At 54.7% G+C, this 69,528-nt stretch overlaps 3 protein-coding genes across 3 annotated transcripts in view; all 3 read left to right on the forward strand.

The window, feature by feature from the left end:
* The first annotated feature begins 817 nt into the window (after window positions 1–817).
* On the forward strand, window positions 818–29,470 carry EPHA8 (EPH receptor A8). Its single transcript, XM_032864065.1, has 16 exons — window positions 818–895; window positions 6,727–7,390; window positions 14,930–15,085; window positions 17,277–17,612; window positions 21,665–21,789; window positions 21,867–22,029; window positions 23,183–23,276; window positions 24,436–24,503; window positions 25,362–25,526; window positions 25,720–25,905; window positions 26,206–26,267; window positions 26,866–27,075; window positions 27,880–28,029; window positions 28,135–28,325; window positions 28,833–29,006; window positions 29,179–29,470. The coding sequence occupies exons 2-16, from the start codon at window positions 6,793–6,795 to the stop codon at window positions 29,291–29,293; spliced, it is 2,793 nt and encodes a 930-aa protein (XP_032719956.1). The 5' UTR covers window positions 818–895; window positions 6,727–6,792; the 3' UTR covers window positions 29,294–29,470.
* Window positions 29,471–63,146: 33,676 nt separating this feature from the next.
* Window positions 63,147–69,528, forward strand: part of LOC116871346 — a 19,217-nt gene continuing 12,835 nt past the window's right edge. The window contains exons 1-4 of the mRNA XM_032864033.1: window positions 63,147–63,168; window positions 63,453–63,622; window positions 64,646–65,218; window positions 69,067–69,261. Of these exons, the coding sequence (XP_032719924.1) occupies window positions 63,460–63,622; window positions 64,646–65,218; window positions 69,067–69,261 (931 nt within the window). The 5' untranslated portion in view covers window positions 63,147–63,168; window positions 63,453–63,459. The remainder of the gene's footprint in view (window positions 63,169–63,452; window positions 63,623–64,645; window positions 65,219–69,066; window positions 69,262–69,528) is intronic.
* C1QC (complement C1q C chain) overlaps window positions 68,630–69,528 on the forward strand; it is a 3,849-nt gene continuing 2,950 nt past the window's right edge. Inside the window, exons 1-2 of the mRNA XM_032863700.1 lie at window positions 68,630–68,761; window positions 69,067–69,261. Coding sequence (XP_032719591.1) covers window positions 69,087–69,261 — 175 coding nt within the window. The 5' untranslated portion in view covers window positions 68,630–68,761; window positions 69,067–69,086. The remainder of the gene's footprint in view (window positions 68,762–69,066; window positions 69,262–69,528) is intronic.

A 69,528-nucleotide genomic window follows, 5' to 3' on the forward strand; every position in this document is an offset into this window, starting at 1 on the left:
CCGCGGGTGTTGTGGACGCCAGCCCATCCGGCTACCCCGGTGGAGCTCCAAGCACGTTCCTGAATGTCCCCAAGGCCCAGTGTCTTCACTGGTGAAACAGAGACAGGAGTCACCACCTTGCAGCAACCGTCGTGGTGCAGGGAACGGATGGGAGGCTTCTAGATCGCCCCTCGCAGACCTCTGTGTACAGTAGGGGCTGAGAGGCAGCGTTTCCAGCTCTAGGTGCCCCCACATCAGATGTGCTCAGAGGATGGAGTAGGCGCTAGGCATCTCCCGAGGGACACTGATGATTGCAGAGCTGGGCTGGTCCTCCCGTGGGAGGTATGACCTTGAGAGGCGAAGCTTGCTGGGTGCTTTTGAATGCCGTCGTGTCCCATGAGTGAGACGAGGATGAGGCTGTCTTCAAGACACCCTGTGAGACAGGACCCACCGTCACGCTCATTTTTCACAGGAGGAAACTGAGGCTGGGGGGATGGGGACTTGCACAGGGATACACAGCCGTATGTGGCAGGGCTGGGAATCTGGCCCATGCCTCCTGGACTCCTGAGCCCATCTCTTAGCCATTCCACTGCATCGCCAACCAGGCAAGCCCGGCCCTTGGGGCACCTTATGTTGTGGGGGTTTGGAAGGTCACATTTGGGCCAAGGTGGTGGGAGATGGCTTCAGGTAAGAGGGACAACTTGAACCGGACCCGGAAGGAGAGGGGAAGTGAGGCGTGAAGTTGGCATGTTCAGGAGCGAGAGCAGACCAGCAAGTCCAGGTTGGGCTGCACAGTGGGACTGGGTAATGGTGTCCTAGGGTCTGATGTTCTCTCCTCTCCTGTTTTACAGTGAACTTGCTGGACACGTCCACCATCCATGGAGACTGGGGCTGGCTCACATATCCAGCTCACGGGGTAGGTGACCCACAGCGGGGCCTGCATCATCCTCTGTGAGCAGAGAAATGCTGTGACTCAGGGTCTTATCATCAGATCAAAAGGAAGCAGATGCCCAGAGAGGTGAAGTGACTTACCCAAGGCCACACAGCAGTTAGAAACAGAGCTGCTGATTCCTTCTCTCTCTTCCTCTCTCCCTTCCTCCCTCCCTTCGTCCCTTCCTTCCTATCTTCATACCTTCCTATCTTCCTTCCTTTCTTTGTTCATGCAGACCCCTGGGATTATAGAACCAACCCTGGTACAGAGCTCCCAGTTCTTAAGCCTAAGGCCCCTAGGTGTGGAATCTGTATGTCTGTGTTCTGGGCCTACAGATTCATATGGGCCCCAGCCAGGCATTTCACCCCTTCGGGATTGGCCTCTCCCTCCTGCCCTGCCTTCACCAGGAGCCACTGGGCCCCTGTTATTCTCTTCCATCAGAATCATCTGGACGGCACCTGCCAGCACCCACTGCGGCCAAAGCCGCCAGGCCCCTCTGACCTCCACGGTGACCCTGGGCTGAGCCAGTCAGGTCTCCGGGGGTTCCGAACTCTCAGGCGGTACCCCTGCCATCCTCCTGGGGAGTGGGTGTGGTAACCCTAGGGCATCCTTGGCCCGACCCTCCACCTTTCCTATCCAGACCCTCCATCTGTGAGCCTGGTGAGGCCCGATTCTGCCACTGACAAGCGGGGCGGCCCTGGTGGTCACCACCTCACTCCCCGAGGCTCAGTTCCCCATCTGTGGCAAGGGATGAGCTTGTGACGACCTCGTGGGCTTTGCTGTCAGGCTGAGGGGAGGTGACACCTGGTCCTGGCGCCATGCCTGGCACCTGGGGAGCCCTCACCGAATGTGCTGTCACTGTCATTGTCATTAGTGTGTGTGACGGTTCTGTGTCACAGACATTTCCTCCTGCAGGCACGCTCAGAAACACACACACACACACACACACTTCTCCGCCAGATGCAGGTGTGTCACGTGCATGTGACTTCTTTCGTGAACGCTGGCTTCCATGGCTCTGGAGACAAGGGTAATAATATTAATAATGATGGTGACAGTGACTTCAAGACCGAATATTTGTGAAGGGAGTGGGAGTGTTTCTTCACTTTTCATCTGGGCCGTTGGTGGCCTGTGGCTGGGGGCAAGCTAGAGCCCCCCTCCTCCCCCTTTGGAGCTCTCATCTCCGGGCGGCGGGAAGCCAAGTGCACTGTCATCAGCTCCCATGCTCCAGGCTTCGGGGAGTTTCACAGCAGACCCCATGGACCCAAGAACCAGGAGGGAACTCCTTTCTGCCTGAGAAGCTCAGCCCTGCCTCTGGGCAAAGGCTGGGTCCTTGAGGTGTCTCTTTACCTCCCTGGGCCTCAGTTTCTCCCAGTGAAATGCTCCTTTGTGTGCTGAAGATGGCTGTCTCCCAGGGGTGAGCAGGGTAGAAAAGGGCTTGAGAAAGTGACCCAGCTCTGGCAATGGCATGGAACTGACCCTTGAGTAGGTGACCGCCGGGCCGATGATTGGGTCATCTTTTCCCCTGAGACCCAGCAGCTAGAAAGGACTGGGCCCGGCCCCAGGTTGGCTCTGGATATCTCTGTCCCTCTGTCCTTCTCAGAGCTCAGGACTTGGTGTTTCGAGGAATTGTAAGGGTTTTAAGCAGGTGGAGTATGGCCAGACTTGTGTTTTCGCTGATTGTGCTAGGAATCTAAGATTCTTTTGTCTGCAGAGTGCCGCAAAGCGTGGCTCAGAGTTATCTTATCCTGTTGGGGAATTAGAACAAATAATGTGTATTCACATAGCTCTGAACGGTTCATAGACATGATCTCATTTAATCCGCATAGCCAATCCTGTGAGTAGGTACAGCCATCCCATTTCACAGATGAAGAAGCTGAGGTCAGAGCAGCCAGGAATAACTTTCCTGCTATCAGTTTCCAGAGGATGGACTCAAACTCCAGTTGCTCGGGCCCAGAGCCTTGGTTGAATCCCTTGTCCTCTCTTTAGTCTATGTCCTCATTGCGAGAAGGTGGGAGGCCCCCCAGCATTGTCTGCTGAGCGGGGGACCACCTTCCATCTTTATGGAGGCTGGTGACTGGGCTTGCCCGGAGGGGAAAGAAGGCTGGGTGAGATCCCTGCTTCCCAAACTCTAGACCTTACCTGTTCCAAGCTAGCAAGTGAGGTTACAGGACCCCACATGCAGGGGATCCCAGGAGGTGCCTGGCAGTCTTTTGTTTCATAAGCTTTCCAGGTGATTCTCCTGCTTAGCTGGGAGCCTGTGGTCATGGTCCTTGAGGCTCCAGGAGGTTCCTCGGATTCTGAAGGCTCTTAAACAGCCTGGGAGCAAGGGCCATCCAGGGCTGTCTCCGGCATCAGCAGAGTGACTGGATTGTCAGCCAAGGCTGCACAGCCTAAAGGCCGAGGGTGCTGCTGGGTCTGGACAAGCCCGTACTCTGAGGCCTCTAATCACTGTAACCCAGGCAGGTCACTTACCTGGCCGCCACCTCCCCATTTATCACACGGGAATGATCACAGAACCTGCTCCGTGCAGTGGTTATCAATGAGAATGCACGAAAGGGACATTTTCCCGGTGAGAAACCTGAAGCTCTGGGAGGTTAAGCCCCTCTGCTGAGGTCAGGGGACATCTGGCCCCTGGACCCAGCTCTTCATCAGGCCATGCCCCTCCCTGCATGGGCTGGGACCCATTCCATCGTTCCAGCACATCTGGTGAATTAGCAGGCACTAACCAGTGCTGCCTTAGATGACAGACACATTTGGTTGTCCCCCCGACCCTCAGCATCCCCTGGAGTTGGTGGAAGGGCCAGGCGTCGGCCAGCCCACTTCACATACAAGAAGCACAGGCTTCAGAGAGGGGACAGGAGGTCCCCGGGGCTGCACAGCTGGGTCGGTGCATTTTGTTCCAGACAGAGCACAGAGCTGCAGAGCAGTCAGGGGCGGGGGGTGGTGGAGGAGGAGGGCCCCAGGCCTCGGGGAGGGAGGGCGGGGGTGCCCAGGAGGGGAGCACGGCTCATTCCATCCTTGCAGCGGCCTCCAGGAATTCGTGCCATTCTGGGCGTCTGCAGCGGCCCCTGGGGCTGACAGGACAAGGCCAGGGCATTGGCATTGGTAGAGCGGCTGGAGCAGACTCAGATGGGGCCGATTAATTTATCCAGGTCCCTGGCAGGAAACAGACAGGGAGCAGCTGGCTGGCTCTTCAGTGCTCCATTAATTGTGACAATGACTTTAACCCCAGATGTGACACAGCACTGCCCAGAGGCCTTGGCTGTAGTGTGGGGTCCAAGGGGGTCCTTCTGGGGTACGGGATGTAGGAGGCGTAAACTTTCAGGTGAGGCCGGCACACCCTGGACCTCTTCCCCCAGGGGCCCCCCCGGAGGCAGGCATAGGTGGGCTGGGAAGGTGCTGCCAGGCTGGCATCATAGCAGGCCCGTTCCTCTGGTGCCCTGCTGTGCCAGGCCCCAGCCAAGCGCTTGGCAACCTACTTCTCCTTTCATTCTCTCAAGCCTCGCCGCAGTGTGCCTGTCTGAGCCCCATTTTACAGATGTGGGCACCGAGGGTTGAGACCACATGCTGGCCAAGATAAGGTGAGATGGAGGGGCTTTCGTCAGGAAAGACTTGAGGCCCCCGTGGTCCCCATTCCTGCACTCGCAGGTCACTCAGAACCCCCAAGATTCTCAGAACATCACGAGGACTGGTTTTTACGTCCCCCACCCCCCATAAGCAATAGGATCTTTAGTTCAAGGACTATTGCGCATAGAGGCCCAAGAGAAAAGAGCAAGGCATTGCACCGCTGGCCAACCCAAGGCAGGGACCCAGAGCCCATCCCTTCCATCTGCACTCAGCCTCCAGCCCCTCCTCAGGGCTCTCAGGAGTCCACAGAACTCAGCCCCTCGTGACTGCTCCCAGCCAGCCAGCTTTCTGCAGTTGAGGAAGCCAGGGCCCAGAGAAGAGCCAGGACTTGCCTAAGGTCACACAACACGTTAGAGACCGAGAGGTCTTGACCTCTCAACTCCAGGCTCATTTCTCAGCACTGGGTCTTGCATGTGAATCCTCTGTGGCCGAACTGGGCTATCTGGTGCTCGCTGAACATTGCTAATTCTTCCCGGCCTCTCGGCGGGCTCTTCCCTCCCATCCCTACAAGAGCTTCCTGCTTCCATCTGCAGGAAGTTTTCATCACCCCCTGGATGCCCACCCCCTTTGGCATGGAGCCCTCCACCACCTTGTCTGATGGACTGTGAGACGCTCAAGGGGAGGGAGTGTTTCTGGAATGTTCCTTTCTTAGTAGTGGTAAAATACACGTAACATTTACCATCACAGCCACATTTTAAGTCCATGATTCAGTGGCATTAAATACATTCCCTGTGTCCTATGACCGTCACCACCGTCCATCTCCAAAACCCTTTTCATCTTCCCAAACGGAAGCTCTGTGTCTGCGAAACACCAGCTCACCCTTCCCCTGTCTCGCAGTGCCTGGCAACCACCATTCCGTTCTGTTTCTGTGGCTCTCAGGACCTCATTTAAGTGGGATCATACAACGTTCTTTCGCAGCTGGCTTATTTCACTTTGCGTCATGTCCTCAAGGCTCAGCTGTGTGTGGCAGGCATCTGAATGTCCTTCCTTTTTAAGGTTGAAAACTATCCTATTGTTTGGCTACCCCGCATTTTGTTTATCTAGTCATCCGATGATGGCACATTTGGGTTTTCTACCTTGAGGCTACCGCGAATAATGCTGCTGTGAGCTTGAGTGTGTGGTATCTGTTGGAGACCCTGCTTCCCATTGTCCTGAGTGTATACCCAGAAGTAGAATTGCTGGGTCACAGGGTAGGTCTCTTTTCAACTTTCTGAGGAAGCTCCACACTGGTTCCCAGAGCAGCTGCCCATCTTACACTCCCACCAAGAGGGCACACGCTTTCCAGATCCTCGAAATCCTCCCCAACATTTGTTATCTCCTGTCGTTCAGATAATCGCTGTCCTTGTGAGTGAGAAGCGTCTCTCATGGTGGTTTTGATTTGTATTTCGCTAATGCCGAGTGACTGTGACCATTTTTCTATGGATTATTTGACCATCTGTATATCTTTAGAGAAAGATCTATTCAAGTCTTTTGCCTGCTTTTCAGTTGGGCTCTTTGGTTTTTTGTTGTTGAGTTATAGGAGTTCTTTATATATTCTGGCTACTAATCCCATATTAGACACATGATTTGCAGGTATGTCCCTCCCATTCTGTGGGTGGGTTTTCTTACACTCTGTGGATCATGTCTGATTTATTTCTGAATCACTGACGCCTCACCAGCAGGTGGCACAGAAGCCACCACATTCAACTTACCCACATCCTGGCACTCCCTTGCTGAAGGATTTGGGGCATAGTCAGGTCTCTGCATTAAAAAGATCCCTCTGGCAACTGATACAGAAACTGGGCTCGTGGGCCCCCTGACTTAGCCAAGCACACCCCCAGCCCCGGACTCCCACCCTGGGAGTGTTTGGAGCTGCCATGTGGACACGAGGTTGGGTTTTATACCTTTGGCATCAATTCCAGTCCTGGTTCTACCACTTACTAGCTGGGTGACTTCAGACACGGGGCTCAGAGCTATTTCGTCACCAGTAAACTGCCGCAAGTAACACTATCTTGGAATGATGTGGCACTCTGTGGGCTCACATCTCGAGGTGATGGTCCAGTAGAGGGAAGGTCGGTAACCCAAGGGCAGAGAACATTTGGCCTTCTTCCCAGGGAGGTCCTGACCCCGTGCACGCGGGGCAGGGGTGACTGGCAGGAGGGGGCAGTGTGCTCACGCTCACTTCAGCGCTGCGCTCTCTGTGCCCGCAGTGGGACTCCATCAACGAGGTGGACGAATCCTTCCAGCCCATCCACACGTACCAGGTGTGCAACGTCATGAGCCCCAACCAGAACAACTGGCTGCGCACGAGCTGGGTACCCCGTGACGGCGCCCGGCGTGTCTACGCCGAGATCAAGTTCACCCTGCGTGACTGCAACAGCATGCCCGGTGTGCTGGGCACCTGTAAGGAGACCTTCAACCTTTACTACCTGGAGTCAGACCGAGACCTGGGCGCCAGCACCCAAGAAAGCCAGTTCCTCAAAATCGACACCATTGCAGCGGACGAGAGCTTCACAGGGGCCGACCTGGGTGTGCGACGCCTCAAGCTCAACACGGAGGTGCGGGGCGTGGGCCCCCTCAGCAAGCGTGGCTTCTACCTGGCCTTCCAGGACATCGGCGCGTGCCTCGCCATCCTGTCTCTCCGCATCTACTACAAGAAGTGCCCCACTATGGTGCGCAACCTGGCCGCCTTCTCGGAGGCGGTGACGGGGGCCGACTCGTCCTCGCTGGTGGAGGTGCGGGGCCAGTGTGTGCGGCACTCCGAGGAGCGGGACACGCCCAAGATGTACTGCAGCGCCGAGGGCGAGTGGCTGGTGCCCATCGGCAAGTGCGTGTGCAGCGCTGGCTACGAGGAGCGGCGGGATGCCTGTGTGGGTGAGCGCGCCACGCGTGGGTGGGTGGGCGGGCGGCCGGCGTGCAGGCTCGGTCTGGGAGGGGGCTGCCAGGGTCTGGGGGGTGCAATCGTGGGTGGCAGGCATCGGGGTGGGGGCGCAAACAGCATCTGGGAAGATGGGTGACCCTCCAGCATTTGTGGGTCAGCAAAAACAGCAGGCGGTGCATGCATATGTGCTCGTGTGTGTGTGCGCGCGCGCATATGCGCATGAGGAGCAGGGGGAAGGGAGAAGAGAGGGAGACACACTACAACCAGATGCTACTCTGTGGGCAGTGTGGAGATATACCTCTGAGGATACCCGCAGGACTGGGCATCCAGCTGCGTATATGCCTGTGGGAGGGGACAGTACTATGAGCTCACTTGTGTCAGGCATCGTTTTAGGTACTTTTCACCTATTAACTCGTTTAGTCTCCAGAGCTACCCTATGACATAGAAGCTATGGTTATCCTCATTTTATAGATGAGACTGAAGCACAGAGAGGCAAAGCAACTTGCCCAGGGGTACACAGCTCGGAAGCAGCAGAGCTGCGATTTTGAGCCCAGAGGTCTGGTTCCGGTGTTCATGCTCAAAACCACTAAACTTTTGTGGAGGGGAGGGAAGTGGCGGCAGACCCCGGGTGGAGGGGTGCAGCAGGGGGCCACTGGGAAGCTGTGCAGGCAGGGGCCCCCAGGGAGTCCTGTGTAAGTGGCCCGTGTCTGGAGGGATCTTCCCCAGGGACCTGTGGGAGAGGACAGCCAAGGTCCTTGATAAAGGGAAGGCGAAGGATGGGACAGCATGGTACCTATTCCCATGAGTGCGCTGCTTGGGTTCCCACGCCAGAGGCCAGGAGCAGGGCAGGGCCCCCAAGCTGTGTGTGTGTGTGTGTGTGTGTGTGTGTGTGACACTTGCACTGTGCCTGTGTGGGGGCGGTGTAGCCAGCCATCCCAGGCACCGGGGACACTGCATGAGTTGGTTGGACAGACAGCTGGTGCCTCAGCTGGTACTGGTCTCGGCCGGGTTGCCCTCTGCCCTTCCCTGGCCTCCCCTGGGGGGGCTGGACACATGGCTGCTCGTCCATTCAGAGCAGAATGAAGCCTGCTGTTGGGACCACGGGTGCTCCTGGGGGAGGAGGCTGTTCCTATGCAGGGATCAGAGAGGCTGGGGCCTCGACCCTATCTGGGGCCCTTCTCCTCGGCCCCAAGCAGGCAGGAAAGACCCCTTGGTGCTCACAGGATAGAGCAGGGCACAGGCCAAGAATTTCAGGTAGTGTTCAAGGTAGTTCTCTGGGATCAGGACCCTCTATCCAGCCACCAGGCCCCTTCCAGACCCTCTCTGGGGCTCTCTGGTTTCCTTAAGCTCTCCTTCTTAACTGCTACGAGTCTTCACCTCTCAGGGACCCTAACCCCCGAAGCATCATCTGTGACATTCACCTGCTTCTGGACTTGTTCTGTCCCCTGTGGCCTCATTTATCAGGTTCCCAGGCTTCCAGCCTCTCCTGGTTCCTGTCACAGTCATCCCTGTACTCCTCGAGTCCCCGCTGCGTGATAACCAACATCCCTGTTCCTTTGCAGCTCACAGAGGGAGGCTCACGTATCAGCTCATTTGCTCACTGGAGCAAGGCAGGTGTTACAGATCCATTTTACCAATGGGGAAACTGAGGCTTCATGGGCTTCACAGCTGGTGAGAGGTGGACCTGGGACCTGAGTCGGGTCTGTCTTGCTGGAAGCCACGTGTAGGTATTTAACCTACCCCTGGCCCAGCCTGACTGCTCTCCCTGCCAGAGCTGGCTTCCAGTATCCCTTTCTTCTGATGGGGACAATAAAGTCCCTTAGCAACAATTTTCAAGTGTTTGCCATGAACAGAGCGCATTAGTAAGTACTTCCTCCTCGTCGGGGCAGTTTCTCATTCTGTTGAGCAACTGTTGTATCTCAGGCATGGGGATTTAGGGAGTTCACACACATTCTCATGCTTACAAAAGTCCTCTAAGCGAGGTAGCATATCCCCATCTTACAGATGTGAGAAACTGAGTCCTTCGACGTAAACTGCAGAGTAGTCTCTGATCTCAGGCTGGCTCCCTCCAGAGCCCTGAACGGCTTCCTCTCTCCACAGAGCCCTCTGCCAAACCCCACTTCCCTCCTCCCTGGGAAACAGCAGAACAGCTCTAACTGGTACAGCATAGGCCGTAATAAGAGGCCAGCTGCTCAGTGGACACCTGGTCAAGGTCAGCCGCTGACCCCAACCCTGGGTTTAATCTGTAAGCACAAGTAAGCCACTTGTCTGTCCGGTGTGCAACAGGACACCCTTGCCCTTTGGAGGGAGACTGATCTTCCTGACTTCCGGGTCCAAGGTCTCAAGTCCTGCACTGGCCTCCTTGTTTGACAGGGTTGGGAAGTGGAGCCCATTGAGGGATGTGTCTTGCCCCAGGCCCCACAGCGAGTCAAGGGCAGGACTCTGGGTAGAGGCTCCAAGGTCTGGAGCAGCAGGACCTTCCCAGGGCTAGGAGAGGCTGGAGTCATGACCACTGCCTGGCACTGTTGGCTCATTAATAAAAAATAATAAATGCCGAAGCGGACGTAGGAAATTGCAGCATATTTTGAATTTTACATTTAAATCACAATACAACGTAATTATGCCAGTTGCAAGATAATTACAGGTTTTATAAAAAAAATATATTAATTCATAATGCACTGCAGGCGGAGAGGTTTGGGGACAAAATGCCAGTGGCAAGTCGCACAAGGAGAGACTTTTCTCCCTCCTGTGAGTGGGTTTCCGGGATTATCTGGGTAACCTCCTTGGAAGAAGCAGCACGGCTCTGACACTGAGCCCCTCCACAAATGGGAGGCCCTGGCATGCGACCCGACCCTGCCGGGGGCCCCTGTCCCCAGCCTTCCTTGGGCAGGTAACCTGAGAGTGAGGAGGCTGGAGACCAAGCAGGAGGCGGGAACAGAGTGGGGGTGACTTTCCGGGCTGCGTGAGTTGTCCTCTCAAAGCTGTAGCTCCCCTCTGCCACCAACCAACCTGAGAGGGACACCCTGAGGACCGTGGGTCCCCTGGCCGCCTCCCTCGGGCAGTTGTCTCTGATCAAACAATTGAGGAGGAAGGGCTGGGCTCTGGGGTCCTGCCTTGTCCAGCCTGATCCCACCACCTTCCTTCTAGCAAAAGGAGGGGATCCAGAGCCTGAGGCCTGCGGCAGGGGCCAGCCCAGATGGCGACGGTCACCCTCCCAGCCTGCAGGCCCCCTGCCCCCTGCCTTTACCTTCACAGCTCTCCACAGAGGTGGCCAGGGAGCACCTGATTCCACAGAGAAGACAGTGGAGCCTAGGAGGAGGGACCAAGCCGGTCACGGGCTCCGTGAGGGCTTCCTGAGACGCCCTCAGGCCCTCAGGCCTCAGAGACCCACAGGAGAGCATCAGAGCCAAGGGGAGCTGGTCTAGTTTCCCAGTGGGCAGGTGGGGGTCCAGAAAGCCCAAGTGACTGGCCCAAGGGCACACTGCTAACAGCGGTCGATTGGACCCCAGATCTCCCAGCCAGAGCGCCCCCCTCATGACACAGTGCCAGGACCAGTGACCTGTCCCCACAGCTGGCTGCTGTGCCCCTGGTCAGTCCAGGCAGGGGAAAGGCCTCTTGGAACACCACCCAAGGGAGCAGCAGCCCTGACGCTGAAGGCCCGGTTGCTGTCCTTCCCGTCACCTGGACACAGAATGCAAACCACCCTCGGAGGCCCTAATCATTTTTCTATAAATATCAGAGAGTCTCGCTTCGGAGGGGCAGCACGAGCACCGAGCTCTTTTGCCTTCCTGACTGTGTTTAAAATCTGATTTAGAATTAATTTCCTCTGGTCATCCACCGGCAGACACCTTATTTGTCAAATCTCGGGCTCTTGGTGGGGGAGCAGGGAGAGGTGGCGGGGCCGCAGGCAGCTGCCGGCCGGGCGGGCGGCCTGGGCAAGGTGCCCTCGGCAGGGGCAGCGGCCCCACCTGGCGCTCGGCCGACTAGCCGGGCACGCGGGCTCCGGAAGCGCCCTGGGTCGGTGGCCGGGCCCGGGCCCCAGCCCAGAGCTACTCCATCTGTCTCAGCCATTCATCCCCGGCTCTGCCTCCAGGTCTCCGGGCTCCCCGAGGCCTGGCGATTAGTATTCTTATTAAAGATTATTTTATTTTCATTGCGCGGATTAATCTGGCTTTGACACGTTAGAGCCATATGGGTATTAGCAGAGCGGGTGAGAACCGCCCACTGGCGAGCAGCAGAAAGGCCGGGCCATCTCTAAGCCCCGGACGCGTGTTGAGAGGCTGATGGGGGACAGGCCCGGGCCCTAGAGGTTCCCCCAGCTGGGTTTGCGTTCTGGCCCGGCGGGGAGCATGGGGCGAGGTACCCCACCTGTTTCCTCTCTGTCAAGCACATTGTCCCCACCATATAGCACTGGGATACTTGCCAGGCACGGTCCTGGCGTGAGTTCACGTGTACTTACCCAGGTCACCCTCACAACAGCCCTAGGAGCTGCAGCCTATTACTGTCCCCATTTTACAGATGAAGAAACTGAGGCCTGGCCACCTGCCCAGCATCACTTAGCCTAGGTGAAGGGGTTAGAGCAAAAGAAGAACCCAGGCAGCCTGCTCCCGAGTTTGTGCTTTTTTTTTTTTCTTTTCTAAAGTATTTACTTATTAGAGAGAGAGAGAGAGAGAGCGCACGCACAAGCAGAGGGAGAGGCAGAAGCAGGCTCCCCGCAGAGCAGGGGAAGCCCGATATGGGACTCGATCCCAGGACTCCGGATCATGACCTGAGCCAGAGGCAGTGGCTTAACCAACTGAGCCACCCAGGTGCCTCTGAGTTTCTGCTCTTAACGGATGAGAACAAGATGATCTCTGGCGCAGTCAGAGACTCAGGAACTGCGGGCCATCTTTCCATGCGTCCTTCTTGCCACAAATCACACGAGGGTGTCGTCCACACCTTCCCCGTGCCTGTCACAGCCCGGACAGCTCCTGGAAACCAGGGCCAGCTCTTGCTTAGCTCCATAGTAGCAGCTGAATAAATTTGGATAAAGGAACAAATGCAGGGCAGCATGGGCAAGCTGTCCCTGAAGCGCTAACCGACATAGGCCTGATCACAGCGTGAGGACGACTGTCACTCAGCTCAATGACGGGTTGAACCACATATTTGCTGATGAAGGGCAAAGCTGTCTTCCTCTGCCCGAGTCCTGGGCCCCAAGGAGGCCTCTTTGGCTTGTCCCAGGACTCTGTCAACCAGGGGGCTTCTGGGAGGAGGAGGTGAGATCACAGTGCGTCAGCTAGGAGCGCCACAACGCCGAGGCCCAGCCCCCTGGCAGGCCCAAGAACCCTTGGGGTCTCTCCAGGTGGGAGGGAAGAAGTGTCAGAACGGAGGCACGTTTCCCCACTCTTCAGCCTGCAGGCCCCGTCCGGCTCTGCGGCCTCTGAATCCATAAAGCAAATGTGAGGACAGAGTCATTCTTCCCAGCTTTAGTTTTTCTCTCGAGCTGGGAGAATTTTACAAATTAGCTTGATTTTAGCTTTTAGAATAAAGAGATACGACTTTATTTATTTATTTTTTTTATGACATGATGTCTTTTCTTTTTTTTTAATGCATTTCCTTTTTTTTTTTTTTTAAGATTTTATTTGTTTATTTGAGAGAGAGAGATCACAAGTAGGCAGAGAGGCAGGCAGAGAGAGAGGAGGAAGCAGGCTCCCCACAGAGCAGAGAGCCCAATGTGGGGCTCGATCCCAGGACCCCGAGATCATGACCTGAGCCGAAGGCAGAGGCTTAACCCACTGAGCTACCCAGGTGCCCCCATGATGTCTTTTCAAGTGAAGCTTCTGTCAAGCATGGAGTTTTCCAGAGTGGGACTTTGTGGGTAGAAATCCCATAAACTTCCCGGTGGTCTCTGTGGCAAAGGAGGTCAGGTCCATGGTACAGCCAGGAGCCGCCTGGCTGGGTGGCATTCGGTGCTCCTGAACTCCCGGGTTCGCTCTCTGCCCAGAGCAGACAATGGCAGGATTAGCTTACTTTGAAATCTTCTACGGGCGCTGACAATTTCTGCTCAGAGCCAGACACTAGGAAGGTTGAGATGTCCTTATTCACAAGGAGCTGCCCACAAGCACCTGCTGGTTTAGGAGGTGAGCCAGACCTACAGAATAACCAGCACAGCCGTAGGGTGTGTGAGAGGTGGTGGTCCTGAGCAGGGGCTGCAGAAGTGGGGCGGGGAGCGGTGGCTTCTGTGCACCTGCGTGTGTGTGTGTGTGTGTGTGTGTGTGTGTGTGTAGGTGTGGAGAAAGGCTTCATTTGAAGGGACAATTAAAATGAATCTTGAAAGAGTTTGACAGGTTGACCAAGGGGGAAAAAGACACCCCAGGAAGAAGGCACAGTCCATGCAAAGGCCCTGAGGCAGGAAGCAAACTACCAGATGTGGGGAATAGCCAGCTCCTTAGTTCAGCCTGCGGGTGGGGAGGGAGGAGGCTGCAGCAGGGTTTTGAACGCCGGGCATTTCTGTGCAGTCCCAGGCCCAGCGTTGTTTTAGGGAGTTCCTCAACCTAGAATGTCTCTACTTATTTTTTTAGGCAAGGCTCAAATATCATTTCCTTCTCCGGGAAGGTAGCTTCTCCCACCAATCACCCTTTGCCATATCCCCCGTTGTATTTCCTTCCTGGAAACAGTTTCGGCCTCGTTTACTGCATGTCTCCCACTCGAAGAGACTGGCTCCATGAGGGCAGCGACCCTCCTTGAGAGTCTCACTCATGGCTGGATCTCTGGTGCCCGGATCCGTGCCTGGCACAGAGTAGGCGCTCGTGAACACTACTGGAATGAGCAGCAGTCAGGCTGGAGGCTGGGGCCTCCACGTGAGAGATGATGCAGGTGTGGTGGAGACCGGGAGGGCACGGTGACAGTGCCGCAGGCTCTGGGAAGGGTGGGAGCCCCGCAATGTCCCGGGTAGTCATTGCTTGGGAGCTTGGGAAACAGAGCCCTGGGCCCCACGCCTGGCCCTTCCACACCAGGTGGCTGTGGTGGCGTCTGGAATCTGTGCTGAGTGGGGTCTTATCACCTGTGTCTCCTATCACCAGTCACACTGCCGCCCACCCCATTCCCTTCCAGCGTTTTTTCCTCCCCAAGTCACAGCCCTTGGATGCCTAGCCTCCTGACGCTCCAAGGCAGCGTCTCACTCAGGGACCGGGTTTCTGTGAGGGACAGATTCAGGCTAGAGACAGGCCTGGCCAGGAAGGGCCACAGGAGGAGATGTGACTCTGGTGTGAAGAGGCTCTTTCCTAAGCCGACTTCAGGGCTGGGACTCTGGGTGTCAGGGTCCCGGCCCCAGCTCTGCCCCCACCTAGCTGTGCAACCCCGTGTAAGTCACAGGCCCTCTCTGTGCTTCAGTCTCTCCATCTGCCAGCAAGGGTAGGACCGGGGCATGCTGAAGGCCTGCACCGGTGTCCCCTGGGAGATCCGGCCGGAAGCCCTGGGTCAGAGTGAGGGCGGTCCCAGGGCCGGCCAGGGCGGCCTGGTGGTCTCCTCTGAAGCCGCCTTATCCTCCGCAGCCTGTGAGCTGGGCTTCTACAAGTCGGCTCCCGGGGACCAGCTCTGCGCCCGCTGCCCTCTCCACAGCCACTCTGCAGCCCCCGCTGCCCAGGCCTGCCGCTGTGACCTCAGCTACTACCGCGCATCCCTAGACCCGCCATCTGCAGCCTGCACCCGTGAGTACCGCCCTGCACCCCGGAATCCTGGAGACCAAGAGCAGGCCAGGACCCCCTGCTCCCAGACTCCAGGGAGCCAGGACTCTGGAGGGGACACAGGGACAGGTGGCTTTCTTGGACCAGGGGCCAGTCTAGGGCTGGGGGGCGACTCAAACTCTGCCTCCTTCGTGGGAGTCCCTACCTTGACCTCTCTCGGGGTCCCCACTTCCTGTCATACATCACCTGCCACCTCTCCTCAGGGGAATCTTTCCTTCCTTCCCTCCGTCTTTCCTCCCTGCTTCAGAGGACCGATGAGAGGTGGCTTTGGTCATTTCCTGACCCAGTAGTGAGGCTGATGTCCTGGGAGCTGGGGTGGGCAAGCCAGCAGGTTCCCAGGGAGCAGAGGAGTATCAGAGGAGCCCCTGATCCCTGTCATCCCTGATGGTCAGAGCTGCCTCCGTGTGTGTGCGGTGAGTGCACGAGTGTGTGCTGGGAGTGTGTGTGGCTGCCTGCGCGGATGCTGCCAGGTGTGGGTCTGATTCTGCATGTGGCTCTGGAACACCTGCTGTGATGGTGACACCGTGTGGGTCTGTGTCAGCAGCTGCTCCTATGGAAGACGCCTGCATAGTGTTTGTAAGCTCCAGTGTGAACGTCGGGGTTTTATGCCCGTGTGTGTAAAGGATTGCTACGGCTGTGTGTGCACATCCGGGTCCCTGAAGGGGACCCCCAGGTCCCCGCAGAGCTTTCATGAATGTGCCTTGGGGGTTCAGCATGTGCACACCTCTCTTTGCAGGGGACGCGCGTGTGCCTGGAGAAGTGTGGTTGTGTGTGCTCATGCCCTGTGTACCCGAGGGGATGCCAAGGGACTCTGGCACCGTGCCTGCAGGGCTGCGTGACTGTCCCAGCGATTTGATGGTTCTCCTTCATTACTTCCTCTCCTGGCCTGAAGGGACCTCTCACACCACCCCCCATCCCCGCTGGGAGAGGCAGCATCCAGCTTAGCCCATCCCGTTTGCCAACCCTGGTCTCTTGTGGTAGGGTGACAGGGGCTTCCTAAGGATCTGTCTGGTTGTGCCCTCCAGTCTATCCCAGCCTCAGTCCCCAATCTCCCTCTCCCCCCACATCCTTCATGCCAAGCCCCCCCGGGTCCCTGTATGTGGGAGGTGAGAGTCTGTGCGCACGCGCACGCACACACACACACACACACACTGTCTCCCTCCCTCCCTCCCTTCCTCCCTCCCTCCTTCCTTCTGCCCAGGCCTGTGTGTTTACCCCATGTGGGACTGGCCCAGGCAGAAAGGATGGCTGAGTGACATGGGAACTACCATGGGGTTTGCAGGCAAGGTGAGCCCAGCTCTAGATCAGGGACACTTGTATTCAGCGAGCCAGACTCCAGTTTTCCTCCAGATCCACAATTCAGGGCCCTCAGGTTCTAGAAATCTTAAGACTGTAAAAGACTAGGCTTTTAGTATTCCATGCCCTTCGGATTCTATGATTCCCTATGATTCCGAGATTCTTCTATTTTCTTAAGATCTAAGAGTCCCTGCCTGGGATGCTGAGAACTGGAATTCTAAGCCCCAGGGGTCTCCACATTCCCCTCCATGCCCTCCAGACTCAAATCCCCACCCCCCCCAGGAGCCTACTCCAGCCCCCAACCCCCCAGCCCCAGCTCTCCAGAATCTCTGTGCTGCCCAACTGGGCTCCCTTGGGGGTGGGGGGTTGGGAGTGGGGGGTTACACTGCCAGAGACCCCACTGGGCTTCCCAGCACCTCCCCCACACCCCGCAGCAGGGCTCAGGGATCTGTGCAGTAAACCAAGCACAGAGGTTAAGGAATGGAGTGTGTAAGGCAGAGACAGCAAGGGCCTTTCACACCCAGGGTGGCTGCTGTGGGCACCCCCGAGGATTGTCCGTCTCTCATCCTGTTCCCGATGGAAACTTCAGGAAGCACAAACCTGGGATCTCTGTGGTCCAGCAGTGGGATGGTAAGGGATGGGGCTTAGCTTTCTGGACATAGACCTGACACTATGGTCCAGTCTGATGCTGTGTCTGCTCTTAGGGGGCTCCCAGAGGCTGGATGAGGCCAAGCCCTTTTCCTTGGGGACCCCCGAATATCATAGGGGAGTCCCAGTCCTTCTCTGGTCTGATGGAGGGCAACTGGGCCAGCCCAGGTAAATGCCCTCCACTGCCACCAGTCACGTCTCCTCTCCCCAGGGCCACCCTCCGCGCCCGTGAATCTGATCTCCAGCGTGAACGGGACATCCGTGACCCTGGAATGGGCCCCTCCCCTGGATCTGGGTGGCCGCAATGACATCACCTACAACGCCGTGTGCCGCCGCTGTCCTTGGGCATTGGGCCACTGCGAGACCTGTGGGAGCGGCCCCCGCTTCGTGCCTCAGCAGACAAGCCTGGTGCGGGCCAGTCTGATGGTGGCCAACCTGCTGGCCCACATGAACTACTCCTTCTGGATCGAGGCCGTCAATGGTGTGTCTGACCTGAGCCCTGAGCCCCGCCGGGCAGCGGTCGTCAACATCACCACGAACCAGGCAGGTAGGCGGAGTGGCTCGGGCTGGCAGCTTCCCTGGCCCCTGGCCCTGCCTTCCTCCCCAGGACTCAGAGCTCCGGGCTCTCCAGGCCGTTAGGAGAGTAGAACCTGTCCTGTAGGTGGGAGGAAGCCAACAAAGCAGAGACCGGTGGGCACGGCATTTCCTAGGTTCCAGAACCTTCTTTCCACCTCTTTCTTCCCTGGTACAATGGGAATAATGGTGTCTGCCTCGGGTACTATGATGAGGCTTAAGTGAGAGAGATGAAAATGCTTAGCCCCCCACCTGGCCCAAGGTCCGTGCCCCATAAATGTCATTAAAAGGTAAAATCACTCTGATTATCATTTTCCAGAACACCTGCCACTGCTGCCCCAGGGATGGACTTAGTTGCACTGGTTTGGACAACAGCCATTTATCTCGGGTCCTAGCCAGTTGTTGGGCTGGATTCTGCCCCTGGAGCCCCTCTCTTCCCAAATTCGGCTGGGTCCTGCCTGTCCAGTGACGGCCCGACCCAAGAGCCCATCACGGCAGCCTCGCCATCCGCAGCCACCCCAGCACACGCCTAGGACTGCTGTGGCCCCCACCCCGTCCCTGGCCCAGAGCCTTCTCACCATGTCACCAGGGAGGAGAGCAAGGGTCTGAGTCACCACGTAGGAAGTGGCAGAGTTGGCATTTGAACCCAGGTCTGTCCCGCCCGCAAGGGAAATGGGCCTCCCAACTGTGAGCCCAGGGCACCCCCTCTCTGATGCCAGAGATGGACATCCACTCGAGAGATTGTCATCCGACCAGCACATGTGGGGCACCCCCAGAATGCCCGGCTCTGTCCTCGGGGCTGGTGACATGGTGGGGAATAGGCCTGTGGGTCTGGTGCTTGTGGCCCTGCCCTTGCCCATGGGTATCCAGAGCCCAGCAGTGCTCCTGACGCCACCAGTATGCTCCATCATGAAAAGAAAAACCCTCCCTTGAAGGCATGCTCCCCTCCACCACCAACCAGTTCTCTTCCCAGGGAACCTTCCCAAAAGAGCAGTCTGTGCGGCTGTATCTGCGTCCTCTTCAGGCAGCCCTGGCCAGGTCTGTCTCCCCAGCTGTTCACTGAAGTTCAGGGTCCCCACCTGGCCACACGCAGTGGGGGTTTTTTTTCCCTCTTCTTTCTTCCCTCATGGAACGCTTCTGTCTCGCCCCCAAGTCCCTCCTACCCCCCCATTTCCTGTCCATCTGTCTGCCCTGCCCTCCTCCATCTTTGCCAGCCCCTCTTCTAGAAACAGCCTCAGAAGGCTAGAGGACCCCATGCTTGTCCCGGACTTCCTCTCTTCCATGTTCACCTGGGTCCATCTTCCCTGAGTGACCTGATTAGGGCCCATGGCTAGGAACCCCGCTGACATTTTGTCACCAGCACAGGCCTCTCCCCTGAGGACCATGTGCCCATTCTTGCCCCTGCTCAGATGTGTTTTAGCCACACAGCACGCAGCCCCCCACTCCCAGAACACGGCACCACTGTTCATGGGGTCGCTCAAGCCCCAGAGCCCGTTGTCATCCGGACTCTCCCTCCCTCCCTGTCTCTGTACCACGTCCACCCACCTGCCAGGCCCACCGGGCCTCCCTCCAGGTGACAGTCTCTGCCTCAGACCCCTTCCAATCTATTTCCCTGAGCTCAGGCTACTGTGATAAAATACCATAGGTCGGGGGCTTAAACCACAGAAATGCACTGATGATAGTCCTTAAGGCTGGAGGTCCAAGATCAAGGTGCTGGGCAGTTTGGTTTCTAGTGAGAACCTGCTTCCTGGCTTGTGGATAGCCGCCTGCTCGCTGTGTTCTCGCAAGGCAGAGAAAGAGAGAAGTCTAATCCCATCCTGAGGGCCTCGCCTGCATGACCCCACTGACACCTAATTGTGTCCCCAGGCCCCGCCTACAAACACTATGAAATTAGGGCTTCAATATATGAATTTGGGGAGCGGGACCCAGTTCAGTCCATAACATATTCCCACCCCCACCCTGCATTGTCTGGATGACCCCGGAGCCCGCTCCCCCTCGCCCCAGGAGACATTCTCACTCCACATCCTGATTGAATTTTAAAAGTGTAAGTGAGTTCTGGTCACACCTGAGTCCTTTACCGGCTTCAGCCTGAGCTCAGATCCCATTGAGACCCTCCTAGAGCCAGGACGGCGGGGGGGGGGGCACCCAGGCCACCTACCCCACTCACCCCTCCAGCCTCACCCACTTACTCTCACCTGGCTCCCTCCCTTGCAACCGCACGGGCCTCCCATGCATCTGTCCACCTCTTGGAGCACACCAAGCGCTTCCTGCCTCGGCCTTACTTCTCCTCTGGAGAGCGCTGGTGGGATCAGAGTCTCTTAAGTGGGTGGCCTCACAGGTGGGAAGTCCTTTGGAATGACAGGCTCCTCTCTGTGATGCTGTGTGGCTGATTCCTTCAGTCCTTGGTTCCGCTGTCATCCCTGCCTTGGGGAGACCCACCATGACCACCTCCCCGCCCCAGCTAAAATGGCCTGGTTCCACTCCCCACTCCCGCCCTCTCTGCATACAAGGTCGGCTCCATCACACGCCCAGCCTTCCTCCTGTCCCTCGGCGTACTTAACCAGCCTGTGATTATACATCGATTTGTTTTCTTATTTACTTTCTCTGTATGGATTATAAGCTCCTTGAAAGCTGCCTCGGTCACTGTGGATCTCCAGGTCCTAGTAGACCACAAGGCATGTGGAAGGCATTCAGAAAATCCTGGGACGGTGGGGGGTGGCCCTGGGGCAGGTAACAGCCCTGAGCAAATTGGTGAGGTCTGGCCTCCAATGGCCCTCCGCTCTCCCTCTCCTCCCCTCTCCTCTTCTCTGTTCCTCTTCTCTACAGCATTCTCCTCCTTGGAGCCTCTCTGGTGCCCCCACCCTGTTTCCCTTCCTCCTCTGTGTTCCTGGTCCCCCTCTGTGTCTGCTCCCCTCATACGGCACCTCTTGCCTTGGAAGTCCTTTGTTTTTAAGGGGCACCTACGTATTGCTGGCACTGGTGCATGTTCTTCCCAAACAACGGTCTTACCCCATCCTCACCTCATCCTGGCAGGTGGTGCTAGTCTAGTTTCCCGTTCTGGATGGGGAAACTGCACCCCAGGGAGTAATGGCCCCAGCCACCAAGAAGAGGCCAGGTTGTGACCCAGGCCCAATTCTGGAGCTGATGGGGGGCCCTGTGCCACGCCCTCCCACTTAACTCTGGGAATTTATTTTTCATGTCAAAGTCACCTAGCAATGTTTGTTGGGTACCTACCCTGTGTAGCCCCTGCTTTCGAGGAGCTCCGGACGTGCAGGGGGAGTGGGGGACAGGACACCCAGATAGTGGGACGGGGTAGCTGTGGGCCAGAGAGTCAGCCTGGCTGCGGCTGGCTGACTCTGGCACTTTTCCAGCAGACTCACCTTGGGGGTAGGTGCCCTGAAAGCAGGAGACAGGGAGGGAGGGAATGATGACTCAGTCACTGCATGACCTGTTGAACAGGTGACCTGGTGTGACACAGGAATCTTGGGGCTCAGGGGCGCCCAGCTCATTACCTTTCCCCGAGTATCAGAGCTGCTGCGGTCCTACCCTCCAAACCCAGGCAGCGAGGACACGGGGTCCGTCTACTTTTCCCCTCTCCTTCCTCCTCCTCAGGCAGTCCTGAGAGCCTGTCCTACCCCAGACCCTTGGAGATAGAGACATCCGGTGGTGGGGCCCCAGGGCATCGAGGGTCTGCTGGTTGGGTTCGCGGTGTCCAGCAGGCTTCCAGAGGATGGACCTGGCCAGAGATGAGAAGGAGGCAGTGAAAGCTGGGGGAGTCAGGCCTCATCTGGGTCAAACCAGCCCCAGCATCCGGGCCCAGAGCCAGGCTGTGCCGACCCCGGGGGACCGACCAGAGTGGCAGCGGGTGATTTGCTAGGAGTGTTGGAGGCCGCCGGCTCTCCTGGGACGGGAGCTGGGGAGCAGGATCGTTGGCGAGTCCGCCCCAAGCCAGCTTCCCTGGGACAGAGGCCAGTCTCCGTTATCCCCCATCCATCCATCTGACCGAGGCTGGCCTCCGTCCCCTAGCCCCGTCCCAGGTGGTGGTGATCCGCCAGGAGCGGGCCGGGCAGACAAGCGTGTCCCTGCTGTGGCAGGAGCCGGAGCAGCCCAACGGCATCATCCTGGAGTACGAGATCAAGTACTACGAGAAGGTACCAGCGGGGAAGGGAGAAAGGGGCAGCGGAAGCCGGCGGGAGGAGCCTGGGCTGACCACCCCTCTTGTGCCCAGGACAAGGAGATGCAGAGCTACTCTACCCTCAAGGCTGTCACCACCAGGGCCACCGTCTCGGGCCTCAAGCCGGGCACCCGCTACATGTTCCAGGTCCGAGCCCGCACGTCCGCAGGCTGCGGCCGCTTCAGCCAGGCCATGGAGGTGGAGACTGGGAAACCCCGTGAGTGCGGGGAGCGGGGAGGCCAAGAGAGCTGGGCCAGGCCGGGTGCTGGGGCCCCGGTGGCCAGAGGAAGGGAACGCCACACACTGAGGCTCTGAGAATGGAAGCGACTTGCCCAAGATGACGGAGCCGGTGACAGCCCACCAAACACTGGCTGTCACCAAGTCACCAGGGTGTCTCGCCGGTGTCATGGTGCGCATCACGGACAAGACCCCTTATACTTGCCCCAGAGACCCTCTAGGTAGTTGTCCAACAATTCAGGTTGGCTTTTTGTTTGTTTGTTTGTTTGTTTTTTTAAGATTTTATTTATTTACCTACTTACTTATTTTAGAGAGAGAGAGAGAGCACGAGAACGTGTGGAGGGGGAGGGGCAAAGGGAGAGGGAGAGAATCTCAAGCAGACTCCTTGCGAATCACAAAGCCTGGCACAGGGCTTGATCTTGTGACCCTGGGATCATGACCTGAGCCAAAATCAAGAGTTGGATGCTCAACCGACTGAGCCCCCAGGCGCCCCAGCAATTCCGACCGTCAGGGTGATCCTGAGGCACATTCAAGCTTGAGGATGCCCTGCCCCCCTCTTCAGCTGCTTGGGTTCCTCTCTGTGCTCTATGCTGGGATGCCCTCTGGGGGTGGTGTTGGCAGAGAAAGGTTCGAGCCCCAGCCGATGGAGTGTCTCAAGTGCTCTGAGGTCTGATACTGCACTGAGACTGCCCCGCTCCCTCCCGTTTACTGTGTGGCCTGGAGTAAGTTCCCTGCTTCTCCGACCCTCAGGGTTCTTGTCTGAAAGCTGAAGAGAATAGTGGGTTCTTCTGTAACTGGGACGGGAACCCGCACCTCCCAGCACAATCAGTTTTGCTACTGTTTGAACAACAGGCGGGACAGGCAGGTTACAGGGGGACGACACGGGCTCAGAGAGTCTAGTGCTTCTCCGGGGCTCACACCGTGCCAGAAAGTGCTGGCACCGGAGTGGGAAGCCGGGAAGCCTGGGGCAGCAGGGTTTGGAGGAACAGCTTAGTAGAGGGGAGGGTCCAGGCAGAGGAGGAGGCAGCTGTGACCCCAACCCAGGGCTGACTCAGCCAGGATGCTGCTCACCCCGTGTGTCCGCCCCAGGGAGCCGCCAGAACCCCTCACCCTGCTGTTCCCCACCCCCCCAGGGCCCCGCTATGACACCCGGACCATTGTGTGGATCTGCCTGACACTCATCACGGGCCTGGTCGTGCTTCTGCTCTTGCTCATCTGCAAAAAGAGGTGGGTGGTCCTGGCTGCGCCACCCCCACACCCCTGCCTCTGCACCACCACCCAAACCCCTCCCCCACCAGCCTGGTCCAGGCTCCACCAAGCTGCTGGGGGCTGGCTTTGCTTCCTGCATACGTGCTCTTCTTTCCCCCTCAGGGAATGGGGAACGCTTCTGTCTCGCCCCCAAGCCCCTCCTACCCCCCCATTTCCTGTCCACCTGTCTCCCCTGCCCTTCTCCATCGCTGCCAGCCCCTCTTCTAGAAACAGCCTCAGAAGGCTAGAGGACCCCATGCTTGTCCCGGACTCTCCTCTCTTCCCTTTTCACCCGGGGCCATCTTCCCTGAGTGACCTGATCAGGGCCAATGGCTAGGAACCCTGCTGTCATGCTGACATTTTGTCACCAGCACAGGCCTCTCCCCTGAGGACCATGTGCCCACTCCCGCCCCCGCTCCGATGTGTTTTAGCCACTCGGCACGCAGCCCCCCACTCCCAGAACACGGCACCACTGTTCATGGGGTCGCTCAAGCCCCAGAGCCGGTTGTCATCCAGACTCTCCCTCCCTGTCTCCGTACCACGTCCACCCACCTGCCAGGCCCACCGGGCCTCCCTCCAGGTGACCGTCTCCGCCTCACTCAATGCTGTGATGGAGACATTCTGGTGTCATGTTGCAGGTGAACTAGTTGGGGATCAGAGAGGTTGTTAGGGCTTTTCTGCCAAGTAGATGTCAGAACTGGGACAGGAACCAAGGTCTGTCAAAACTGAAGTTGCCGTTCTCTCCCACGGCATCCCAGAGGGGTGTGTGGGCTTAGGAATCCAGACAGCGAGGCCTGGAAGCATCGTCTTACACATGGAGACACGGGCCCAGGGAAGGGAGGGGGCTGGCCAAGGTCACACAGTGTCATAGATACCAGAAGCCCCTGTCCCCACCCCCAAGGGTGGTTTCATATAAAATGGGGCTTAGGCTGTGTAGACTGATGTGCAGACCAGGTGCACTTGATTTTGTAAATCGTAACTGTCAAAGGTGTCACCGTCCAGCTGGGTTGAGAGCCTGAGGGTGGGGACTCTGCTCTGTAGGGGCAGGAGCTGACCGGAAAGGGAAGGAGCTAGAAGGGAGGAGTTCTGCTCTGCCCCCGACCCGGGTCAGGACTGAGGCTAGGGCTGTCCTCCCCAGGCACTGCGGCTACAGCAAGGCCTTCCAGGACTCGGACGAGGAGAAGATGCAGTATCAGAATGGGCAGGGTGAGTGCAGGGGCCCAGGCTCCTGGGGGCAGAGAGGAGGTCCGGCGGGGTGGGGGTGAGGACAGTGCTGGTCTGGGGAGGGGACAGGTGGGGAGGAGCAGGGCAGCGCGCGGAAAAGAGGAGAGCCCCAGAGATAGACAGTAGGATGTCAGAGACCCCAGACCTCAGAGGCGGGGCACTGTTCACCCTTATCAGGTTGGCGGGCCCTACCCGGGATGCTAGAAACTCTCCTCCCCAGGAAATGCACGCATCTGCACTCACACACAATTTTGTGTAGTTTCGGAGGGGGTGTGTCATATACTGTTGGATAAGAACCCATGCTGCAGACAGCTTTCCCAGGATCCTGCAGGGACCCCACAAGATGGGGCACATAGGAGAAAGCCTACCTCCGTACCTCACACCTGTGCCCGTGGTAGACGTTAGTATCAGTTCTGGTACCGATTCTCAGCTGAGTGCAGCTCAGAGTCCTTCTCACTGCGGTTTTCTAGGGAGTTACTTTCAATCAGAATTGGCGTTTGTGATGAAAATGTTTTTGCTACATTTCTACCCTAGAGCAATTTAGATAGACCTTAAAGATTCTAGAAGTGACCCCCCAGAAAACAGCAGATGTGCTCAGAACCCACCGGAGATCCCAAAGTCCCCTAGAGACCCCATAGCTCCTCCATAGAGACCCCATTTTCACTTGGTAAGCACGTACTGGGCACCTACTGTTTGCTGCCACAACTTGGGCTTCCTGGGGCTTCCCAGGGACCCTCCTTACCCTCCGCATCCCATCCCAGACCTACCCCAGGCCCAGGGCATGCTGCGAGAGCAAGCCTTCTGCACCCCATTCATGGCATTTCTTTCCTGGCCCTTCAGCACCCCCACCTGTCTTCCTGCCCCTGCACCACCCCCCAGGGAAGATCCCGGAGCCCCAGTTCTATGCAGAACCCCACAATTACGAAGAGCCAGGGCGGGCGGGCCGCAGTTTCACCCGAGAGATTGAAGCTTCCAGGATCCACATCGAGAAAATTATCGGCTCTGGTGAGCCTTGGGGGTTGTGAAGGTGGGGACAGCACAGAGGGGTGCCCGGGGGAGGGGCACCCAGGGCAGGGAAAGAGGGGAGTCCTGGAGAACACACTTCGTGGGGCAGGGTGGGGGAGGGTGGTGCTGGGGTCCAGGTGTGGAAGGGAGGGTCCCACAGCCCTCCTCTCCCTGCCCCACTCGGGGTCCACAGGGGAGTCCGGTGAGGTCTGCTACGGGCGGCTGCGAGTGCCGGGACAGCGGGATGTGCCCGTGGCCATCAAGGCCCTCAAAGCCGGCTACACAGAGAGGCAGCGGCAGGACTTTCTGAGTGAGGCGTCCATCATGGGTCAGTTTGACCACCCCAATATCATCCGCCTGGAAGGAGTTGTCACCCGTGGTAGGTCCCGGGCTGGGGCAGCCTCACCCTGCAGGGCCCCTCCTGCCCCAGCACGGAAGTCTGGGTCCACCCCTGGACCACGGTGCTCTGCCCTCCTCTGTCCCCAACCCCCCAGTTCAGGTTCCTGGGTGACTTGGGTGGGGAGGGGACCCAGAGTCCAGGACCCCAGTGGGAACCCTAGTCTCCCTGGAGCCCTCAGTGCCGGCCAAGCTCTTGGCAGCTCACAGAGGGACCGTGTTCCTGGGGTCTCTGATCGATAGACTCGATCAAGAGCCACCCCGTGCCTCTACCCCTCCCCAGGCCGCCTGGCAATGATCGTGACCGAGTACATGGAGAACGGCTCTCTGGACGCCTTCCTGCGGGTGCGTGTCCCACGCCACCTTCCCCGTGGGTGTGGGGGGAGGGGAACTCAGTCTGGGTGTTGGGAGATAAGGACAGGCCTCCAGACACCCACGGGAGCTTGGACCCTGTGGAAGGGTCGTGGGAAGGGGCGTGGAGTACAGGGAGGAGCGTGGGAAAGGGGAAGGGGCGTGGAGTACAGGGAGGAGCCTTAAGGGTCAGCCGATCAAATTGCCTTGCAGCCCCCCTTAATGGGAAGGGCCCTCCGCGCACGGGGTCCTCTGCCCTGCACACAGGCTGGGAGGGGTGCCTCCGTGGAGACCCAGGGTCCCGCCCGCTGGGAGGCACGGTGCGTGTTGGGGAAATAGCTAGCCTGCAGCCTCCTCCCCCGAGCCGTTTATCTGCTGAGCCTCCCGGCACTGGGCTTCCCCTCTCTGGGCCTCCGTTTCTCCTTCTCAGGATGGGTGAGATGTCATCACAGCCCCACCTCCCTCTCAGGGTCGCTAAGAGCGTAAATGAGACCATGAGAAGGAGCTGAGACAGGAACGTGCTTCCTAAGCAGTGAAGACACTTGGCACGCGGCACGGAGCCTTGCTGAAGCCCAGCCGTGTCCCCCTACAGACTCACGACGGGCAGCTCACCATCACGCAGCTGGTGGGCATGCTCAGAGGCGTGGGCGCCGGCATGTGCTACCTCTCCGACCTGGGCTACGTCCACCGAGACCTGGCTGCCCGCAACGTCCTGGTTGACAGCAACCTGGTGTGCAAGGTGTCCGACTTCGGGCTCTCCCGGGTGCTGGAGGATGACCCTGGTGCGGCCTACACCACCACGGTGCGTGGGCCCCCCGCTTTCCGGTGAGACCAGGGAGGGCTCCCACACACACAGTGAAGTTGGAAATGTCAGGGCTGCCTTCAGCCGGGGCAAGTCCTACTTCTTCTCCGAACCTCAGTTTCCCCCTCTGGGAAATGGGAGCTCCCATTCCCACCTTTCCTATATACCAGGTGGCCTGGGGAGACACCAGGGCTCGGCCCGCGGTCACTCACTGGGAGGTTTTGGGAGGGTCAGTGTCTCTCTGAATCGCGAATCCACTCTACATTCGTCTGTAAGGATTAGCTAAACCCTGATGGCGGCAGAAGCTGTTCCGTAGAGAGGCAGGCCTCTCGAGAGAAGCCTTGGGGGCCACCCTCGAGGCAAGAGGCTGAGTGGGCCGGGGCTCGGGCCCCCCAACCTTACCTCAGTGAGAACCTTCCCTTGGGCCCCCCCCCCCCCCCCACCGAGCATCCGGACAAGGTTTCACTTAGAGAAAGGATTTTGTGACAAAAACAGAAAGAAACAAGAAAGAAAGGAAGGCAGGGCAGCGAGATAATGAGCAAGCAGAGTCCCACAGGCTGCGTCCCTTGTCAGTCTGTTGACGGGTGTTTGCTGAGCACCTGCTGTGTTCCAGCCACACCACGCGGGTCCTCCGCTCAGTCTGCAAATCAGCTGGGAGTGCGGGTCCCCTGAGCTGAACGGGGGCTCCAGGCAGGGGGAGACTGGGCCTCTGCTCCTGCGCTGCCGCGCTCCTGGCCCTGCCCCGGCGCTCGCTCCCTGCCCCGGGCCGGGGAGAAGGCCTGGGCACTTGCGCATGTCTTGCAGGGAGGCAAGATCCCAATCCGCTGGACAGCCCCGGAGGCCATCGCTTTCCGGACCTTCTCCTCAGCCAGCGACGTGTGGAGCTTCGGTGTGGTCATGTGGGAGGTGCTGGCCTACGGGGAGAGGCCCTACTGGAACATGACAAACCGTGATGTGAGTCCGGGACCCTGGCTGGGCAGAGGCCGAGGGAGGTGTTGGGCAGAAGGGACGGGGGCGGACTCCAGCCCAGCACTGTGCTTGTCCCCCCCTCCACCCCAGGTCATCAGCTCCGTGGAGGAGGGGTACCGCCTGCCTGCACCCATGGGCTGCCCCCGCGCCCTGCACCAGCTCATGCTGGACTGCTGGCACAAGGACAGGGCCCAGCGGCCTCGCTTCTCCCAGATTGTCAGTGTCCTTGATGCCCTCATCCGGAGCCCTGAGAGTCTCAGGGCTACTGCCACTGTCAACAGGTGCCTGGCGCCCACCCCAGCTCTGCCCAAACCCAGTTGCCCTCCCGGTATTCCCCCAGATAAGGCCCAGACTTAGGGTCAGCCCTGACGTCCAGACCACACCGAGCTGACTCCTAAGGCCCTGACCTGCCTAGGCCCCTGACCCCTGAGCTTCCTGGGCCCTTGACCCCTGTCAAGTCTGGACCCCCAACCCCTGGCTTACCTGGGCCCCTGACTGCTGTCCTACCTGGGCTCCCCACCCGTGTCCTGTCTGCGCCCCTGAGCCCTGAGCTTCCTGGGCCCCTCATCGCTGCCTTACCTGGGCCCCTGACAGCTGTCCTGCCTGGACCCCGGACCCTGGCCCTGCCTGAGATTTCCTCTGCCCTCTCCTTTCAGGCCTGGGGGCTACCTTGTCAGACCCTTTGCTCACTAGTGAGCCTGCATGGAGGCTGAGGGTGGCTGGTGCCAGGGTCCCCAAGGAAGGCAGAGACCCTGGCAGGCCACTTACCAAGGGCCCCTGTGCCTCAGGTGCCCGCCCCCTGCCTTTGCCCAGAGCTGCTTTGACCTCCGCGGGGGCGGGGGTGGCAGCGGTGGCCTCACCGTGGGGGACTGGCTGGACTCCATCCGCATGGGCCGCTACCGGGACCACTTCGCTGCAGGCGGCTACTCCTCGCTGGGCATGGTGCTACGAATGGATGCTCAGTGAGTAAAGGGTCGGGTCGTGCCCGTGTGGGTGGGGACTGGAGGCAGGGCCACCCAGGCGGGGGGGGGTGGAGGGGGGGTGGGGGGAAAGCTCCAGGGGATGGGTCTGCCTCTGGCTCCGTGGTTCCTGGCCTCCCAGGCCCACCAGAGCAGCCCCACCCTTCCTTCACAGGGACGTGCGTGCCCTGGGCATCACCCTCATGGGCCACCAGAAGAAGATCCTGGGAAGCATCCAGACCATGAGGGCCCAGCTGACGAGCACCCAGGGGCCCCGTCGGCACCTCTGACCCAAGGCCAGTGGGGCCTGGGCAGCAACGAAAGCAGAACCGGGTCGTGTTGGCCATCAGAGGACTTGCAGGGTTGGCCGGGGGTCAGGCGTGCCCCCAAGCCTCTGTCCCTCCTCTCAGGTGCCAGGGAGGCCAAGAGCTCCCCCTCAGGACCTGGGCTTACTGGGGCTCAGCCTGCCTGGGGAGGGGCGTTCGGCACCCAGCATGGCTGGGACATCTGTCCCCAGGGCAGAGGGGCTGCTCATCCCCCGCGGCTGGGGCCTCGGTGACACGGAGCCCGACAGAGACATCACTCACCTGCCTCCGCGTGTGCGTGTGTGCGTGTGCATGTGTGCTGCTATGCTGTAGGGATGTGTTTTCATGAGGTTGTGGGAGCCTTAGTGAACATTTGTGATCACATGTGTGTGTCCAGCCATCAGGTCCGAGCACGGACGTGTGCTTACGGTGTGCATGCTTTTCCATTAGGGCGGGAGGCCCATGTGTGTGACCGTGGCTGGCGTGTTGTGAATGAGGACGCGCGTCACAGGCCTGTGCGCACAGAACTTGGTGTGACGCTGCCCACTGCGGGTGGGCCCAAGCCCCAGCGCCCGCAGGGACTAGGGAGAGGCTCATACCCACCTCCCCTGACACCTGGAGGCTGGAATCAGGGGCCACTTTGGAACCACACCAGCACCAGGCCCGCCCTCGTCTCTGCCAGGGTGAGCCCTCCCCCGGCTCTATCTCAGGTCTGCGCCCTCCCTCCAGCAGGTGGGGGGCCACCTGCGGTCTCCACCAGGCTCCCACCGCTGCTTCCACAGGAAAACAGGGTTCCTGGCCAGCCCCTCTGGCCGCCTACTGTGTAGACATCGCTGTAGAGTACACGAGATGCCCTCAGCTGGACTTGGCTGCCTGGTCAGGGGCCAGGCCCTTGAACTTCCCTCTGGGTTCCCATGCCCCTCCATGGCCCAGGGCTCCTCCCTTGGAAACCCTATGCCAACCTCTCACTGCCCAGCCCTGGCCTGCACCCCTCCCTCCTCAATCCTAAGATCAGGGACCATAAGATCACAGCTTTTCAGCCCCACGTCCGCCCCACCTCCTGTACCACCTGGGGAGACCAAGGCCCAGAGAGGGCGTGTGCCCTGTCCAAGGTCACACAGCAACCAAGTTTCAGAGCTGAGGCCGCCTGCCTCCCAGCCCAGTGCTCTTTCCCCCCACACCATCCCACACTGACAGCTGTGGGTGAGAGGGGGCTTTGGAAGCTCCCCCACCCTGAGACTGACCCTCCCCTTTATGGCCCACCAGGGTATGTAAATATCTTTTTTCTACCATGCCAGAATATTTTTTCCTCACTCCTGACAATGCAAAAATGGTCTTCAAAGCACATAAAAAGCACCCAGGGTGAGAAAGCACCATCCCAGGGGAAGCTTGGCAGGCAGGGCCCCAAGGAACCACTGGGCAGGATGCCTTGCATCCCCTGCCGGCCCCAGAGGGAGGGTCAAGCCCAGCTCCGCCCCACCCCCGGCCTAGCCCTCCCCGAGCCAGCACAGCTGTCCCGCAGAGATGCCAGCACTGAGCCCCCCCCTTCCTCCTGCAATAATTTGGGGAGTCTCAGCCCCGCCTAGGTGCTGCGGCCAGCTCTCTACACCTCTATATATTATATTACTATATAGCCGAGCTGTTCTTCCTTCCTATGGAAGTCGGAAACATGGTCAGGACACGATCCGGGGAGGACCCTGTCTTCCTCCCACCCCCACCCCACTCTCACCCAGTTCCTGAGCTCTGATCCTCACAGTCAGGGTGGACACGGTGGGCCCGGCACTTGCCAAAGTGTGGCCCCTGCCCCGGGTGTGAGGTGCCCTTGGGGCCCCAGGGATCTGCTTCTCTGTGGTCTTCATCCTGAGTCTTGAACTTGCCCACAATGAGAATAAATTCTGCCTCATCTTTGCCTGTGTCTCCCATTTTTTTCCCCATCCTTTCAGCCTCAACATCACCTGGTAAGAAAGAACAGCCTTCTGCTATGCACTTACTGTATGTATCCCATACATTTTTTTCTGCTCTAGTTTTCTCATCTATCTCGGGATGTAGGATTCATGCACCCATTTTATATATGAGGAGGCTGAGTCTCACAGAGGTCAACTTCCCTAAAGTCATGTTTGCAGGGTGCTGAGCCAGAACCCTGGTTTTTCCAACTCCAAAGCCCATGCTGTGCTAGGAAGCACGCCCGCAGGTCCCACATTTTGTCTTTCAAGACATGCAGATGGTGCTTAACATGGGAGGACGATTGCTTGTAAGTGGGCACTGCCTTTGCCTCAAGGGCTCTTATGGAAGAAAGACATCCTCCAGAGGAGGAACACATGGAAGGAGCATTTATTGGAACAACTTCCTTGGGACCAATAGATCCATTGAGAGACCTGGGTGCTATGGGAAGGGAAGGGATGCAAGCACCTGCATTTGTGGCATCAGGGGCTGAGGGAGGACCCATCTCTGTTCCAGGGGAGAGGGGACAGCAGCAGGAGCAAGGGCAGTGGTGTTGCAGGCAGAGCAGAGCCTGACTATGTCCATTTGGGGAAGATGCCCCTGGGGATCCTATTGATGAGCAAGCAAATGATCTCCAGCCACCCCCCAAGAATCTTCATTCCTGCACGTCCCCCAGATTGGAGATCTAGACCAGGGAGAAAACATTTTACTGTGTTTCCTCCATTGTCTCACTAACAATCCCAGCAGCCCAAGGAGATTGGTAATATTGTCTCCAACTTACAGCTGGGCACAAGCACGCTCAGAGAGGCCAGTGTCCCAACTGGCATAATGACGGTGTAAACCTGGAAGTGATTTCTGATTTCAATCTGTTTCTCCTAAAACTAAACTCTGCTCCAGACCTCCCTGCGTGGGACTAGCCATTTCCTATGAGATAGAACCTACTACTACACATTTCCTTCCCCAAGGAAAGGAATCATCAGAGCCTGTGGGGCACCTGCTATGTGCTGGGTGACACTGGGGGATAGAAAGATGAAGGCAGACCCTCCAGAGGCAAAAGCTGGGTGGAGGTATAGAGTGCACCCAAGGGGCTGGTGCTAAGTGTCCAGGAAATGAGGCACACAGAAAGATTAAAGGAAATTAGAGGAGAAAAAGCCTGGAGGGTCAGGACTGTCACCAAGGACTTTCTGAAGGAGGAAGCATTCAGTTGGGCACTGAACAAGGAGAAGGATTTGGAAGTTCGTTTCCTTTAAGTGAGGATGAATGCAGAGAAGAGGGAGAGTAACAACCAGAGAAGAAATAGATGGGTTTTCTGTCTAGGAACTCTCGCCATCATAAAGTCAGCTAGTCCCCTTCAATTTAATCTATACATTGTGTTTCCTATAAAATTAGCAGTGGGGTTTTCTCTGTAACTTGACAAGGTCATCCCAAAATGTTTGTGGAATAATAACCTAGAATAGCCAAGACAACTTTTATTTATTTATTTATTTGACAGAGAGAGAGAGAGAGAGAGAGAGAAAGATCACAAGTAGGCAGAGAGGCAGGCAGAGAGAGAGGGGGAAGCAGGCTCCCCGCTGAGCAGAGAGCCCGATGCAGGGCTCGATCCCAGGATCCTGAGATCATGACCTGAGCTGAAGGCAGAGGCTTTAGCCCACTGAGCCACCCAGGCACCCTGCCAAGATAATTCTTAAGAAGAAAAAAGAGGAAGAGGAAGGGAAACTCACCCTACCCGATGCCCATAATTACTCTACAGGTCTAATAATTAAGATAGTTTTATTTGGTTCTGGGAATACAGAAACATAAAAAGAACAGGATAATAATGCCTAGGGATAGATCCAAATATATATGAGAGTTTGAAACATGACAAAGGGCAGAGGGTGGTCTAGTTAATGGGTGATGTTAGGACAATTAAATACCCCCATAGATAAAGATAAAATTGGATCCCAGCTCATACCACTCGCAAAATAAATTCCAGGTTGATTAAGGTTTAAATGTAAAAAGCAGACTATAGAACTTTAAAAAGAAAACTGGAAGATAACTTTATGACCTAGAGCAGAAAATAAGCAAGACACAGAAAAGCACAAATGGTAAAGGAAAATAATGATAAACCTCATTTCAATCAAATTAAAAAACTTGTGGATGGCAAAAAAAAAAAATAAAGAAATAGATTTGTTAGAACCATGGCTGGGGGAGTGTTTGCAAGCTGTATAACTAACCAAGAGAGATTTAGTTTCCAAAATAAATTTTTTTTAAATTTCAAAGAATCCATTTACCCAAACATTTCAAAGCATAGGAAAGTGGGCAAAAGAGGCAAACAGACAAATAACAGGAGAAGAAATTTGAATGGCCAATGAAGTTATAAAAGAGATTCTCAACATCACTAGTAAACATGGAAATGCAAATTAAAACAATAACGAGATAGGTATTACACCAATTTGATTGGGAAACGTAGTCTGTAATGCCAGCATTGATGAAGGTGTTGGGGGAATAGGAATGTTTATAAAGCACAAGTGGAAATGTAAATTGGTGCAACTACCTTGGAGAGCAATTTGGAAACACTTAGTAAATTTTAAGATGAGCAAATCTAAGACCAAGCAGCCCCACCTTAGCGTGTGTTTGTCTTAGATTAAGTTCCCTTAGTAGTGGCTGAGATTCTCGTGCAGGTGATTTCTTGAGGAAGAGCTCCCAGGTGAAAGAGAGAGGGGAAGGCAGATAGGGTGGGAGGGAATGCTAGGCAACGATACGTTCTTGTTGGAGATTAGCTTCTATCCGATGCCACGGGGAGCTCTGGAGTATTAATAGCACCACAGAGTTGATCTGCCTTGAAGTGAGGGGGCCAGACTTGTACCCTTGTCAGTCATTGATTGACTACAGGCAGCCTGCTCCATTGGGGGTTGGTGGGTGATGGTGTATAGTGTACCTTCTTGGGTGAGGAGTTTCCCAGGAAGGGAACAACTATGGGCTCTTAACAGCCAACCCTTATGGCAGCTGTGGGATGAGTGCCTCTGGAGGTCAAAGGAAACTGGGCAGGTCACCGGCAGTGTTTTCTACCCATCCCAGGGAAACTCATGCTCACATGCAAAAGGATACGTGTCTAAGGATATTCACTGCACCTTAGTATGTAATAGAAAAACGAGGAGCAGCCTAACTGCTTTCAGCAGGGGAACAGGAAAATAAGCTGCTTTATAAGTACAAAGAAATCATCTATCACAGCTAAAATGAACACACTAGATCAACATGTAGCAATAAGCATAAGTCTCCATGACATATGTGGGATGAAAAAATAAATGACAAAGGAATATGTACAGTATTATACACCATTTATGTAAACTTTAAAAATATGTGTCACAATAGAATTACAGGTTTTGGATGCATAACTCGATAATGACAATAAAAAAACATGCCTGAGACAGAAAAACACCAGCTTCAGCTCAGTGAGTTCTGAGGAAGAAGGGCAAGGGGTATTGAGCTGGGTTGATTCTTTTGTTTTCCTTTTTAAAAAGAGAGGGTTTTGAGGCAAATACGGGAAAATGTTAACACACATTTAATCTTGGGGGGCACATCCGTGCCTGTTACTTTATGGGTTTTCTGTATATTGAAATGTTTTATAATTAAAAATAAAGATGTGTAAAAGCCACAAGGGAAGGGGGTGCCTGGGTGGCTCAGTGGGTTATGCCTCTGTCTTCGGCTCAGGTCATGGTCTCAGGGTCCTGGAGTCGGGCCCCAAGTCGGGCTCTCTGCTCAGCGGGGACCCTGCTTCTCTCTCTCTCTGCCTGCCTCTCTGCTTACTTGTGATCTTTGTCTGACAAATAAATGGATGGAATCTTTAAAAAAAAAAAACCCAGAAACAAACAAACAAACAAAAATCACAAGGGAAGAAGGAGAGCTGCCCTCAGGAAGCTCAGTGTCTCCTTTGAATCAGGGTCAGCTTTTCTGTGGGTGAGGCTTGCGCTGTCCGTGGTGCTGAATCCCAATGGCGGGGAGCTGGTGTGCAACAAATTAGCTGGTCTTGTCAGCTCTCTCTTCAAACTATGTCCCAAATGTAACCCTTTATCTCCACCTGCCCTGCCCCCATCTGCAGGAGCCTCCTCACGGGTCTCCCTGCTTCCTCTCTCACTCCCCCCACCAATGCATTCCCTGCAAGCGGCTGACGAGCTCTTTTTAAAACCAGAACATGCCACTTTCCTAATTATAACCCTCCAACAGTGTCCTATCAAGTTTGTAATAACATCTAAAATCCTCACCTGGCCTACAACATCCCACATGATCAGCTCCTGCTGGCCTCTCTGACCTGCCTCCAACCATCCTCTCCCTCACTCATGCCTGTCCTTTTATTTCTTGAATGTGCCAGGCTTTGGCAGTAGTTCTTCCCTCTGCCTGGGATGCTCTTTCATGTCTGCAAAAGGTTCAGCCCAAATGTGACCACCTCCCATCTGAGTCACTCTCTACCATGTTACCCAATATTATTGTATTTGTAGCATTTACAACCACATAGATAGATTTATCTATCATTTATTTGTTTGTTTATTTTCTGCTCCTATAATTCAGTATGGTCTGAAAAAGCAGGTACTGCATCTAATTTACTCAATGCTCTACCCACAGCACAAAATGCAGTGATGGCCCTCACTCGTGTGCAACAGATATTTGTGGAATGAATGAATGTATATCTTCTGAGCACCTGTTCTGTGACAGGCCCTGTGCTTGGCTAGAGATATGAATTCTAGAGTAAATAAAGATAATTCTTGCCCTCAAGATGCTCATGGACTAGAAAAAAAACAGAGAAAGCCAAATCACAAGATCATAAAATGCTGGCATAAGTCCCTTGGCTCTTTTTAAAAAAAGACTTTTTAAATTAATTAATTAGTTAGTTAAGTTATTAGAGAGATATATATATATAGGTGTGAGGGGCACAGGGAGAGGGAGAGAGAGAATCCCGAGTGGACTCTTTGCTCACATGGAGCCCAACACCAGGCTCATTCCCACAACCCTGAGATTGTGACCTGAGCCCAAATCAAGAGTCAAATGCCCAAATGACTGAGCCACCCAAGAGTACCTCCTTTGCTTTTATTATAGAATTAGAGGACTTTAAGGGGAATCAGATTGGTTGTTCTTCACATGCTTCATTTTTCTTAAATAAAGAAATCCGGCCTTACCCAGAGACGGAAAAGGGCTCACCCAGTTTCACAGAGCATCAGAGGCACAGTCTGAGTATGAAATTCTCCACCTAATTTCCTATAGTTAGTATTTAAAGAAAGCCCCCGCCTCACCCCACCCCACAATGCAGCTCTTCCACCACACTCTTCTACCACCTGGCTCTTGAATGCCCCTCTAGGCACCACCTGCAGAAAGGAAACAAATTCCCAGAGGAGTGATTTGAGGAACAACAGGAAATCCTCAGGCAGATGGATGCCTTAGCTTTCAATCAAACACAATGCCTAGATTTTCACCATTAGGATCTCATCTCTTTGAAGCAAGGCTCCCTGTCTTTGGACTTCCCTGAGAAAACACAAAAGCCCCAGAAGAACAATTCTCTGAGCCCCTGGTGTGGGCAAAACCAGCCAAACCTTCCCACCCCTATGAGGGGACTCCCTGGGAGAGGAGAATAGATAATATGGTTGGGGGTTGGAGGAAGCATGGTAAGAGGTAGTCCAAGATACCAAGTGAAACTTTCTAACCTGGTGCCACCCATGTCTCTAACCTCATCCCCTGCTCTGACCCCTCAGCAAACCCACAGAGGAACTTCCAGCCTGGAAGAAGTACCTGCAGACCCATAAATACTCTTGACCCTCTCCTGTGACTAAGTCATGTGCCTTTCCCACTGAAGGAATGTTCCTCCTCTCCCTTCCCACCCTGTGTAATTCCTACTCATGCTTCAGCTCTCTTTCTCTGGGGCCTCTCCCTCATTTAGGTTTGGGTTTCTCCCTTCTTTGAGATCCCACAGACCAGGCTTCCTCATTAAAGCACTTATATTGCACTGTGATAGATCTCTCACCTTCACTGTGGACTGATTAAAGACAAAATTGTCCCTATTTAGCACAAGAACCTCCATGCCCAGCCTAGGTCTGGTTTGTGGTAAGGATTCAGTGACTAATAAAGGAACAGGCAAATAATCCTTCCTGGGGCCCTGGATATCTGCCCCGTTGTGGGGTCCATTTCTTCCTCCTTCTCTTCCATGTGACTTTGAACACAGCATGTCAGTTGCTTCTTTGAGCCTCATTTCATCACTCATCACCTACAACATGAGGTCAGTACTTAAACGCACTGCACAGGCTTGTCCTGAGGTTTAGAGGATTTTATGAAGGCAAGACAGAGGGACAGAGCCTGGAATTGGTCACTATAGCAGGAGGAATGTTTCTAGGTGTCTCTGGGATGGTGTAAGGGCAAGGCTGTTGGTGATGTGGGTGAGGTTTTAGAAGTAGGAAGGGGTGGAGAGCCCCAGAACCCAGGACAGTCCCCTCAGTGTGGTTCCTCTATCTCTCACTTCACCCAGGGGATGATGACCTGGGTCCATGGGCCACCACTTCTCACATTCCATCCCCATTGCCCAAGTGTCTCGTTAGGAACATCTCAATCTCCCCAGTCCTAGGCTGCTGGGGAAGGGTCAGCTGCTGGTATGAAATTCGCAGTCCTTGGAGAGTTTGCATTTCCATGTCTCCTGTGTTGGGGCTGGTGGAAGGTGATGAATAAAAGATGGGAACAGGGGGAGCTCCTGTGGCTTTAAGAGAAATGTGATGAGCATTTAGAGTGGAGAGATTAGCGCAAGAGCGTCTCTCTGAATACCAAAAGTAAGGGGTCCAGTATCAAATGTAAAATAACTAAAATAAACCAGAAATCCGTCTTTCTGCTTTGATATGGTAGGAACCCAAGGGAAGGAGATGGGGGCATGGGGACCTTGGGCAAATGCAGAGATGTGGGGGAAGGCATTTGGAACCACCAGGAGAAAAGATAAAGAGGAGGCATGACCAAGGTGACCCAAGGGCTGAGAACAGGGCAGTAAGGGGAGAAGAGTCCAGATGCAGCCCCCTCCTTCCCTATGCTGACATTCTTCTTGGATGCTGAATGTAATTACCACCCCCCTAACACAAACATATATTCTTGTAAAAGAGATTGTGAAGAAAAGTCTGTCTCTGTGGCATGTAATGGCAGCCTATGTGGGTGGTTAACGGTTATTAATAATAACGAATCACTATTTGCTGCACTTTTGTTGTGTACCAGACACAGTGACAAGTGCTCTCCATGCATTACTATTTGCAGTCCTCACAGCAACGTTATGAGAGTGTTACTATTGCTATCTCCTTTTCATTAGTAAGGAAACAGAGGCACTGCTACATGTTGCACAGCTTGTGAGTGGTGGATCAGGATTTGAATGCAAGTCAGCCTGACTCCCTGGGGAGGACTAATGGTAGGGTGTCCTGAAGGCAGTGGTTAAGGACGTCGGCTCTCTCTGAAATTCAGGAATCACCCAGCAGTTCACACCTGTATCTGCCCTCTGGACAGTTGCTCCTAGGGGAAAGCATCCAAGACTCACTTGCCAGAAGGGATGAATAATGGAGTAGTAGGGTAGGGTCCATTACTGCAGATTTGGGCTTCAATGTAAGTGGATGGCCACAAGCTGTTGTGTGGACATTTTTCTGCATTTGGTGGCTTGAGACTATACAAAAGGGGACATGTGACATTATATCCAAGTGTGTGCATGACTGTTGGTGTCTGATCTTTATGCTCATGTGTCTGTGTGATGGGTAAGCTTATGCCATGAAGGTGAGGGTGGCTGACATTACTGATGTGTTTTTCTATGTAGAATTCAGTGACTAACATACATAAAACACAAAAATGTGTGATTGGTGTAGACATATTATTGTATCTACGATTGTACATGTGTGGGCTAAGTGCATAAGCATTTCCATAACTGCAACATGAGCCAGTGTGTGACTGAGTAGATGAATGGTGCGCCTGTGTGTAGAGGCAGGTAGGAGCATGTGTGTATGTGTGTGCGTGCCAAGCCCAGATGGTCACCTCTGATTTCCTCCCTCCTTCCATCTCTCTCCCAGTGACAGAACTGAATGTCTGTCAAGATGCTCAAAATAGGAGTCATTTTGCCTCAGTGTAAGGATCCTCAAGGCGACATTCTGAATATGGAACTTTCAATGTCCAGGTGCAGGTGCAGAGCAAAGCCCCAGAGTCCTGCTTAACCCTGAGAGCCTCCCAGCATCCCTCCCAGGCCAGGCAGACACTTCTGGCTCTATCCTTAAGAAAGGTCTAGACTTGGGGTGCCTGGGTGGCTCAGTGGGTTAAGCATCTGCCTTTGGTTCAGGTCATGATCCGAGGGTTCTGGGATCAAGCCTCACTTCGGGCTCCCTCTTCCATGGAGCAGGGAACCTGCTTCTCCCTCTCACTTTGCCTGCTGTTTGTGTGTGTGCTCGCTCTCTCTCTTTCTCTGTCAAATAAATAAATAAAATTTTAAATAAAAAGGCTCAGCCTCAGAAGGATTATGTGTGTGTGTGTGTGTGTGTGTGTGTGTGTGTGTGTTCATTCTTCTTCCCATCCTTTCACAGCTGGAGAAACTGAGGTTCAGACAAGACTCTTGCCTTCAACTTCAGGTCCAAATTTCTTCCCCCAAAGTCCCCTAATGTTCTGAGTTTTTGCTTCATTATTTCACCCCTTGTCCTGTCTGAAATGAAGACAACCAATTTTTCATCCAGCAATCGTTCAACACTTCCACCCTGTGACCAGATGACACTGTCAGTGTATAACCAGCTCTTCAAGGACAAGTAGTCCTGTTGCACAGACTTCCTTGAGCCTCAAATCCAGGGGGAAATTATTGCCCCCTCCCATGGTGTGGTGCTGTCCTTGGTGCTGAAACTTCACAGTGGGCATCTGCCTCCAAGGCCTGATAGGGGGCCACCTCTGAACTTTGGGGGGGCCCGAAGCTGAATTTTTGGAAGCATAGAGTCACGGTCAGGGGAGGTGATTTTCCTGCCATGCACCATGCTGGTCTGCCCCATCTAGAGTCGTGCCTCTTTTCTTGGCCTGAACGCTACTCGTGGAGCTTCTCGAAGGCTGGGTATGGCTGATGCAGCCCAGGCCCTGGTTCAGTGATATTTGCTGGACTGAGCTGAAGGAAAACAAACAAACAAACAAGACCTTGAATGTGTCCATGAAAGTATACCATGGTGGAGGTGATCTGGGAGTCAGAGCAAGAGGAGTGTCACCAGTCACTGTCTTCAGATCCTGGAAGGACTGTCTGGGAAAGAGACTCAGGCTAGCTCTTCCTGGAACCAGACACTGGAGACTTCAGGAAGAGAGGAGCTTCCCAAAAGTGAGAAAGGCAAAATATTCCATTTTTCCAGGTTCTTCATGACAGCAGACCAGCTCTTAGCCACAATGGTTACTATTTATTGAACACCTATCACACGCCTGCCACAATGCAGGGTCATATATATCATTAGCCCCATGTTACAGATAAGGAAACTGAGGCCTAGAGAGGGGAGGCAACTTGTTCATGGTCACATGGCTGGCAAGTAATTGGACTGAAAAGATATCCAGGCATGTGATTCCGTGTGCTGTTAACCTGAACAATCCAGAAGGCGTAGAGTTCCTACCTTCTCCCTCATATCTCCCCACAGTCTTCTCTCAGCTCCTTCCCCTCCTCCTCCCCTTGGGTTGAGTTTTAAGGAAGAAATAAATTAAAAATGGATGAGGCACCCAGCCCAGAGTGTGGGGCCTGATCTGATTAACACTGATGTTTCTTTCATGGGGGATGGGACAGTATGTCTCACCTGCAGCAACCCAGGGCCATGGGGGAAGCTGCCTGCAAGTCACCAAGGCCTCCCAGCTCTGCAGGTTCTCCGACCCGCCCTGCCCCAGCATCTGCCATCACCTTCCCCTCCTCCTTTGCTCCCCACGGCCCAGCCACAGCTCTCGGAAGCTCCAGCGACCTCCAGCTGCATCTCCCAGACAGCCTGGGGCAGCAAAACAAGGCCAGACTTTGGATCAGACCAAAGTCTAAATCCTGGCTCTGCCTCTTTCCCTGAGACCTTAGAGAAGCTGCATAAGCTTTGGTTTCTCCTCCAGCACAATGAGGGAGATGCCTGCCTCCCAGAGCTATTGGGAGGTGAGGTCATCTATCAAGGGCTTGCCGCATCGTTTATCTTCTCTTGGTTAACACCCAACAAATGGTCATTACTGTTACTACTGCTGCTGGAGTGGTGATAGTAGTAACACTGCTCCCACCACTACTGCTAGCCATAGTAATGTTACTAGTACTAGTAGCGATACTGCTGCTGCTAATAGTACTGGTAGCAATACTGCTGCTGCTAGTAGTGCTAGTAGTAATACTGCTGCTGTCATAGTAATACTGCTGCTTATAGTACTCAGTAATGCTACTATTGCTAGTAGTGGTAGTAATGCTACTGCTAGTAATAGTAATGCTGCTGCTGCTAATAGTTGTAGTAATACTATTGCTGCTAATAGTAGTAGTAGTAATGCTCTTGCTAGTAGCACTAGTAGTAATACTGCTGCTGTCATAGAAATACTGCAGCTTGTAGTACTCATGGTAATGCTACTGCTGCTATACCACTGCTGCTAGTAGTGTTAGTAGCAATACTGCTGCTAGTAATAGTAGTAATAATATTGCTGCTGATAGTAGTACTGGTAATAATGCTACTGCTGCTACTAGTAGTCATAGCAATACTGTTGCTAGTAGTAATGCTACTGCTGCTACTTCTAGTCATAGTAACACTGCTGCTTGTAGTACTCATAGTAATACTGCTGCTGTTAGTAGTACTCATAGTAATGATATTCCTACTGTGCTGTAACTACTATCATTGTGTTGATGAATGGAAGCATTTCCCATCCTGAGTGCTAATGACCAAAAAAAGGACATGGGTGAAAATCAAGATGGCTGGAGTTGAGGCCCTTTCATGGAGGAGCAGGGCACACCTTAGGGAAGCCCCCAGTTTCTCTCCACCAGCCATTTCCCAGGGGTGGGTGGGGGCACGCACAAGCAACAGAGATTCTGCTGGACCAGGCCCCAGTTATTGGGAATTTGCCTGGCCTGACTTTGCAGCTAACAAGACTGGTCAGAGTCCCTCGGAAGCACACCGGCATCTCGGTCGTTGGAAAAGCTGATGCTGGACGATGGGGCTGGCACCTAAGGACTAGTGGGTTTCCCATGGTGAGTCCCAGGGTCCGACAGACTCACTGTGCAGGGGCCACCAGCCAACCACAGGGGAACAGGGCACACGTGGGCTTCCTGTAGGCAGTCTGGCTCCCAGAAGGAAAGATCCCATCACCCACAAGCTGAGAGCCCTTGGCCTGAGTACTGTCCCTCTCTGAGCCTCTGTTGGCTACTCTACGAAATGGGGACAAGAACAGAGCCCACCACATAGAGCCATGGCTGGGGTTACAGGGTGCAAATGAGGCAGAGGAGTGAGGCAGAGGCTGCCTCCTAGGCTTCCCGCCCCCATGTTCTCAGGGCTAAGAACTTTCACTGAGTCTGAACCCCCCACAGACACCTGGACACAGGTGACCCACAGAGGGGTCCAGAAGCTGCCCCCACCCCCCAACCATGGAGCAGCTGTCAACAGCAGCTCTGAGTCTCCCTGCATTGCGTGCAAGACAATGCCTATGCTACGAGGAGGAGAAGGCGGGGAAGAAGCCGGGAAGCCTGGGGCCCAGGGGAGCACCCTGCCTGCCAGTCTCCCTCACGCAAGGGGCTTGACACGCAATGTGAAAGTGTCCACCAGACCTTTTCCTCACTCTTTCCCCCTCCCCCTAAGCACACCCAGGGAAGCTCAGTGACCCCAGCCTCTGCCCCAACTCAGTCTCTGTTCACTGTCTGTCCATCTGTCCATCTATCCGCTGAATGGGTAGACTGGCTGCCTGCCTCTCCTTTGATCTGCTTCCTGGACTATCACTAAGCATGTCTGTCTGCCTGTGATTCTGTCCATCTGTCTGTCAGTTGTTAGGCTCCTTGTGGGTCAGACTGGCTGTCAGTCTGTCTTTCTGTTGGTCTTCCTCTGCATTTTCCCATTAAGACTCTCTGTCCTCCCAATGGACAGACTGGCCTCCCATTTCTCGGTCTACCTGCTGTCTGTCTTCACAACTGTCTGTCAGTCTGTCTGTTTGTTAACTATCCTTTTACTGGTCAGCCTGGCTGTCCATCTGTCTTTGAGTTTGTGTGTTTTCCTCTGTCTACCTGGTGGTCCATCTGTCCTGCCTCCAGTCTGTCTGCTTGTCTGTCCACCTTGTTATTCTCCATCCCCCCTTGTCTCCATGCGTGGAGCTGGGTTCACTCTTCACCCAAAGCCACCTTGCTTGGCCCTGAACTAGGACTGGCTGCCCCCAGTGAGGCAGAGCAGGCGGCCAGTGAGCCAGGACCCCCTCCCCCCAGCTGTTCAGCCCCAGCTCAGCCCCTCAGCCTCCGTGGCACAGCCTCTCCCTTAGTTCAGCCCCACCCTCCACTCTCCAGCCCTAAAGTCTTACAGAAAGATTTATCAAAAGGTATTTGGGGAAGACTAGGTTCAAATTAATGGTGAAAATAAGGTTTTATGATTCCATTTAGGCTTTATTCCTCTACTGATTTTCTCCATTACCACCGAGCATCAATTGTGAATGGCTGTTCTCTGCAGTATTTATGGTAATGCAGGTTAATGTCTGAGTTCGAGGAGCTCAATTAGCAAATTCATGGACAAGGGGGTCTGTTCGCGCTTCTCTTGTGAGCCCGACGACTCATTAGCCACATGGAGACACTGGGTTTCACGTCCGCATACAAAATGCCAGCCAGGGTTCTCCCAGGCGTGTGCTGCTCCATTCGGAGCTGGTGGGACCAAGTGGCTCTTTGTTCCCGGTACCCATCAGAGTCCTTGGCACAGAGTAGGACCTCAATCTTTGTTTGGCACTCAGCCTCGAGCACACGGCAGTCATCTCTAAACATTACATCAATCAATTAATCACTTTGTTCTCCGTGCCAGGCCCAGAGCCGGAAACAAAGGAGATGTTTGATATTCACTGAAGAATTGGTACATTCCTGATCTCCTGTGCCTAACATGCACTTGTCACATGGTAAATGCTGGATGAGTGTTTGTTGACTGACCAACTGAATGATAACGAATGAATGAATGAAGAATGAATGAATGAAGAATGAATGAATGTCACTGATCTTTTCCAGTAGCATAATTGTCTGGATCCCCAGAATCCCATCCTCAGGGTGACTAGAAGAAACAGGATTTCAAGGAAGGGTCCCAGTATGGAGAGCCTAGGGCTGGAGGAGACATGCAGAGCACCTGTTCCCACCTAAAGACCAGACTTGAGAAAATGGAACAGCCATTTCCAGGTTCATGGCTTTGGGGTTTGCTGGGCTGGGGCATCTGGACTGAGTACCCACCTGTTCTCTGATAGTTGCCCAGCCCTGATTCTCAGGGTGGGGAAGCTGCACAGGAAGAGGAAACTGGTCTCTCCAATGCCTTCCCAAGACTGATCTTGATGGAGACTCATCTCTTGATGATGCAAGACTGGGTGGTTAGTCTCATTTTGCAAATGTGGAAACTAAAGCCCAGAGAGGGGAAGTGCTTTTTCCAGTCACACAGCAAGTCAGTGGCTGAGTTGGAATTTGAACACAGGTGTTCCGTGTTCTTTCCTCTGTTTCCTGCTGTTCCCTAACCGCATCCCTTGTCCTCTCTGGGCTTCTGATTTCGCATGCCCTCTCCCACTAGAATGCCAGCTCCATGAGGACAGGATCTTTTCTGTGTTCACTGATGTCTCGCCGGTGCCTGGGACTGGGCAGGCAAATTAGAGGAGTGTGCACTAAAGCTTTGTTGAATAATGAGTGAACAAAGAGCACCAGGCCCACCTGTGAGAGCAAGAGGATGACAACCTTCCTGGCACCTCCCACTCACGCTGCTCCTACTGCATGTGTCAGGTGCCGGCAGCTCTCCAGTCTTCCAGCAGTCCTGTGGAGACAGCGTCCATCCGGTCCTAATTTTCAGTCAAAGAACCTGAGTTTAGAGAGGTGACTTGGCTTGCCCCAGGTCTCACGGCTAGTGAGTGGTAGAGTCAGGATCAGGATTCCAAACCAGTGTATTCTGTATCCAAGCCCTGAGCCCATACCCACGGGCCACCTGCCCTCTGCACCCCTTGCTTGAAGCTGAGCCCGCCCAGCTACCCACCCACCAGCTCCAGCTAAGGCTCACCCCCGGAATGACGGCTCCCCAGCCCCAGGTAACCTTCGGGGTGGCCTCCTGGGGCTGGAGCCACAGCTGTGACAGGGAGACGAAGAAAGGCCAGGTCCCAGGGGAGCGAGGCTAGACCCTGGGCCGCTCCCTGCCCACTCCGCCTGCCAGGGGTCTCATCAGTGTCAGCAGAGGCCTCTCCGTGAGATGCAGTTGACGTTTCTTGCACAGCCTGCCATGGGCTGCCTGTCTCTCCCAGGAAGGGGCTCTAGTGGGAGGGGGTGTGAAAGGCAGGCAAGACAGCCAGGCCCCAGAGACAGGCCCAGTATGCCCTCTTTTTCCAAGTGCTTGACAAAGAAAGCAGATAGATCTCCAGCCCCACGCTAAAGGCTGGCAAGAATAGTTGTGGGCACTTAGGGTCCGTGTGTGCCGGGCCCCATACCGAGCATTTCGTGGGCAGCCTTTCCTTCGCTCTCACAGCTACAGATAAAGGAGGCCTAAGGAATAGCCCCATTTTGCAGTTGGGGAAACCGAGACTCAGAGATGTAAAATGGATTGCCTAAGGTCACACAAACAGAGCAGCAGATGTAAGACCAAGTTCTGTTTGACGCCAAGCTCTCGACCTTAAACTCCACTCTTGACAGCCTCAGCTGAAAAACATAAGCCACGTGAACATGGGCCCTGGTACCCGGAAACCTCCTCCTGTAGCTTAATGAGACTGGGGAGTTAAAAAACACAGATTCCCTCCTGCTTCTACCACAGACTCCCCTGCTGTGTGACCTTGGGCAAGCCACTTAACCCTACTAATCTCCAGCTGTGACATCCTCAAAATGGAGATTTATGGCCCTACGTCTGAGGGATCCTCTTGCTCACCTGTTCCCCAGAGGCCCCACCACAGGCCTCTCTGATTTCCTGGGCTCAGGAAGACTTTCATATCATAAAGGAGGAGGGGACCCATGGCAGTGAGTCTCAAGGAAAACAAACAGCACAGTCTGTGAGAAGGTCCCCAAATGTGGGGTGGGATGGAACCAGTCAAACCCTCATTAGGGATCTGACGACCAGAGAGAAGTGACTTGCCCAAGGTCACACAGCCCATTAGTATCCAGGACGGGATTCCCAAGCCAGCACCTTCCCCCACGCGGCCGCCACAGCAGTCAAAATGTTCAAAGAAAATCAAAAGCGTTACCTTTGGCCCTTAGTTTTCTCTTTTTAAAAATCTTTATTCCTTTTTCTTTGAAGAGAATAAAACATTGGGGTTCTTGAAAACTCTTTTCTCCCCCATCCTTTTAAACAAAAAATAAGCAAACTCAGTCTAGAAGACCCTGAAGACAGAAATGGCATGCGGGCTTCTTCTGCATGCCACCCCCCACCCCGAGACCCAGCGGCTGTCTCCCGGAGTCCCTGGCGGCCGGCACCATCGTGGAAAGGCCCGGCGGGGGTACTTTCTGGACCAGCTGCTGCATAAGCAGCTAGCAACTTCAGACAGACTGGAAAATCAGGCGCCACTTCAAAGGCTCAATGACAGGCGGCAGCGGAGGTGGGAGCAAGGAGGTGGCCTCCCCTGACGACCAGCCATGACGGGGAGGCACTGAGAAACAGCCAACAGAAGGACAGGCACACCGCTCCCCACCAGCGAGGATGCTCTTACAATATTTGTCAACCCTGAGCTCCAGGGGGTAGATGGGTCTGCCTGGGGGGTGCGGGAGCACAGAGCAGGGGCCCAGGGTCTGGGACAAGGGGACCTGACCCTCCCAGAGCCAAGCTTCATGTGCAGAGCTGTGGGTGTCGGGCAGAGGGTGGGCAGCTGGGAGCCCAACACGCCCCTGCCTGGCTGAGATAGAGGAGCCGGAGAGGCCGAGCCCACTGACTAAGCCCCCCTAACCGCAGGTGCCAGGCCTCCAGGTGGCCACGGCCCACCTCCAGAACCTGCCACTCCTCTCTCACTTTGCAAATGAGGGGAAGCTGGGCTCACCGGCGTAAGACAGGCAGCAGGAAGCCCCACTAGAAGGGTTGGGACGTGTGTGTGCCCAGGTGCGTGCGTGAGCGTGCGTGTAGGTGAGTGTGCACGGGTGTGCGCGCACATGCACATGAGTGTGTTTACAGGTGCAGTCGTGCTCTCCCCCACAGAGGCCTTCGGCACCACATCTTTCCCGTCACATCTTGCTGGGGTTCCTTGATTGCTCCCCCCAGCTTCAGGACTCCTGTCCCCCTCACTTCCCTCTGTCCTCCCTCCCCCTCTTCAGAGACAACCCAGGTTCCAGACCCAGCCCATCACTCCCAGGCCCTGCAACCTCAGACGTGGGATGCCATCTCTCCCAGCCTCAGCTTTCTGTCTGCGAAATGGGACACATGGCTCTGCTGGCACAGAGCAGCGGTAAGTAAAGCTCATGCTGGCGCACACAAGCCCCTGGTGGCCACAGGCCCTTCCCCCACCACCTCCCAACCTCCAACCTCTTCACTCCTCCTCTCTCAGTTCCTTCCAAGCCTTCTCCGTGCCTCTATTTCCCCATCTGTAGCATGGCGATGACACTACCTATCTCCTAGCCTTGTGGGGAAGATTAGGAGAGACCCATGGTTGCAGGACCGGCGGGTTCATCACGGCTGCCTGTGTCCCTCATCATCCTCCTATCTTAACACTGGCACATAAAAACGAGTTGTTGTTACTGAATGGGAGGGAGCATTAGTGTGTGTGTATATGCACACACATGTGTCACAGCTGACGCTATCTTAAGCATGCTGCAAAAGGGCTTATTCTTATTATACATGTATACACCCCTGAAAACACCAGAGATAAAAATGTACAGCATCCCCAGAATCCCAGAATGTTCTGTCTCCCAGGCCATATCTTCCCCAGAGCTAACCACTCTTCTAGATCCTGCCCAAGTTTTAGTCTAGAAAATCTACCAGGTTAGACTGCACACAGGAGGGGACAGGCAAGAGTGAGGCGGGTAGGGGGTGGGCATGAGGGGGCACCAGGGCACAGATACCCAGGCAGGGATAGAGCAGAGACTGCATTCGAGGTGGGGTGGTAGGAAAGTGCTGGCTGTCAGAGAAGGCCCCTGAGCCTGGGGCCTCAGGGGACCCCTTCTCCAGGAGGCTGCTGCTTCCCGAGGGGGAGAGAGGAAGCATGCACGGTGGCTTGCATTCATGTGCATCTGGGGCCTCTAGGCTGGGCCGGCCCGGCAGAGCCAGAAACGTGGGCAGTTGCTGTCCCTGGGCCTTTGATGTGACAGAGATGGAGACACACACACGCCCAACAATTAATTAATTGTGACTTTCACCGTGCTGTGGCCGTTTCCTATTGATCTCCACCGGTCTGGAGTGAGAGAGACAATTAGGAGGGAGCACAGTGGCAGTGGCTAATTACCCACAGAATGAAAACCGTGCCTTTCAATTTATTAAACTTTTATCACAAAAATAACCGAGCCGCCCCCTCCTGCTGAGAAGCAAAGGGGGGTGCTCTGGAGGGGCACCCCCAGTTAGCCTTTCCCAGATGTTGCAAGTGCTAGGAAGTCTGAACCGCCTCCTTGGGGCAGAAGACCCCGCACACACGTGAGCACTGGGAAACAGCTCGGGGAGGGAGCCATTACGTCACCAAAACCAGCCCCGGGGGGCCTGCGGCCTGGGTTGGGAGCAAAATCAGGCAGCCGGCCAGAGGAAATCAGGCAGAGGCCGTCAAGGGATCTGGAGGCTTAGAGGAGGCCTGGGAATGTCCAAGTCAAGCTGCAAAGGCTCCCAGCGACCACCCTGCCGGCCCCCCTGTCGAGTGCCAGAGGCGGTGTGGTGTGCAAGCAGAGCCGAGGGGTCCTGCAGCCCCCGGTTCAAGCCTCAGCCAGGCCTCCAAGGATTGTTGCTGCCTACGGCTCCACAGCGCCTGCCACTCCCGTGTTACAGACATGGCTCTGAGAGCCAAAGCGCCTGCTCGAGGCCCTACTTCAGCACAGGCGGGAGCTCCGCGCTCCTAGTCTTTCGCTGGGTGGTCTGGGGCAAGCGACACCGTCTCCCAGAGCCCCCACTTCCGCATCCATAGACTGAGAAGTGTCATGCGAGAAAGTTGTGAACATTTAGAAATTAGAAAACAAAACAACCCCCCACCCCGCCTCTCCTGCAGCACGGCTGACTGCCATTGCCCTCACAACAGGGAAACTGAGGCTGAGACGGCCTCACTGGCTTCGGGCCGGCACGCAGGCTGCCTGGGGGGCGGGAGGGGGCGCAGAGGACGGCCAGCCAGCATGTGCTTTCTGCTCCAGAGACGTCTCTAGGTTCAGACCGCTCTGCCTCTTGCTGACGTCCGTGGGGGACCCTGAGTGAGTTACCCACTGACGAGACCTGGTACCCTTAAACGGGTCCGGCTTTGGGACACTCCCCGATGAGCGCCCTCACACAGAGCCAGCCCACAGCCCCACAAGGCAGGCGGGATAGCGCCTGCTAGAGATGAAGATGCCAGCACCCCGAGGAGGTGGGGAGGAGGAGGCCGAGGCAGCGTGAACAGAGGCTGGGGAGCACCCGGCCTCTAGGATCCCAAGCCGGGTCCCTCTCTCGGCACAGCTGGTGCCCAGGCCTGGCTCCCAAGAACAGCAGACCCCATGGGCTAGGCTGGTCCCAGAGGCCAGCCCACAAGCTTTGCTTCCTCTCTGTCCCACCAGGTCAGGCCAGTTTCTGGAAAGCCACCTGCAGCCCCAGTTCCTGTGGGAGCTGGTGGGAATGAAATTGGGGTGCTTCTCCCACCAGCCCTTTCCCCAGTGGGTGCCAACCCCCACCGGTGTGTCCCAGCAACGGCCCAGAGCCATGCGGCTGCAGAAATTGGGTAGGGGGTCCCAGAGAGGGCTTCTCAGAAGCCCCTTAGGCTGGGGAGGCCATGGCTGAGACAGGGGCCACTTGCCCTGCCCCCCCCTGTGCCTGCACCCCAAGCCCCCCAGTAACGTCCGTGGCAGCCTTGCAGTGAAGGCAATGGAAGTCATGTTCTTCGTGTCGCAGAGGAGATACGGAGACTCCCAGGGGCGAAGCAGCTCTCTCAAGGCAACCCAGGCACCTGCTGACTTTGAACACAAGCTCCTTCTGTGGGCTCAGCCTTCCCATTAATTTGGCCAAGGTTCCCTGAGCAAGCACTATATATTTCTCGAGTGAAAAGTATCCGGTATTTCCTAAGCACTTGCTAGATGCTTGGCACTGTTTTAACGAGATTACCGTAGCGACACCGTTCCTCTTCAGCACAGTCACGTAAGGGGGCTTCTCTTACTACCCCCAGTTTGCAGATGGAGTCAATGAGGTGCCAAGGGGAGAGGACTAAAGTAAGTGGCCACATATCTCCCAGCGAGGGAGGGCCAGGGGCCGGATGTGAGCCCAGGCATCCAGACTGCTGCTCTGGCACGTGAGTGGGGGTGAAGGAAGCAAGCGGGAGGAAAGGGTGGGGAAGGTGCCACGTACAGGCCACATATAGGCCATGCACAGGCCACGTATAGGCCACACACTGCATCAGCGACTCAGGCCTGGCCTGCCCTCCAGGATTCACAGTCTGCTGGAGTTTCTGTGCGATTCAAGGAATTCAATGTCCATTCTGACCCTTCCTGACCTGTCATGGGGTCTAGTCACAAGGATCCTCCAATGGAGGCATCCTCCCTGCCCACGTCCAAAATATGGGAGGTATCTTACCTAGGGATCAGGGGCTATGCTGGAGGGAAACAGGAGTCTGTGTCCCTTGTCCCCCTGACTCTGTTCATCCCCATTTCCTCTGGGAAGGACAGAGCTAATGGGACCTTTGGTCCCCTTTCAATCAGATGTCCTCATGGACCATCTCCTGGGGGGATGCAGACCTCAGATCCCCATCAATAAGGCCGATGAGGTCCCTGGTGCTCTCACACCCACCATTTCCTCCTGCCCACCTCCCTTCACTCTGGAGAGACAGGCTCCCTGGGCCCTCCCACCTGTACCTCCCCAGGGCTTGCTCAGTTCTAAGGCCCACTCAGAAGAGGAGTATGCAACTGTGGCCTCAGTGCCTTTTCTAGCTTAAAAAGACAGTGTGGCAAGACCCAGCAAGCCACATTGCTTCTAATGGGTCACATGGGTACAGTAACATGCTAAGATTCAGGGGTTACCTAAACTGGATGCAGTTTGGAAGGGGACTCTCACTTTTGCTTTTCTTCAAGGGGACATTATCTCCACCATATTGAAAGGAAATTCCCAATTCTGGAAGGGTGGGTGTAGGTGAGACTAGACACCGATAGCAATAATCTAAGGTTTAAAGTAATAAGAGACTCAAGCATGGGGCAGATGGGGGGTCAGGTGCTACAGGGGTAGGACAAGGCCATGGAGGGAGGGTAGAGAGTGCTTCCCAGAGGGCTGGGTAATTCGAGATGGGCCTTGGGGAATGGGTGGGTTTGGACCATGGAGATGGTGAAGGGCAGGCCGGAACTAGAGGAACTGACAGCAAGAGCATGGAGCTGATGGGACAGAAAGATGGCCAGTGCACTGTGGGCCAGGTGGGGGTCTGGCTCTGGATCATTGGGAACTCTGGATCCCGGCAAAGCCCTTGGGGTTGTCCCTGAGTCATGGCAGCCGTGGGATCTCATGCAAGCAGAGACCCCCAGCAGACACTGGACACCCACCTTCATGGCAGTATTCAGGAGCCCAAAGCTGCCAGCAACCAAAGTGTCCAACCGTGAATGAACCAATAAATAAAATGTGAAATATACACACAAAGGAATATTATTCACCTTGAAGAAAGAAGAAAATTCTGACACCTGCTACAACATGGAGGAAACGCAAGGGCTTTACACTGAGTGAAATAAGCCAGACAAGAAAAGGACAAATAGCATATGATTCCACGTACACAAGGTCCCTGGAGTCATCAGATTCATAGAGACAGAAGGTGGACTAGTGGTTGCCAGGGGCTGGAGGAGGGGAGGGATGGACAGAGTGTTTAATGAGCACAGAGTTCCAGTGTGGGAGGATGGTAACCGTTCCGGAGACAGTCGGTTGTGAAGATCACAGAACAGAGTGACTGTAATTAGTGCTACTATGCCGTACCATTAAAAATGGTTTAAATAGTAAACACTTTTCTGTATATTTTGCCACAATAAGAAAACAGGTGGGATCTCAAAGGCCAGGCATCAAGAAAGTGCAAGATGTGGTCAAGCCAGAGGGAGCAGCGAGCCTCCAGTTCTGACAATACAAATCCTAACCCCAGACAGGCTCTGGATAAAGGCACGCCCAGCATACGTTGCATGCCCAGGTACTTCCTAGCTGTGTGCTTTAAGCAAGTTTCTGGCCCTCTCTGAGCTTCCTTCATCTCATCTGTAAAGCAAAGATAATCCTGGTCATTTCTCTTCTCTTGCAGGATTGTTGCAAAGGGCCAAACGAGGTTGTAATAACAGCTGTTTATTGAGCAATTGCTATAGCCAGGCACGGAGTAAAGCCCTCTATGTGTATTAACTTGTTCGATTCTCATGACTACCTTAGGAAGAGGGACTTTTATTGTCCCCATTTTACAGAGGAGAAAACCAAGGCTTTAGGAGGGAAAATGCCCACTCGACATTATCCAGTGGAAAGTGGAAGAACTAGAACTCAGACCTATGAGGAGAGCCTATGAATACCGGGGAGGGAGTCACTGCTGCCACCTCCTTCCTCCAACCGGTCCTCCTCCTCCAAGGCGTCCCCCAAGATTCCCGCCTTGGGGTGACTCTTATCTTACCCATTGGAAGCTCCCACCTCTGGCTTCTAGGTGTTTCTGGCATCCCATGAGCTGCTTACTTAGGGAGTTATTCATGTCTGCCTTCCCCAGCAGAGCGTAAGCTCTCCAAAGGTGGGTCTGGGTATTTTTCATTGTAGAATCCCGGGTGCCCAGCCCGGATGTCACAGAACTGATGAAAGTGTGGGCAGTGGTGGGAGGTCTGGCTGAGGACAGGACCCTGGACAGCTCAGCAGAGCCAAGCCACCTGAAGCATCCTGTGAGGGCGTTGTCATGACAATGACAGCCTTGGAAACGGAGAGGAGGAGGACAGTGGTGACTAGGACTATGAGGTTGGCAATCTTATCAGGGTTGGGCCCATCGGTCAGGATAGGGAAGTTATGCTGTATTGTCAGCCCACTCCTCAGTGGCTTACCACCACCAGGGTTTACTCATCCCTCCTGCAAAACCTGTTGTGGCCCAGATGAGCCTCCGGGACAGTTGTCCTCCATGAAGACACTCAGCAAGCCACTCGGAGCCTGGGGCTCTGCCCTCACAACATGAGGTCTACAGGAGAGCAGTAGGCAAGAGCGTGTTGGCAGATCTGTGCCATCGACATCACTCCGCTCAGCATCACTGCACCAACTAGCCCACACCCCACCTAGTTGCGAGGGTGGGCAGGGGACATGCAACTCACCTGTGTCCCAGGTGTGCAGGAGCACTTACTATCTCTCTGCAAGTGACAAACGTTCCACATATCACACCCGTGACAATTCCTGTGCACACATGATCCTGGGAGAGTCAGTAGAGAGGAGACCAAGGCCTTGGAGCCTGGAGTCAGATCTGGGTTCGAATCCCAGTCCCACTGCCAAACAAGTGATATTCTGGCTCCACAGGTGGTGAGCTCCCCATCACAGGAGGTGTACAAGCCGAAGCTGGGTGACCACTTTGGTAATCATCATCATCATCCGCATCATCATTATACATTAATGTGTGATATCTCTCAAAAGATACCTACATTCGATTTACGTATAAATTATGTTTCGTTGAAGTCAAATGTCTATACAGTGAAATGTATGTAACATAAATGTACCATTGGATGAATTTTCACCAGAGGATACATCTGTGTAACTGACACTTCGGTTAAGATGTAGTATATTTCTGTGACCCGGAACATGGGCTCACGCCCCCATCCCTGCAGTGTTAGAGCGCATGCTGAGGGCTGAGGGAGGTCAACTCAACAGAGGTAGAGTGGCAGCAGGACCTGGACAAGGGGAGGAGAGCGAGATGCCTGCCTGGGGTGTAGCAGTGGAAGCAGGTGCTCACTCCCGGCATTGATTCTGCACTCGCACCACCCAAAAGTGAATGCCTCCGGAAATTGTGCTCCCGGGGAGCTTCTCTCTCTTACCCTGGGCCCGGTGCAGAATTTCAGGTAAGACAGGAGACATACATGCCTGGGAGCAGGAGGGCCATTCCTGCAGCCTTTCAAATCTTGTATCATAAAGCCGACGGTACCCTGGAGAGACAGACCAGGTGGAGATGAGCCCCCAAGGGGACTGGGCCTTGACCAGGCAGCACATGGCCACAGGGATGTTATGGGCCAATCTGGATATTTTTTTGCAAAGAGCTCCGATTTACGGAACACCTACTAAGCACCAGACAATGTTAGGTGCTTTATGTATTGTCCAGTTCTCATACAGCATAAAAAGTATGTATTTTTATCCCCATCTTTCAATGAAGAAACTGAGGTTCAGGAGTGTGAGAGAGACTAGCCCAAGTCTTAGGTGAGGACCAGCAGGGCTCAGACTCAAAGCTCGTCCTCTCTGAGCTCCGAGCCCACTCCCCCTCAGCCTTCCAGACACAGGGACTGCAGGTGCACTGGGGAGCCCAGAAGGTGCACCCCCACTCCTACTCTGACCCCACCAGCCTCCCTCAACCCGAAAGATGGGGTCCCTGGAAGCCAAGATCACTGTTCCCAGAGCCTGTCCCTCCTCAGAAGCCAGGGCTCAAGGCTCTGGCAGCCTTTCCCAGGAACCCAAAGAGGTTGCTTTGCATACTAGGGGTGTCATTTGCATACTACTTAGGAAAAGCCTTCGCTTTTCCCACCTGCAGCAAACTCCAGGCTGATTAGTTCTCCCCACATTGGAGAGTTAATTACTCTCCCGCGTAGACCGGGTGTTTATTTGTAATCAGCAGAGGGCTGGAAGAGGGGGAGGAGATAGGGCAGAAGCAGCTGTCGTTAGCCTCGAGCCTGGAGCAGCTCTGCAGGTGGAGGGACGAGTGTGGGCTGGGGCACCCCAAACCCGCACCCAGCCCCGGCTCTGTGTTCGGAATTGCCCTGTGACTCTGGGTGTGCCTGGCTCAGGGAAGGGAGGAGGGATGATTGCTGAGCTCTGGGGGGGGTGTGGGACAATCGCCGCCCTCCCCAGGGAGTTGGTGACAGGACAAGAGTCGGGGCTCAGAACCACACAAGGAAGAAATGCCCAGAACCCAAAAGCCTGGGAAGGGAAGAGACTGGAGCGGGACCTTCCAGGACCACCTGGGGGTGGGGCTGCTGGGTAGAGTCCTGGCCCCAAAGACTAGAGAGTGGACCAGCTCTGCTCTGTGACACCAGGAACCCACTGCCTGCTCTGAGCCTTGGTCTTCCCATCAGGTGGGCCAACAGCCTGGCTGGGAATCATGTGGGCTATGCAGGGGTTGTGAAAAAGACATATCGCCACTCAAATGGAGAGACATATGTAAGACATATGTAAGATATATTTCTGGATTCCCAGGTTGGAAATGGTCTCAGCCCCAGGGGCGATTTAGTGACCTTCCCTCCCTCCTCCTCCTACCCAAAATACCAGGACTTGCCCCCTCTCTCCTACTCCAGCAAAACCTTTCTGGACCCTTCTGCCCCGGTCTCTACTTGTGAGATGCAGAACGGTCATGTCCAAAAGGCCAGGGTGGGCCCAACCAATGTGTCAAGGATGGAAAGGTCCTGAGTTGCTGTCCGAGCTCCAGAAAGATGCTGAGCTGCCTCCTGCGTGAGACCCTCCCCAGGGTACCTATGCCAAACCCAGAAGGCATAACTTCTAAAGCAGTAGGGAACAGAGCAGCTGGGGCAGTGGTGTCCCAGGGACTTGGACCCAAGGGAACCACTGCTTTGATTCAACTCCTCCCTCTTTTTCACAGAGGGAGAGACTGAGGCCCAGAAAGATGATTTGTCAGACCACACTCAGCAGAGCTGGAAATAGAACCCAAGTCTTCTGCCGCCAGCCCATAGGGACCTCTTCTAATGAAAGTGTGGGGCAGGGAAAGATCCCCCAGAGGACAGCCTGCACCAGCAATGATGTAGGGGCCAGGGCTCACGGTGGGGAAACCTGGCTGGGGTCTTTGGCTCACCCACAAGAGCAGTAACTGGGACCCTAGGTGGGAACAAAGGCTCATATTCACCTGGGAGACAGAAAGGACCCAGCCCTTGGTCTATCCTTCCCACCCAGACAGGCTTCCTAGTGAGTCAGGGCCCTGTGGGACAACAGCCATCGGGTTGTGTGACCTCTGTAGGTTGCTGGAGAAAATACATGACAATTTTTTTTTTAATACAACTATACCACATATATACCGATGTTTATCTGAATTCAAATTTAACTGAATATCCTGTATTTTTCTTTGTTAAATGTGGCAACCCGGGACTCGTGAGCAAGTCACTTCGGCTCTCTGAACCCCAGTTTCTTTACCATTAAAAAGGAATCAAAATGCTACTCTATGAGCATCCCGTGTCAATTAAATGGGATGATATATGTGAAATGCCCAACCCAGGGGAGGGTGCCTTCCAAGCACCCACAGCCAATACATTTCCCCCTCTTCAGAGTCCCTGTTTTAGACACCACCCACCTCCGCCAGTTGAAAACCTTCAGAAAGGCTTCTGAGGTGATAGAAATACCTCTACCACTGACTGGCTGCGTGACCTTATGGGAATCGTTTACACTCTCTGAGCTCAGTTGCCTCATGTTAAGCCCTGGTAGCAAGCCCAGCACTTGGGCTTCCTAAGGCGTGGCGGTTAATATCTTGCAAATGCACCAAGACACAGCTCTGATTTTAAAACACCTCAAGACGGCAATGCTTCCCCCATGGAAAGAATGGGAAACCGTGGAATTTCAGGCCAAGTGAAGGACAGATTGGGGAGATGGTTCCTGCAAGGTGGCGGGAGGGCTTTCTCTTGCTTCTGCGTGAGCTCTTTGGAAGTGGGCATCATCTGGCCTTCTAGGTGTCACGTTTCCCAGCTGTGGTGTCCCCACAGCCTTCAGAACCCAGGGCTCGGCCACCCCAACCAGAAGCAAACTGTCCTCACACTCTCCCACCACCTGCTCAGTTTGGGTCCCTAACTCTCTTAACCCTCTTCATCTTTTTACATCTCACCCCCCTGCATGCTTGGCAGCTTCCAACAGTGCCTTTCCCCCCTAGATCTGGCTAGATCTGCCTGTTGGGAACTTCTCCCCGGGTGGGCCTCCACCTGGCCCCTGGAAGGAAGGGGTGTGCTGGCTTCACTCTGGGTGTCCGGAATGCAGGCACCAGCCATTACAGGGGGCTTGCTTTCTCCCTATGTTTCTTCACCCTCCCCCAGTGAAATTGCTTTTGCCTTCTTTTGTTTTCTTTTTACATTCCCTTTCCCAAACTTCTCAACTGGAACTGTGCCCAGGCCCTCTGGCTGGCAGGTAGGGGAAGGAGGAGAAGACTGGACTTTTGCTAAGTCCCGCACCGGGGACAAGCCACACTGACCCGAAGCCTTGTCACAGTTGGAGGGGTCACTTGTCACCCCCAAACCCAGGAGTTCTCTCGTGCAAGAGCGCGCAGCAAACGGAAGGCAGATGCTGAATTTGAACCCGTGCTGCCTCTCATCTCCCCAACAAATTATTCGGTGTTTACAATCCCCTCAGTTTTTCATAAAACAAGCCCCCAAAACGCTTTTATCTGCCAAGACAAGCAAAGAATAAAGCATGTGCGCTGAAGACGAGTGGCAGGCTCTGACAGCTCCCTCCCCAATTCCCAGTCTGCCCCTCCAACCTTGCCAACTGAGAACCCTGATCTCATTGGGTGTTGGAGAAGGAGGATACAAGGAGAGACCCTGAAGGCCCAGGAGGAGGGGAAGGATTCTCAGCCCCAAAGAGGGGAGACCAGTCATTAAGAAGATCTCCATAACAAAGAGCAAGGGGAGTAAAATGGGGGCCCCGAGAAGGAGAAAAAGAGGTTGAGGAAGGGCCTGGGAGATTTGTGGGGTTTTTTGAGGGAAGGGGTATTGAAGAGAGAGGTGTGTGGCAGTGGATGGGGAGGACGGGGTACGGGGGTAAGCTCGGTGCCTCCTTCACAGTGTACGAACAGCACAGCAGAGACCTGAGTGCATAGGGGATTGTAGGAGAAGGCTCTCTCAGCAGCTCTATTCATCATGAACAAAAATACCCACCAATGGGGAAGGACCTGATAAGGTGTGATATATGCACGTATACTACTCAGCTATAAGAAACGGACAGACACACTCACGACAGGGGTAAGATCGAGTTCCCCTGGGCCCAGAGGCTGCTTAAGATTCTATCTCTCCCCCTCCCTCTGCCTCTCTTTCTCTCTCTGTCTTTCTAATAAAAGAAAAAGATTTCTGCATTTTACAGTATGTAAATTATACTTCAATTTTTTTGATTAAAAAAAAAACACAGGAACTTTGGAGCCCTGTTCTATAACAGTTGACAATCTGCATTTTGCCTAATAAGATTCAGAGAGACAAAGAGTTACAAATACCAGTTTCAGTAAGGTGGGGGATGCTGCCATCACTACAGACCCTCAAGGAGCCTATTTCTGGAGTTAGCGTGGACAGGGAGAGCTGAACAGACCGGACTTCCCCAAGTCTGCCTCTGATCCCATGAGCCCCTGGTAGGCTAAACACATTAATGCTGCATGATCCCGGTCTTCCAAGATTCCATGCCTCTTTTGGGGGTGAGAGGGATATCCGTGAGCCAGTTGCTACCCAACTGAAGAAAGAGAACTCTGTTCTAATGTCAAAGCTGAAGCTGACTGTGCAGGTCTATAGTGAAGTGATAATAGGGTTTCCAACCTGGCGCTTTCCTAAGATTTCCCACCAACCCCCCATGGTAATAGTGACCATTTACAATTTTTGCTTAGTATGCTGATTTTTGGAACCCCAACCCTTGGGTGAGATGTGACTCCACCATCAAGAATGTGAGTGATCTGGGGCTCAGCGGGTTAAAGCCTCTGCCTTTGTCTCAGGTCCTGATCCCAGGGTCCTGGGATGGAGCTTCCTAATCAGGCTCTCTGCTCAGCAGGAAGCCTGCTTCCCACCCCCCACCCCCCACTGCCTGCCTCTCTGCCTACTTGTTATCTCTGTCTGTCAAATAAATAAATAAAATCTTAAAAAAAATAATTAAAGACTAGACTCCAGGGGCACCTGGGTGGCACAGCTGGTTAAGCAGATGACTCTTGATTTTGGCTCAGGTTATGATCTCAGGGTTCTGAGATCAAGCCCCATGTCAGGCTCAGAGGTTTCTCTCCCTCTTCTTTCTCCTCCCTCCACCCCGCCAAATAAATAAATAAGTCTAAAAAAAAAAAAAGAAGAAGAAGAAAGAAAGAAAAGAAAAGAAGAAAGACTAGAACTCCAAAGTTAGAATGGGGTCAAAACTTTAAAATAATATGGAGATAATAATACACTCAGAGAGGGGCACCTGGGTGGCTCAGTTGTTAAGCATCTGCCTTCAGCTCAGGTCATGATCCCAGGGTCCTGGAATCGAGCCCTGCATAGGGCTCTCTTCTCTGCAGGGAACCTGCTTCCTCCTCTCTCTGCCTACTTGTGATCTCTGTCTGTCAAATAGATTTTTAAAATCTTAAAAAAAAAAAAAAAAGAATGTGAGTGATTTAAAAATTGTTTTTTGGTTATTGCTTAAACTCCTTACTACACCTGGGTCTCACGGATCATGACTCTACAGGCATTACAGAGCGGTTCCTCTCATCCCCCAACCTCCCCAACCACCCCCCGCCACCCCCCTACCTCTCCCCTTCAGGAGTCTGAGCTCTGGAAAAAAAGGAAGACTATGTCCATCCCTTCTGATTGAAGGTGTCTCTGTTGTGACATTCACAGGGCTGTTGCTGACCCATTTACTTTCACACTAATGCTATGTTCATTCCTATCGATGGCTTTTATTTCTTGGGAAGGGTTATACACTTGCAACAGCCTGATAAGTAAAATCATCCAACAGTTGGAAATAAGGCAAATAGATAACCGATGTCCTTTCAAAGTCAAATCAAAACATTGTCTAACAAGCCCTCCTAAGGGTCATCTGACACTCTAGGGGAATGTCACTCTGCTTGACTTATTATTTGCTATTGATCAAGGCCCAGGATCTGTAAAGACTCCTGTTAGCTGGTAGAAAACTGGCAAGTTACAAATTATTTTTGTCTGGTAGAGAAATCATGCAAATGATTTCTTTCTAATAGAGAAGATAATCCCCGACATTATGATTTTGTTGTCCTATAAACATTCACCAGTGTTGCCTCTAACTTAGCAACCTTATGAATATTCCAGAATTCTAATTTTTGGGTTATTGTTGTTTTTCTTTCTGCTAAATCTCTCTCTTCTCTCTCCATATATAGGTACATGTTAAATGTTTCCTTCTCATACCCTTCATTGAACTAGCTTTCTCATCCTGCTGGTTCCTTCATTAACAAGCTACAAAAAAAAATTTAAAAACTCACATGTGCTCACTATATATTTCTATAAGAATGGTCTATTCAAAATTTTGGAAGCTATACTTTGAGAAGACTTTCACAGTATTTGGTTTTTCCCCATGCCAACTCTGCCACTTTCTTCGTGACCTTGGGCAAGCGTTGCTGTCTCTGGTGGTTAGTTTCTTCATCTGTGAAATGGGAGCCATCAGCCTGGCATTTCTGACTCCGACACATGATATTTCTAACTCCTCTTGCAGGGAAGCAAGACTGACATGCTGCCATCAAAGAAAATGGGTGCCCGGAGCCGTGTTCCAGGGTGCAACCTTCTTGCAACCTTCCTGCCTCCCGCCACTCCCTCACCTTGAGAGATGGAGGTGAGGCTCAGACTGGTTAGGTAACCTGCCCACGGTCACAGAGATATTATTCATAATGATGATTTATTTGAATGTGATATATGACAGCATCAACTTCCTCATAGAATCCGTAGCAGCCCAGTGAGAAGTCTATATCATCCCCATTTTACAGATAAAGAAACTGAGGTCCAGAGAAATGATATCGCTTGCCTCAGGTTACACAGTGAGTTACAAGTGGGCACAGCCCGTGAGATTCCAGCTCTCCTAACCTCCTGAATCCCCAGGAGCAAGAGAGGGGCTGGTGGGAGTTACTGTGGGCCCCCACTCTTATCCTGAGAACCCCCACTTATATCTGTCAGATACATATTGGGTACCATACAAGATTGCAAATGAAAAAGGGGTCCCAGAAGCTTGAAAACCCTGGCCCTGGACGATCTTCATCTGCCCAGGTCAATAGACTTGTTATCCCCTCCTCATCTTCCTTTTGGTGAAATCAGAGTGGGGGGTGGTGAACATGGTCATGGGAAGAAGCAGAAAGACCTGGTCAGCCTGAGCCTGAACACATTGCTCTCCAGACTGGAGAGAAAGGGTAGCTCTATCTAAAGGATGCTCGGGGTCCAAGCTGGTGAAGTGATGTGGGCTGACCGGTAGTGAGCACCCTGTCAGCAAGAGTAAGCAAGACTAGATGATCCTGCCAAAGGGTAACTCTTTAGATGATAGCATTCATGGGCTTTTGTTGCTGTTTTTTAAATCCAATAAAAGCTACTTATTAAGTGTTCATCCCATGCCAAGTGTTTTGTATATATATTATGTCATTGAAACTTTATAATACTCCGATGAGGTAAAATCTGTTGTTCCCAATTTATGAATAAGAAAACCGAGGCCCCGGGACGTTAAGTAACTTCCCAAGGGCAGCTAGGAAGTGGCAGGTCTAGAAAGCTGACTACTAAGTTTCTCATCACTACTGCACTCTCCTTTGTGTTTTTCTGTATTTCCCAAGCGTTAGACAATGAATACATGTTGCTTTCATAAATTTGAAAAAGTCTTTCAAGTTACTGACTTTTAGAAAAACTCCGTCTGCCCTGATGTTCTGTGCATCCCTGGTTTTCACACCCCACCCAGGACCCCCTCCACGGCCTCTGTCTTTGCAGACTCCTGCCTTCCCGTCCCTGCCCCCACACCAGCTTGCGTGCGTGTGTGGGGGATGGGGGGGAATGTCCAGTGTCCCAATCTTGCTGAGGTCTGCTCAAACTGTCTCCGGGAGGCCTCTGGCCCCTGGGGCAAGGCTGGGGGCAGGCCCAGGGAAGGAGAAGGGGAAGTAGGAAGGGATGTGAAACTTGGCCACAGCCAGGCAGGCAGTACCCCTGCTGGGTGTCCCACAGCGGTCCCTGGGTGGAGGACAGGAACATCCAGTTGAACTGACGACCAGCTAAGGCAGGTGAGGCCAGCGCCCGAGGGGGAGGGGGCTGTGAAATTCAGGGAGCCAGGGGAGCTGGCCTAGGGGGCTGGACCTCAAAGGCAGGGGAGGCGGAACACTGTCCTTGGTTCTGTGCCAGGACAGAGTTGGCCTGTGGGGGGGGGGGTCCGGATTCAGGACCCAGAATAAGTGAGTGGGGGGGACCATCTTCATTCCTCGGGTTTGGGAGTTAGTGGGAAGTGGTGATATAAACCCATCCCTCTAACCAGAGTTCCTGGGTTTTGGCCTCCCCAAGACACGAGAAGCTGGGGAAAGACTGGGAGTGTCAGAGCCAGCGCAGGGATCCCGTACACAGTCCAGTAGGTGCTGAAAGGGGTCAAGTATTTGGGGGGGGCGATGAGCACACGCACTGTGTCAGGGGGCTGTGAATTCCTATGTGTACGCACAGCTCTGCCATCTGGGTGAGAGAGTGTTAAATAAGAAGTAGGCGCTCGATAAATATTTGTTCAATGGAATTGATCATCTGTAGGACTATATGAGTGTGTGGCTGAGTGCGAGATGGAGTCCATTTGGGTGTCATTCGTGCATCCGGGAGTGTGGAGTGGATTGAGTCTGCTCCCTGTGTTTGTCCGTGTGGGATTGGAAGCCAAGTTTGTGTGTCTGAGTGTGTAACTTCAGTTGTGTGTGGCATCTGTGTGAACTTCTGGTTCTTCATGTACGTGCGGGGTCACTGGGGCTGGGTACAAGGTGGACATCGAAGGCCCTGGAGGTGTGTATGTGCACCGGTGGCAGGGGTATGTGTAGATATCATTGTAGGTGTGGGATTCAAGTGTATGTACGAGTTGGGTGTGTGTGAGTGTGTGAGGTCTAGCCCTGCCCTATGTCTTCGCAGTGGCATCATGGAGGCCCCGTGGGGCTGGCTGGTGGGCTGTGTGCTGGCCATATCCTTGGCCTCTACAGTGACCCAGGATGTGTGCCGAGCACCAGACGGGAGGGCGGGGGCTGCAGGACCACCCGGCCGAGACGGACGGCCAGGCCTCAAGGGGGAGCGAGGGGAGCCAGGTAAGCCCTTCCCTCTAGACCCCAGCACTTCGTCCCTTGGCTGGGCCTGGACTCCGGGGTGCATGCTTGGGGACGGCCCCAAGAAGCAGGAATCCACCTGGGCCCCCACATTAAGCCCCTTCAATCTGCACTTGGTCCCAGGGGCTGAGGGGAACCTATCCTCCTCTCTGGACATGTCCCCAAGCTGCCAGGCCTCTCTCTGAATCCCCCTTCCTGCCTGAGTCCTCTCTCTCACGGACCACCACAAGCAACAAATGTGAAAGGTCTTGGAGCAGCGCCCAGTCCTGGGTTGTCGTTCAGTTACCGGAACGAATAAGGCGCTCATCTTTGGACTCAGGAGACTCATCTTGCTGTGTGACCTCGAGCAAGTTACTGACTCTCTCTGAACCTCGGTTTCCTCATCTGTAAAATGGAAAAAATAACCCTACCTGGCACGTAGAGATGATCAGTTCATGGCAACTATCCTTTCTGCATTCTTCCAGCCCCCACACCCAATTCTGTTCCTGCTTCCCCATTCCCGGCCCCTTCCAGCTTCAGAAACTCACATTCTTAAAAAAAAAAAAAAAAAAAAAAAAAAAGGTGGGGAAGGGGGGTGGCTGTAAAGGAAAAAGGAGGAGGACATGCTCAGAGTAGAAAAAAATAATCTCAGTCCCCTTGAGCCTCCCAGTCCATAGCAGACCAGAAGGATCTGCATAAACATTTGCGATACTTGGCATCCAGGCCTCCTAAATGTAGTCCCGAACCCAAAGAAGCCAGGGGCAGTGGCCCGGCGGGGTATAGAGGAGCCTGTCCTGCTTTTGCAAGAACATGACAGCTTCCAAATACCTGTTCTCACTTTTCTCCACTTTAGAGATAAGGAAGCTGAAGGTCAGTGGTTGAAACACTTGCCCAAGGTCACACAATCAGACAGAATCAAGGTTTTGAAGGCCCAGGCACTCCCGCATCCTCCATCCCACCCAGCCATCTCCCTGAGGACTTGTGGACACTGGACTCCCCCTCCAGATCTGGCCTTTCTCCCCACAGGGGCTCCTGGCATGCGGACAGGCATCCGAGGCCTTAAAGGAGAACCGGGGGACCCTGGGCCCCCTGGAAAGCCTGGCAACATGGGCTTTCCTGGACCCAGTGGCCCCCTGGGGCTCCCTGGCTCCCCAGGACGGAAAGGCATCAAGGGCAACCCAGGAAACATCAAAGACCAGCCACGGCCGGCATTCTCAGCCATAAGACGGAACCCCCCCATGGGTGGCAACGTGGTCATCTTTGACACGGTCATCACCAACCAGGAAGGCCCATACCAGAACCACACAGGCCGGTTCCTCTGTGCTGTGCCGGGTTACTACTATTTCACTTTCCAGGTGGTGTCCAAGTGGGACATCTGCCTGTCCATCGTGTCGTCTGGGAGGGACCAGTTCCGGCGCTCCTTGGGCTTCTGTGACACCAACAGCAAGGGGATCTTCCAGGTGGTGTCTGGGGGCATGGTTCTCCAGCTGCAGCAAGGGGACCAGGTCTGGATTGAGAAAGACCCTGTCAAGGGCCGCATTTACCAGGGCCCAGAGGTGGATAGTGTCTTTAGCGGCTTCCTCATCTTCCCGTCCATCTGAGCCCCGGAAGGACCCTCCCGCCCCTGGCCGCACATGCTTCCTACTGTGTGACTCCAGCCCACGCCTTCTACCTCTCTGGTTTCTATGGTCTGCTCTCTATCGGGGTGCTGTTGCTTTAGCTGCCTGAAGGGTGAGGGCTGGCTCCCGGAGCCCCCGAGAACTCACTGCCCACTGCCCACTGTAAGATGGATTTCCTCGAATTCTTCCTAGAATAAACACCTGAGTTCCTGTGTGCTGAGCCTGAGGTTCTGATGCTGTTCTGGGCACCGGGAGGGAGCACAGGAATGACAATCATTGAGTGCTTACAAGGCAGGCCTGTGTTTCATATTTTACAACATGTATTGTTGTAAATACATGGGAGCCTCATCGGCCTGGGTTCAAATCCTAGGCCACCACTTACCAGTTGGCCAACCGTGTGTATATGATATAACTTGAGTGACCTCAGTTTCTTTATCTGTAAAATGGGAATAACAAGGGCACTTACTTCAAAGGCTTGTTGGGAAGACTGAATGACTTAATACACGGAAATTGCAGAACAGGGACTGCTTCGTATTAAGGACTTCGGAAGTTTGAGCCATTATTGTATTTTGTTTCATCTGTAGGGCTGGGGAGTGAGGCGGGTATCATGACCCTACTTTCCAGATAATGAGGCAGGCTAGGGGCATGGGTGGACATAAAGCCCACGGTCAGTGTTGAAGAGAAGGAGCTGGGATTTGAGCCCAGAACTTACCGGTATCCAAGCCTGCGTTTGTGTGACGGCGACCCTTGCCAGCCTCCACAGCCACATGCCTGACAGGTGACACTTGATTTCTAACCCGGAACCAGCAAAACATGGGCAAGACTCAGAGAAGGAGAGCGACTAGCCCAAGGGCAGGCAGCAGTCCTCCCCGAAGCTAGATTCCCAAGTCCTGCCCTGGACTTCCGGGGCAAGCATGGAGGCTGGGGCTTCCTCCCTCCCGGGCTGGGCATCCCTGATGGCTGGGACTGAGACGGTCTGGCGTGCCCATGGTGCATATTCCCGGGGTCGCACTTAGCCTGTGCAGAGCTGCTTGGAGGCAAGAAGCCCCACCTCGTCCTCTGAATTCGAAGACAGTAAGTAGCCGGAAGTTTGGTCCTAAGGATGTCTAATGCCCTGGGTGTTTCCACAGAGAAAGCCATTTGTGCCCTGTGCTGCGCACACACCACACACCTGCACACCACACGTGCACACTCGTTGAAACCTTCACACCCGCAGACATACTTGGGGTATCCGTGCTGTCCTACCCAGGCACCCCGTGCCTCAGACACCTAAGTACCCCTCCTAAACTGTCAGAAGTACACTCTTACACACACACACACACACACGCACACACACTCTTTCTTTCTTTCACACACACATACACATACACACACAACCTCGACACATGTGTCCCAGACACACCCCTGCCAGGCCCTCCTCATCCTCCAATATGCATGTGCCTTAGCACCGCCCCGATTCTCTCACTCGTTGACCCTCACACGCGCTCACACTCCCACCGGCAGGCCCCTGAGCCCAGGATCAGTGTCTCCCACCTACTGTCGGACACAAGGGGCAGCTGGAGTCCCCACAAACCCATACCTCCCCCTAGGCCTCTGACAGACTCCAGAGACCCTCTCCTGGGCCGGGGCTGCCCCACCCGCAACTTCTGGGGGTCAGGAAGGAGAGGGTGACCCCGCTAGAGCCCCAGGGCTGCGCTGGTCTCCTCCTGCCCCTCTGCCTGCTTCGGGCCTCTGCTCCGCCGCAGCTCCCTGCCTCCCGGCCCAGAACATACACTTCCAGGAAATGAAGCAGATCTTCGAGCACCTACGATGGGCTGGGTATTTCCTAGCCACGGACACACCGGATCTCAGCAATCCCTCCTCACGGAGGCTCAGGGACAGGAGATGCCTACCCACCGTCACACTGCCAGAGAGTGGCAAGACCGAGATGTGAACCGGCTCTGCTGACCCCAGAGTGGAGCGCTCCTTTCATTGCAATGGGACTCAAAGATGTCCGGAGGGCAGACCCTGCAAGTGGTGGGAAAGACCAGGCTAGTGCAGGGAGGGTCAGGCGGCTCCTTATCCTAAATCCCACCTAGACGCACCCCCGCACCCACCCTGCCTGAGGCAGATCACCTGGAGGAGGGCTACAGGCTCAGGCAGAGCCCGCAGGGCCGGGACGCTGGGGCAGGGCAGGCTGAGCATGGGCCAAGGCTGCCACCTGCTGGACAACACGGACCCGCGCAAACAAGATGAGACTGGAAGATGGGGTCTCCCCAGCAGTCATGTCTACCCTTTCTGCTCTTCCCAGTCCTCTACCTGCTGGGGACTTCCGGGGCCAAGTTCATTCACATCCTTGCCCTCAGCTCACATTCTGCAGCCCTGGGAGAAAGGGTGTAGGGACAGAAAAGGAGACCGAGGCCCTTAAGGTCACTTGGTGGGGCAGGGGTAGAGCTGTGAACTCCCGCTCACGCCTGGCACCAGGCTAAGCACTGCGCTTGCCTCACGCGCTGGGTCCTCACCACTGCCCTGCATGGGAGCTATTGGAACTCCCCATTTATAGAGGATGCTCTATAATGGATGCTCAGGGAGGTCAAAGGCCTCACCCCGAGTGACACTGGGGGCAGGTGGGGTGTCAGGGTGGGACCCCTCAACTGCTCAGCAGCCCCTCCTCCTCAGAATGTCATAGGAGGAGAACAGGAAGAAAGGAGAGGGCCCTCTCCCAGCTCTGCGAGCCTGGCCCCAACCAGCAACCCTGCAGCAGCCACCACAGGCTCCAAGACCAGATGCAGGGGTGCCGGAGATGGAGGAGAGGGAGGCAGGGATCATCAAGGACCCCAGCAAAGGAAGACGTGCACACACGCAAAACCTAGACCTGCCCTCCTGCCCCCCCAGTATACAGACAGGAAGACTGAAGCCTAGAGTGGTTTGCGGAGGGCCTCAGAGCAAGGCAGTGGCAGGGCTGGAGGACATCCGGGACCACTGACTCTGTCCACCACGGCAGGCTGCCTGCCATCGAGGCTTGCCCATCCTGGTGTCCACCCCCAAGTGTAACAAATGAGAGGGGCAAACGGAAGATTCTAGAATAAGGCCTGCCACTTCACAAGTGCATGCAAGGTTTGTTTCTTGGGGCAGCGAAGCAGAGAGGTCAGAGCAAGGCTTTGGACCCCAAGAAACCATTTACACGTGATTTTTGGTAAGGATTTTCGCACACACACGCACACACACACACACACACTCCCTCCAGCAGACCCCGGGGAATAGACATTTCCTCATTTCAGACACGCATGACCCTGGGGTGGGGAACACAGGAGCATTGCTGCGGTCAGCCAGACTCAGTGCCCAAAAGAAAGTACTGAGTCAGGAAAAATTATGGGAAAGGGGATGTGGGATTGGAAGAAGGGTGAGCAGAGGGGAGGTGGCCGCCCAGCCTGCTCTGGGCCCTCCTCGATGTGACTACTCTGACACGGTATCCTCCTGCCCGGGAGAACGGAAGCAGATCTGAGGACATCTCTGTGACCAGACCAGAATCCTGCCAACCCAGGTGAGGCCAGGACCCCCGCCCAGACGAGGGCAAATGGCAGTTCCCCCTGCCACCTCCCTGAAACGTGGGGACAACTTGATTGGTGAAAGGAAGGAGGGTCCCCATCGCTGCTGAGCTGAGGGCCTGGGTGCAGAGATGTCCCATCCTCCATCCATCCTGTGGTCCCAGCCCTCAAGGGACAAGGGAAGGGGCCTGGGGAAGGGAGGTAGGCTCCGGAGGGCTGAGAAGAACTGGCCTGGGGAACAACAGAGTGAGGAGGGTGGGTGAGGGGTTGGGTGGGCCAACTCAGCTCTCTCCCTACCCAGATCCTTCCCCAGAACTGGACATGGGGTCCAGTTCCCGGCCCCACCTCGGACTAAACCTATTGCTGCTCCTGCTGGTGCTGCCACTTGGGGGCCAGGCCAGCACAGGCTGCTACGGGATCCCCGGGATGCCGGGCCTACCAGGGGCCCCCGGGAAGGACGGGTACGATGGACTGCCGGGGCCCAAGGGCGAGCCAGGTAAGTCTGCCGGCCTGCTGGGGAGGCATCACTGGAGGCCTGGGGGCAGCGGGCAAGTGTCCATCAGGGGCTAAAGCTGGGGGGAGGAGGACAGCAACTTGCTAGCAAGACATGCAATCCTTCCTGCTGCACCAGCTCTCAGAGCAGAGTCCAGCTTTCCTGGCAGATGTCACCCATCTCTCCTCAGACCCCAGGACTCGGTCCCCCTGTTCCTCAATTTTGTGCCTCAGTGTCTCATCTGACACCAAGGAGAGAATGAGAGCACCC

This window comes from Lontra canadensis, unplaced genomic scaffold (assembly GCF_010015895.1).
Source record: "Lontra canadensis isolate GAN:19392208 unplaced genomic scaffold, GSC_riverotter_1.0 scaffold25, whole genome shotgun sequence".
Lineage (NCBI taxonomy): Eukaryota > Metazoa > Chordata > Mammalia > Carnivora > Mustelidae > Lontra > Lontra canadensis.

Excerpts from the sequence above, each read along its gene's own strand:
- EPHA8 (XM_032864065.1), top strand. The coding sequence starts at position 6,793 with ATGAGCCCCAACCAGAACAACTGGCTGCGCACGAGCTGGGTACCCCGT. Across the intron at positions 7,391-14,929 it reads GCGGCGGGATGCCTGTGTGG|CCTGTGAGCTGGGCTTCTAC; the intron begins GTGAGCGCGCCA and ends TATCCTCCGCAG. Across the intron at positions 28,030-28,134 it reads GGAACATGACAAACCGTGAT|GTCATCAGCTCCGTGGAGGA; the intron begins GTGAGTCCGGGA and ends CCTCCACCCCAG.